Raw genomic sequence first — 72,089 nt, 5'->3', positions numbered from 1 at the left:
CAAGATTCGCTTTATTGCTTCCTTCAGCTTTATGTCTTGGTAAAAATTCTGATCACTGTAAAAAATACAACAAAAGTCACTAATCACGTGGGTCTTAAATGCTGCTGGCCATTGGCTGTTCATAGCAGAAATATGGCCAACTTGGCGGATAAGCGAACCTTCTACATGGTGGAGTTCAGGGGTTCTATAGTAAAGCTGCACACCTGATGCAATCTTAAGAAACTCTACCGGCAAATACACTGCGTTATGCTTCAGAACCCCACATTGGTGTCTAAACATACAACTAGTGGACCTCTCACCTTGTAGGATGCACTACGCAAGGACCTCTAAATACTTCTTCCTATCTATTCTTCCTCATGTCTACAATCCCTAGCCTAATGAACATTTCTGTATTCATCCCTACCTTCATCTACTTGTCACCTGCACCAAATGAACTCATATAAACATATAAAAATTATAAACTTGTTGGTGCTCAATGTCATACATGTATGTCACGATGATAGCATGGGCACAAAAGCTGTTTCTGTGGTATTACTGCATGAGCATGGGGGTGATTGACAGCCAGGCTCCCGCTGAAAAGGTCGGGCTCAAAGAAAGGTGTTTGACAGAGTGAGGCATGGTAGATTGCAACACTGATAATGCATTGGAATTTTATGTATTTAAAATTAAGTTTAATAAACTATAATAAATAAAAAAGTCTCCCAGAATGGAAATATTTCATTATAAATATATTAACCACGGAGGCGCAGATAGGTTTTCTGTAAGGTGACTGGTGCAATCCCGTGTGTAATGCAAATACGGGACAAGCTGTGGCAGAGGGTAGCCCTTCTTAGAGACACAGCAGCATAGCAAAATGGATTAATAGCCAACAGTGACCCTGGCGCAACCATCCTGGAGGGATCTCCTGCGGAGTCGAGATCCTCATACCCAGCTACGACTACACTGAAATAAATACCTGAGAATCAAAGCTTTAAAAAACTGCAACAATCAACAATTGGATAAACATTTTACCTCTTCTCCGTGATCTCGGACAGTATTTGTGATGTGTGAGTCCAGTCGAAAGCTCCTGTACATGTGTTCAGCCATTTATTCAGCTCCAGAATACATCTGTCAGAGGCCCTCAGTAAAGTGATGTCTTTAAAAAATTCACAAGCCGAATACAGATGGTGAACGAAGGAGCTGAAGCTGATGTCAACCATACTGTCTCCATGAATAAAACCTATAGGAGAATTAGAAAGAGCAACATTTAATGTCCAGTGTATGGGATACTTAATAATGTGAAATAGACAGAGAAATTATCAGAATGCGTAAGCAAATGATGGCATTGCCCATTCTTAAAGAGGTCCTCCGCTTTTGACAATCCCATTTTGTTAGAATTATTGCCTGAAGATAAGCTAATCACAGGGTATCCCGCTGCTGAGACCAGCAGTAATTAGCTGTAATCCTTGGAAAAACCTGCCCTCAATGGTGGAGCAGGGAGACGTGAGGAATAAGGTGAGTCAGAACATGTTAATTTACTAAATTATGAAATAAGCTATCTATCCATGTAGAATATTTTGGGCCATGATTGCGTCAACAGTTTTTGGTGCCGAAACCCGGTAGATTAATCGTCTGATAGCTGTCACTGAGAGGTCGGGCTTTGTATCAGTGAAAAAAAACCTGCGGTAAGTAAGAAGCTCATTCTTACACAAACCTTTCACTCATGTATTGCTTAAAGGAACAGTGTCACCACAATTTTTTTTTTAATATGTTAAAGATGTTAGTGCTTTATTAAAAACGTTTGGATTAATTTGTGTGTTTGTGTGTTACTTTTTCTTATTTTTACACTTTTTCTTCCCTATGGGGGCTGCCATTTTTTTTTCCATTTCTGTATGTGTCGATTAACGACACATACAGACATGGAATACGGCAGCTCCAGTCCCATAGGGACTGCGAACGGGGCCCGTTCCATCCACTAACATGTACGCCACTGTGTGGGAACGGCGCATGCGCCGCTCCCACACAGTTCAATTTGAAATGCGCGCCGTCCGGCGCCATTTTCCTGTGGACCGGAAGTCGCGGCCGGACAGTAATATTACTACTTCCGGTCGCGGCTTCCGGACTTGTGCACATGGAACAGCGGCAGCAGACGGAGAGGATGGACCGGAGGGAGCGGCGGCGACTGGAGCAGGTAAGGGATTTCTATGTATGTTTGTGTTTCAGTGTGTTTTACTAGTGTATGTAAACCTTCTACACTGTGTGTTAGCTCAAAAAATGACGACACACAGTGTAGGAGGTTAGACCGTTTAAACCCCTCGTTTCTCCCGGCACTAGCCAGGATAAAGGAGGGGGGGATGCTGAGAGCTCACTAGAGCGAGGGCTTTTTACCCAATTTTGCAGCATAAAGCAATGTGATTTCTTTACCACATGCAATGCTGCAATTTTGGGAATGCCTCCATCTAGTGACCAGCAATGGGAAATATTATAAATTAGAATCCAATTGAATCCAATTTATAATATTTCCTGACTCGTGAAAAAAAATAAATAATTAGAACAATGTTTAATCACCTATACACTAATTGTTTAACTAAAAAAAAAAAAAACATGTTTTGCTGGCAACACATTCCCTTTAAACCTTGGAATTAGCTGTCATGACGTCACATCTCCTGGACGCAAGAATTTATCCAGAATGGTATGAAGGACCCAGAGTTACAGATGTAGCCATCTTTACCTTGACTTTTATCACATTAAATAAACAGTGGCTAGATCCCTTATCTTGACTTTTTCAATGACACTATAGCAAGTTATCAGAGTCAAATTAAAGATGGCTACATCCGTATGTTAAAACTTTTTGTGAGATGAATGATTGCAGATGCATTCATTTATCTTGAGTTAATGTTGAAGATGTGCAAATTTGTGTCTTGAGTTCATGGTATATAGGACATGTGAGGAATTTTGCCGGCAATGAAACTGTTAAGATGATTGTTAGAACAGAAATGTAAAGTTGTGAGTGAATCTTTGAATGAAGTGGCATAGTGGGCATGAGAGGAGTTGTAACTTACATGAAGTATGGTCCAGCTGTCTGTGTGTTAGGTGAGAAAGCTGAATGTTTTGTAAAATGAACCTGCAATAAACTGTGCTGGTTGGATTTGTGTTATATTGTTATAGGTCTGTTGTAGTGTTTAATTTGTTATTTGGCTGTTGTGTAAAAACTATTAAGGATCAAAGGTAAGGTTAACCTGTTGCCCGTGTGTTCTGAGACAGCTGAGAGTTAGGGTTGCCTGAAAAAGAGGTACTATACGTGTCCGTAGGCGAAACAGTCTGTCCGTAAGTGACAGAGTCTGTCCGTAGGTAACATTGAAGTACTGTCACTGTCTGTAGATGACAGAAAGCTTGGATATTTGTAGGTAATATCCTGTAGGTAGTACGTATTTGTAGTACCACAAGGACTTCTGTGCTTAAGTCCTGATTATGGGGAGCTTAGAGAGCGAAGCGAAATTTGCGATGTATTTTGTGTCAAGAATAGGAAATCGACTAAACACAATCCTAGGATTAAATTTGTATCTACTTACACAGGTTTGAGTCGGAGGATTGGAAGTATACTTAAGAACAATTGGTCTATTCTATCTCAGACCTTCCGAGAAGTTGTAGACTTTAGTGCTCCACCTCTGATATCCTAAAGGAGGTCCAGAAACATAAGGGATCAACTGGTTAAAATGGATGTAGATATGTATCATAGAATAGTTGTTAACTGGACAGGTTGCTTCCTTTGTTTAGGGTGCTGCAATTGTAACAGCATTCAAAAAGTTACATATTTTGTACATCCAAGAACAGGCAAAACGATATTTAATTAAACAACACTTTACATATGTTTAAATGATTCCATTTTGTGTAGCATCCATCCTGTATATTTTGAATCCATCTCGCATTTCTGGCATCCATCTTATAGCCTGAAGGACCCATTTTGTGCTTAAGAAGTCATATTGCTTTAGGCAGGGGCGTAGCTTAGGGGGGAAGGGGGGGGGGCATCTAGGCATCCGGGCGCAATTAAGAGGGAAGGTGGGGGCAACCAGGGCCGCACCGTCCATGAGGCCTCTCTGAGGGGGCGGCGGCGCCACTGAAGCCAGCCGCCACCACCCCCTCCTGCACTATAATTGTACCTGTGTCTATAGTATGCAGATACAATTGCAAGCATAAGCGATGAATGGCCGAGTACTTTCCGTGCCCGGCCATTCAGCGCCTTTCAACTAAGCAAGCGGAGCAATGGCGCGATGACTACATCGCGCCACTTGCATCATTGAAAGGTGCTGATTGGCAGGGCAGAAGGACTTGTCCTACCAATCAGCGCCTTTCAACCAAACAAGCGGCGTGATGACGTCATTGTGCCGCTTCGGTCTATGAAAGGCACTGATTGGCAGGGCAGAATGACTTGCCCTTTCAATCATCACCTTTCCACGATGCGGGCAGCGCGATTACGTCATTGCGCCGCTTGCGTCATTCAACCCCAGCAGACCTGCTCAGAATAAAAATGTGAGTGGCATTATCAACAGGGGGACTCTATTTACAAGGTCGGCTCTCTACAGGGGGGCTATATGTGGGGAGCTATATACAGGGGTGGGTTATATGTTGGACTCTATATACAGGGGTGGTCTATATGTGGAGCACTATCTACAAGGGGAGCTATGTGTGCGGCACTATCTACAGGGGTGGACTATATGTGGGGCACTATCTTTAGGGGGATATGTAGGGCACTATCTACAGGGGTGGGCTATATGTTAGACATTTTATAAAGGGATGGGCTATATGTTGAGCCCTATCTACAGGGGGAGCTATATGTGGGGCACTATCTGCAGAGGGGGCTATATGTGGGGCACTATTTTCAGAGGGGGCTATATGTGGAACACTATATACAGGGGGGCTATATATAGGGCACTATCTACAGAGGGCCTATATGTGGGACTATCTACAGGGGGTCTACATGTGGGGCTGTAGGGCACTATCTGCAGGGGGGCTATATGTGGGGCACTATTTTCAGAGGGGGCTATATGTGGGGCATTATATACAGGGGGGCTATATGTGGGCACTATCTACAGGGGGCTATATGTGTGGAACTATGTTCAGGGGCTGTAGGTGGGGCATTATCTACAGGGGCTCTATGGGGGGCACTATCTACAGGGAGCATGGTGTGTGTGTGTGTGGGGCACAGTGTATGGGGCTACTATAATTAGAGGTGCAGTGTATGGCGCTGTTATATTTAGGGGCGTAGTGTGTGGTATAATGAGTACTTTATCTTCTTTTATAGGTGCAGAAATGTTAGAAATATGAGAAGCTGAAGACATCTGAGCAGCAAACTGCAGAAATGGGCTGTGGCCGGGAGAAATCATCATAGAGGTCTGGACCAGATAGAGAAGAAAAGAGAAAAATAACAACTAGAATCTGACATTACATGTGAGTCACTTAATGTAAATGTTGATTCTGCCTTTAATCTGTAATGTAGTATATTAACCTAATATTGCACATGAGCGATTTTCACGGCATCCGAGTGGCACCCGATAGTTTTCTCGGACCCATTCACTTTAGCGGGTGAATCAGGTCAAGGACGGGACCCAGGGGCGTAGTTAAAGGCTCATGGGCCCAGGTGCAAAAGTTCAGCTTGGGCCCCCCCACGCAACTTCTCTTTACAGATGCCGGTTGCGACCCGTTTTTTAACTTTCAGCTGCATTGCTGTATCTCTAAAGTAACCAATCGATGCAGTACTAGCAGCCACAGATGTTGTTAGAGTCTTAAAAGATCAGGGGCACAAGTCCAAACTCATATGTTTTGCCCCCCTCAAAACAAAAATATACAAAAGTATACTTTTATAACATGGCAGGCTAAGATACAGCGGTGCAGCTCAATGTATAATAGTACACCTAAATAATGTATTCACCAAATAATGGTCATATACCCGTTCTACACATTGAAAAGTGAAAACACTACAGTTATATCCAGTGACTCACAGGTGACGTCTGCTCCGCTTTCCCGTTTTATTCTCTATTCAGTTCCAGACCGCCATGATGACTTCTTCCAGCAATGACTTGTCTCTGCAGACAAACTGCGCATTATGCTGCTATCCCCAATGGCGCTCTTAGTGCGACTATACAGTAATAGTGGCCCCATTTGTTCCCCACACAGTAATAGTGCCCCCTTTGTTCCTCAAACTGTACTAGTGCCCCCTTATGTGCCATACAAAGTAATATTGCTGCCAACACAAAATAATAGTGCTCCCACCACAAGTTTTCCCAGAATCATAAATTATCACTTATCCACAGGATAAGTGATAATTTTCTGATCGCTGGGGGCCCCACTGATCGTGAGAACAGGGGCCCGAATCCCCATATCCTCCTCACTACACCCCTGCAGTGAGGAGGAGCTTGAATGGAGCGCTGTTGAGCATAAGCCTCTATTCACTGTCTATGACAATGACGGAAACAGCTGAGCTCTGTACTCGGCTGTATCCGTCTTTCCCATAGACTTTGAATGGAGCGGAACGCACAACCACCGCTCCATTCAATGTGCGGCTCACAGTGAGGAGGAATGGCGGGTTCGGGACAACCCTGTTCTCATGATTGGTGGGAGTCCCAGCGATCAGAAAATGATCATCTATTCTAAGAATAGCTGATAATAGGATACTGGAAAGCAAATAGAAAGAACAGAGAGAAACAGCAAGGATCAAACACAGTATAGGAAAAAAACTAAAGAAAGACAATGTATGTAACTACATAAGTGATGCCCTCACATAGATGTTGGGGGAAATGAGCTGTGATGAGACATGAGCTTGAGCTTCTTCCTTACACAGTGTGCGGCAGCGGGTGTTTCTAGACTCCTCCTCCCCTTTCTCCTCCAATCCAGTGCCTCATATCACAGGAGGGGAGGAGACAGGGGTGGATTCTAGATGCACACGCACACTGTTGCACTTGCGCAGTGTAAAGAAGGAGTTTATGTAAATACTTAGGCCGCTGCCAAGTGAGGTCGGTGACGGCCCGGGAGTGGACCAATCCAGTCACCTGACCTGTCATCTGACCTCACGTCAGCCTCATGAGGTCAGGTCACTCAGGTCAGGTGACTGGACTGCTTCACTCCCGTGCCATCACCAACCCCAGTCAGAATTGGACCTGTCACCCCTGCCACTGTGCTGCATAACCTCCACGTCGCCTCCTATGGTGAGTCACGTTAGGCAAAGCGGAGAGCGGCAGTAGTAGGCTACCGCTCCGCTCTGTTTGCAGTGTGGCACTAAGCACAAGGGGGGAGTGGTACTAAGAGCAAGGGGGAGAGTGTGGCGCTAAGAGAAGGGGGGAGTGTGGCGCTAAGAGAAATGGGGGGGGGGAGTGTGACACTAAGAGAATGGGGGGGAGTGTGGCACTAAGAGAAAGGGGGGAGTGTGACACTAAGAGAAAGGGGGTATGGCACTAAGGGAAGGGGGAGTGTGGCACTAAGAGAAAAGGCATTTGGCACTAAGAGTAAGGGGGGAGGGTTTGGCACTAAGAGCCAGGGGGGATTGGTGATATCTACAAGCAGGGTGCTGCATTGCTCTATTTACAAGGGGTAGCTCTGGTGCTATCTGCAAGGGGGAGCTGTGGCGCTATCTACAAGGGGGAGCTATGTGGTGCTATCTACAGTTGGGCTGTGTGTGGCACTATTTACAAGGGAGGCTGTATAGCGCTATTTACAAGGGGGAGCTATGTGGAGCTATTTACAAGGGGGACTGCATGGCGCTATATAAAAGGGGGAGCTGTGTGGCGCAATCTACAAAGGGGAGCTGTGTGGCACTATTTACAAGGAGGGGTGTGTGGCGCTATTTACAAGGGGGAGCTGTGTGGCATTGTTTACAAGGGGGGCTGTGTGGCACTATCTACAAGGGGGGAGCTGTGTGGCGCTATTTACAAGGGGGGCTGTGTGGCGCCATCTACAGGGGGCACAATGGGGGCACGGTTACTGATGGGTCACTTTTATTGTGTCGAGCACTGAGGGATCATTATTACCATCTTGATCACTGGATTCCGAGTTTGTTTAGAGGATTGGGTATTGGTGGGGAAGGTGCTGGAAAAGCGAGAAACCAAAATGTCCGTGTGTAAAATTCTGTAGAGATGAGTCGTGGCTGGAATAAGTCGTCACAGTGGTCTGGGCCGGATGGAGGAAAAAAGGGAAAGTGAACGACTAATTAGAGAAAACATCACCTAAGTTAGCGGTGGAAAGCTACAAGCGGAGCTGTGACTGGTGAGTTACTCCTAGTACACTGCACAGTGCACAGGCAATGATTTTGTAATGTGTCCATAAAAATTTTGGTCTGTCCGTGAATTTTAGCTCAGTTGTCCAAAAATTTCTGAAGTGGAGGTTGGCAACCCTGGTTCGAAGGCCTCCTACGCTCATAAGATACTTAGACAACTATTATATGTTTGGCCAACTTTACTCATCACTGAGAATGTAGAACACGGCCCCCACATTCTTAGGTCACCAAGTGTCGCAGTTAATATACCCCCAATAATTCCACCTTTATGACATGTCAGGAATGTCATTCAGTGAAAAACCTGTGTAAATAATAAGAAATCATCTAAATACCATACAAAGGGAAGAACATTTTTCTTTATCTATCTCTTTTAGGTTTAGGTTATACCAGAGTGGAGTAAAATCAAAAGGACCCTCAAATTTAGTTATTTTGTTACCCACCTCCAACATGTTTGCTGTAGGAATGTGCATAAAAGACAGTGAGAGAGAAAATAAAAACATAAAATAAAAAAGCAACACTTAGTTCAGTTTGCTTTGCTATAGCTATTATGGCCATCTAGCTGCAGGCCTGGTAATTCGTGTGGTCGCTGTAGCTGGTGAAACCAAGGACAACAGTGGCAAACTATCCTACAGCTCTCCGATAAGCCCTCCGCCTGGTCGGTTACCCATGCAGGGTTTCAGGGAATGAATAGCGCTGCGATGCAGCAGAGTCAAGCTCAGCTGTCCATGTTCCATCATGCTCCTCCTGAGTCTGAAATGTTCACTTTAACTGTAGTGTTCATCATAAGTATTATTTTGACTCTTTACTGAGCAGTAAAGATAATTAGTTACCTTCCTTTAATCAGTGGGTTGCTACAATTGCAGCGGTATTAAATGCAGATTTTTTTTTATAATGAAGCATTTACATGTTGGGGGACGTTTTTATTTATTGAACTTTATTAAACTTCATTTTAATTATTTTTTTCTGCTCTAGCATCAATGACTTGATCAGAGTATTCCAATGCACTATTGCCTATCATTGTTGCACTGAAAGGCAATCTACCATCCAATGCCCCTCCACCTGTCAAACACCATAGATGCTGCTGTCGCTAATGACTGCGATATCTAAAGGGGTTAAAGGGCCTTGATTAGATGTTTTTTTGAGCCCAGCCATTACAACGGGAGCCTGATTGTCATCTCCCCCAGGCTCATGCAGTAATACCATGAAAACAGCTTTTGTGCCCATGTGATCACCGTGACATACAGTACTGTGCAAAAGTTTTAGGCAGTTGTAGAAAAATACTGCAAAGTAAGAATGCTTTCAAATATAGAAGTGTTAATATTTTTTTTTTTTTTATCAATTAACAAATGCAAAGTGAATGAACATAACATAAATTGAAATCAAATCAATATTTTCTTTCAAAACAACATCAATTCTTCTAGGTACACTTGTCAAAGTCATGAATTTTGTAGGATTATAGTCAGGTGTATTATTAACCAATTATATCAAATAGGTGATAATGACCATCATTTTCATATGTAGGTTAACTGTAGGTTAACTGTAACAGAAACTGCTCTGTATGTGGCTTAAAACTGGGTGAGGAACAGCCAAACTCTGCTACAAAGGTGAGGTTGTGGAAGACAGTTTCAAGTCACAGGTCCACCCTGGAAAGACTAGTTGCACGTTTAGACACCAATGCTGGGGTTCTGAAGCATTATGCAGTGTATTTGCCGGTAGAGTTTCTTAAAATTGCATCAGGTTTGCAGCTTTACTCTTAACAACGTTTTTTCTCACAGTCAGTGGGTCTTTACTACGGAACCCCTGAACTCCACCATGTAGAAGGTTCACTTATCTGCTAACTTGGCCATATTCCTGCTGCAAACAGCCAATGGCCAGCAGCATTTAGGAACCGCATAATTAATTAATTTTATTGTATTTTGTTACAGTGATCAGAGTTTTTACCAAGACATAAAGCTGAAGGAAACAGTAACACGAATGTTGTGATGTGATCTGGATAAAGAAAATTTTACAGATTCAAAGATTGTAGCCCCGGCCGAATGTGTGATCAGTGTGCTTGTTCTAGATGTCACCAGCGAAGATGAAAATGACTATAAGAAGAATCTGAAGAGGATTGTGAAGCTGCTGAAACCTGGAGGACACCTGATATTATTTGGTGTTAAACATGCCACATATTTCATGGTTGGGGAGAAGAAGTTACAAGTCTTCAAGTATGATGAAACATTTGTGAGGAAAGCACTTATGGATGAAGGACTTATTATTGATGCTTGTGAGGTTAAGGACAGGAAGGTGGAGAGTGAGCTCATGACTATGAGGGGTTTATATTCATAGCCGCTCATAAAGGCAAAGTAGATCTGGGAACAAATAGTTTTCATGTTAATGTGCTCAACCGTAATGACTAAGTTTAGCAAAAAGGCTGAAGCTAAACAGTTGCCTGCAAGGACGTTAAAATTGCATTAAATTCTGACCGGGTTTGAAATGTTTTGATTTGCAGCATTGAACTTGTGTCACAGTCACATTCATACCCTAACATACAGGCCACGTTGGTTGACCGTGTAGCCCAAGCTTAATGCCTCATGCACACGACCGTTGTGCCACTTGGGCCGTTTTTGACGGCATCCGAGTGGCACCTCATAGTCTTCACGGACCCATTCACTTTAGTGGATGAATCGGGTCTGTGAAAAATTATCCGAGTTTCCCATCCGAGAAAAGATGGAACGTGTTCTATCTTTCCTCGGATCACTGATGGGACGCGGATGGCGCAAACGGTCATGTTCATAAGGCGTTTGTATGAGTTTGCATCCTTCAACAATAAATGTCTTACATGAACGAGCTTCTATATTTTCCTAAATGATTTCTACTTTATTGATTGTACTTTCTCTAGCTAGAAATGTAGCATAGATAAGCCTTCTTGTTATAAGAATTTAATGTACTCCCTTAGTTTAAGACCTAACAAATGTAGGAAGGGTTAAAGTTTTCCGGGCATTTACATTGATCGCCTATCCTTAAACTGCAGTACCAGGCAGCACCCCATGTATGGAAATACCGCTAAATCTGATACAACAGTGACAGGGCCGCAGCTACAGTTTGGTTTTGTGGTCGTCCCGGAAGCAACAGACTGGACTTCCTTGTGACTGCCTGAGGTCATGATTCTGTAAGCCGATCCTCCATCTATTCAGAACATGTGCATGTCCACTTTTATTCACATCGTAATTGTAATATTTGTGAATCCTCATAAGAAATAGATCCTCGTGATAATTGACTGGCTCCGAAGTCAGCTCCAACTGAATTTGTCTTCTGCTGGACCTCTGAGAACTTCTTATATGAGTGGCTTATGCAGAGTCCGGGCCCACTGGAAGATCCTCAGTAACTAAAGTGGCCCAGTCCAACCCTGGGTCTTGGGGGTTAGATGCCCAACAATCAAACATTGATGCCCTATCCTAAGGATAAGTTATCAATCGAAATGTCTGGAAAACGCCTTTAAAAACGTCTATGGCTTATTATGATGCTTGCCTTTGCTATTCCTGCCTGTATGAATAAAGTCTTTCTCCAGAAGATTATGTTTCACATGTTTGTGTCCCACACATGGTCCAACACTCCTTGAATGACTTCATGGACACCTCAGAGCTGAAGAGAATAAAATCTATGAAGGCACACAGTAAGGGTCCTGTTACACGGCCCAACAGTAGGGGTTGTGCATATGGGTTGTTATATGGAGGTTTTTTTGCCTCTATGTAGGCATTTTTTGTCCAATTGCCACAGAAGGCAGAGGCTAAACTTGAACCTTCTGGGCCCCAATGCCAATTTGGTAGCTGATAACTAGTTACCCTAACTAAAGGCCCTTTTACATGGGTCAAGTATCGGGCAAACAAGTGTTCATATAAATGCCCATTCCCAATCATTTCCCTGTGTAAACTGGGCAACGACCAAACGATGAACAAGGAAGCGCTCATCTGCTAGTTTATGCAGAATTAAATATTATCGTTGTTGGCAGCACATCTCCCTGTCCTGATGAACGCTCGTATTGTTTTATAGAACTAAATATTTTTGTTGTCTGCAGCACATCTCCCTGTGTAAACAGGGAGACGCGCTGCCGACATGATAATAATGTATGGGGATGAGCGATCGGAGTCCCCATACATAGTTCCCTGTGACTGTAGCAAACGAGTGCTGATCAATGAGCTGTCTTGTCGATCGGCACTCGTTTACATGGAGTGAAATAGTACCCTAAGCAGAACAAGGAAACAAGATGAAACTGAAACAGATAAAGACAAGGAATATTGAGGTAAAGATAATCCTACTCTAGGAGCACATACGAACACATCACATGGCATAAAAATACAGCTAGGCCGCCTATTAACCTTTAGTTACAGGGTTACGAAAATTGTGACACGCAGTTAAGCACTGATATTTTACCATTTTTTTATCGCTTAATTTCAAAGTCATAATAGTTACTTTAAAAAACTTACCTTAAACTCAAAGCTCCTGGACAGGAAGAATTTGTTTTCAGCTGTTCGTGCTAACTTTTAAAGTGTAAAGGGGAGGGGTGAGTATAGCTTCTTTTATTATATTACAGCTATCACTGCATGCTATCCCTCCCTCTCTCCCTTCGTATTTTGTGAGATCCCATTAATATAGATCTATAGTAGATCTATCATAATGGAATCTCATAAAATAGGGGGGGGGGGGTGGATGGGTAGATCATCTACCCCTTCCTCTCCCTATTTTATCAGATCCAATTAATAATGATCCCACATCCCCCTGTAGATAGTGCAACACACAACACCCCTTGTACATTGTGCCACACAGCCCCAAACAAAAAAAAACTTGTACTCACTTAGTCCCGTTCCTGCGACTAACATAGCTGCTCCACCATAGGTTTCCATTTGCATTACCATTGATTTCAATGGTGACGGATCCGGTGCAAATGGTTTCCGTTTGTCACCGTTGTTTAAGGGTTCTGTCATTTTAACGGAACCAATAGCACCGTAGACTAGGGTATTGATTCTGTCAAAAAGACGGAACCCTTAAATAACGGTGACAAACGGAAATCATTGGCACCGGATCCGTTACCATTGAAAACAATAGTGATGCAAACGGAAACCTATGGTTTCCATTTGTTTCAGTCAGGGTTCCGTTCATCGGTTTCCCTAATGGAAAGCTCAGGCTGAACCCTTGATGAATGCTTGTACCCAATCATTGCCCTGTGTAAAAAGGACAAAAATCATCTGATGAACGAGTAAATACTTGTTCATCGGGTGATCTTCTCATTTATGCGGCCAATAAATTGTTCGGTAGTTGGCTACACATCTCCTTGTGTAAACAGGAAGATGTTCTGCCGACATGGTAGAAATATATGGGGACAAACAATCCTAGAAACAATTGCTTGTCCCCATACATGACCGATCATTACTCCTTGTGAATAGAGAAAACGCATGCCGATTAACGAGCTGTCTTGTTGATCGGCACTCGGTTTCACAGCCCAATTCAGCCCTTTAAAAGAACCCTTAGTTACCTGGATGTTGCTGCTGGGGAGGCTGCAGTACAATACCCACAGGGTGTGGATGCTGGCAATGCTCTACACGGGCGCGTGCCTGAGCACACAATGACATGACCACCACTTCTTGTCTTCCATCTTGTCTTTTCTGCAGTGTTTCTGAGGAGTTGAATAGATAGGAATTCTGCAGCTTTGACAGAATAGCCCTCAGAGCTAAAGACAAGGAGGAGGTTGATCATCTCTTAGAAAATGACTTTCAGCTTTCGTAACCTACATTATGTTCAAGGCTTCTTGATATTTATTTTTCTAATTCGACTAATATGCTCTTTGGTCGCTCATACCAGTACATCAGCTAGGCTTCCACAGACTCTCTCTACCCGCAGGCAAAAATTTAGTTTGCTGCTCTAGTCCTTTATTTAAATACCTTGGCCAATGCAAAGCGGCTTGTTGGTGCCCTCCCCCTGTCACAGAACCCAGGGCACATGCCCCCGCCCTGCTAAAATAAGCCTCTACCTATTTCTTCCTCAGGTTGGGAGCACTGGGTAGGAGACTCTAATTTAGCCTGTGCTCTCACCTCCAACTTCCATAAAAATAAATGGTTGGATCGGGTTAGAATTTATGATTTTTGCCATGGAAGATAGGATAACCCCTGGAGGAACATAGGATCAGACATGTTACCTTTGACCTTCCTGACAGAGCCTTATTTTTTAAATCTGACATGTGTCACTTTATGTGGTAATAACTTAGGAATGCTTTTACTTATCAAAGCGATTCTGAGAATGTTTTCTCGTGACACATTGTATTTTAAGTTAGTCGTAAAATTTGGTCGATGCATTCAGTATTTAATTGTGAAAAACACCAACAACTCAAAAATTTGCATTTTTCTAAATTTAAATCTATCTGCTTGTAAAAAAGATAATAATACCACACAAAATAGTTGCTAATTAACATTTCCCATATGTCTACTTCATGTTTGCATAATTTGTTTGAACATCCTTTTATTTTTCTCTGCCGTTACAAGTCTTAGAACTTTAGCAGAAATTTCTCACGTTTTCAAGAAAATTGAAAAAGGCAATTTTTACCGTGGCCAGTTCCGTTGTGAAATGGCTTTGGGGGCCTATACAATACAAACCCCCATAAGTCACCCCATTTTACAAAATGCACCCCTCAGATTATTCAAAACAGCATTTAGAAAGTTTCTTAACCCTTTAGGCGTTTCACAAGGATTAAAGCATCGTAGAGGTGAAATTTATAAAAAAAAAAATAATTTTCTAGAAATTCATATTCAATCGATTTTTTTCTGTAACAAAGAAGGTTTTACCAGAGAAATGCAACTCAAAATGTATTGCCCACATGTGGCCTTAGTGTTCTAATGGACTGAAACACAGGCCTCAGAAGCGAAGGAGCACCTAGAGGATTATGGGGCCTTCTTTTTATTAGAATATATTTTAGGCACCATGTCAGGTTTGAAGAGGTCTTGTGGTGCCAAAACAAAGTAAACACCCCAAAAAAAAGACCCAATTTTTGTAACTACATCCCACAAGGAATTAATCTAGGGGTGTAGTGAGTATTTTGACCCCACAGGTGTTTCATAGATTTTTTTAGAATTTGTACGTGAAAATGAAAAATGTAATTTTTTTCCAATAAGATGTAGTTTTAGCTAAAAAAAAAAAAAAACAATGTCCGCAAGGAATAAAGAAGAAAAAGCCCCCTAAAATTTGTAAAGCAACTTCTCTGGAGTATGGAAATACCCCATGTGTGGGCATAAACTGCTGTTTGGGCACACAGTAGGGCTTAGAAGAGAAGGAGAGCCATTTGGCTTTTGGAGTGTAGCTTTTGCTAGATTGGTTTGTTGGCACCATGTCGCTGTTGCAAAGCCACTTAGGTACCAGTACAGTGGAAATTACCAGACAGTGACTCCATTTACGATACTACACCCCTCAAGGAATTCATCTAGGGGTGTAGTGAGCATTTTGACCCCACAGGTGTTTCATGGATTTTAGTAGAATTGGGCAATGAAAAAAAAAATCCTTTTTTTTCAATAAGACGTAGCTTTAGCTCAAAATTTTTCATTTTCTCAACAAATAAAAGAGAAAAAGAACCCCAACATTTATAAAGCAACTTCTCTGGAGTACGGAAATACCCCATATGTTGTTATAAACTGCTCTTTGGGCACATAGTAGGGCTCAGAAGGGAAGGAGCGCCATTTGGCTTTTGGAGTACAGATTTTGCTGGATTGGTTTCTGGGCGCTATGTCGCATTTGCAAAGCCCCTGTTGGACCAAAACAGTGTGAACATGTTTACCACGCAGATGTTTTCGAGGAATTAGTGTGCACTCGATGTTGCAGAGTGAAAATGGGAATTTTTTCATAGATATGCCAATATGTGGTGCCCAGCTTGTGCCACCATGAAAAGACATCTCTCTAATTATTATCCTGTGTTTCCAGGTTTTAGAAACAACCTACATGTGACCCTAATCTTTTGACTGGACATTCGACAGGGCTCAAGAGTGAAAGAATCCCATGTCTAAATGAGAGCTAATTTGGCGATTTACCAAGTATTGGTTCACAATTGCAGAGGCTCTGATGTGAAATAATAAAAAGAAACCCCTGAGAAGTGACCCCATTTTGGAAACTACACCCCTCAAGGCATTTATTAAGGGGTGTAGTGAGTGTTTTCACCCCTCAGGTCTTTTTCCATAAATGAATGCACTGCAGATGGTGCAAAGTAAAAATTAAAATTTTTCCCCATATGTGACATTTCAGTGGCATATATGTGGTGCCCAGCTTGTGCCACTGGAGACACACACCCCAAAAATGGTTAAAAGGGATCTCCTGGGTATGGTGATGCCATATATGTGGAAGTAAACTGCTGTTTGGGCATGATGTAGGATTCAGAAGGGAGGGAGCGCCATTTGGCTTTTGAAGCGCGGATTTTGCTTGGTAGTAGTTCTGTTTGGAGTATTATAGGTATTTCAGTTTATAAAGTGGGGGCATATGTGAGCTGGGCAGAGTACATCAGGGGCATAGTCAGGTGGTATAATAATGGGTTAAAAAAAAATAAAAAAAATCCATAGATGTGTGTTACGCTGTGGAGCAATCCTTTATACACAGGCCGGTGTCACACTGATAAATTCCCTTTCTTATCCCCCTTTTGGTCCACACTCCGCACCTTTGCAGTTGGAGGAATTTTGCTGGGAAAGTGTTGTCCTGGTATAATACGGGCGCCATCGCTTCCAGCAGATATGTTTGGGCCCTACCCTTCCTGATTCCCTAAATTTGAGGACCTTGGTAAATCGCTGCTTGAAACAGGGGAAATGTTCCCCTCGGGCCGGCATAACTGCATATTTCTATTTGCTGACTTATTAGAGCCTTAACTAATTTTATTTTTTCATAGACGTAGTGATATGAGGGCTGTTTTTTGCAAGATGAGATATCGTTTTCATATGTACCATTTTTGGATACATGCGACTATTTGATCACTTTTTATTTAAGTTTTTGTAGGACACAGTGACCAAAAAAACAGAAATTCGGGCATTGTTTTTTCCTGTTTTTTTTTTACGCCGTTCACCGTGTGAAATAAATAACATAAGATTTTTAGAGTTCAGTCGTTACGGTCGCGGCGATAACAAATATGTATGGTTTACTCTATTTTTTTAAATAATAAAGGACTTGATAAGGGAAAAAGGGTGATTGTTTTTTATTTTATTGCTTGAAACGTTTATTTTTTAAAACTTTTTTGTTCACTTTTTTTTTCACACTTTTTTTTTAGTCCCACTAGGGGACTTGAAGTTCCAACTGTCTGATCTTTTTTCTAATACATTGCACTAACTATGTAGTGCAATGTATTACATCTATCAGTCATTCACTGACAACAAGCTGATTAGACTTCGCCTCCGGCAGGGCCTAATTAACTTCCATAATGGCAGAGTAGGAGGCCATTGTTAGGCCTCCTGTTGTCAAAACAGCAGTCGGCATTCCTAAGATCGCATGGCAGGGCTGCTGAGCTGCTGCCTACCACTAAGACGCAGAGATCGATTTAGATCACTGCATCGCTTTCAATCCCTTAGATGCAGCGATCGCTTTCTATCACTGCATCTAAGGGATTAATGGCAGGAATCGGACCTAGCTACGGTTCCTGTCGTTATCGGTAGTTGTCAAGTGTAACATACAGCTGACATCCACCGCTGATGATTTCGGTCCCCGCCACCTAAATTTGGTCCCCGCCATAACAGTAGGGTGTCAGCTGTAACATACAGCTGAGACCCGGGGATGATGGTACCAACTCAGCTTCTGAGCCGGTGCCATTTTTTGTCGTAAGTATACAACTAATTGCGGGAAGCATTGGCTTTCCATGACGTATAGTTACGACAAATGTCGGGAAGGGGTTAAAGTCCAACATCTTACCTCAACAGCAGATGTAGATTATCCTCAGATCGTGCTGAAAAAATTAAGAAACACCAACAATCATCTAATGTATATGGAAACAGCTAATTTCTCCCTTTTCATACATGCTAATCTCCAGATAGCGTTTATGCTATTTACACATCACTTGTCTCGTACACATACTCACTCCTTCCCTTCTCCCCTTTGTTAGTGAGGAGATCTTCATTACCATAATCTACAGAGTCAGTTGGCAGTTACCACTTTTACTTCAGCTGGATTGTCACACAGTGCTCAAAATTCATTTTGCGCTGCAAATCACGACAAAACAGCATAATTTTTATGAAGACCACAACAAAATGGTGACGTTGTGCTGTGGTTTGCTATTGTTCATGCAATTACATGTAAAGCCACTGAATACCCCCCATCTTGCCCCCCCTGCTTGCAGTTATCATCTGATTCTGATCTGATGAGGTCTCAGAACACGCTCTCTGCTATGGAAAAGACTGAAAAGTGCAAAGCAGCATCAACCGGGCCGAAAGAGCCCGGAAAACTAAGGTTCGAGAAGAATTTATACTAGGTAATATATTAATATTTTAATATATATATAATATATATGTAAACGTATACAATTTTTTATTTTTTTGCAAAGTGCTAGTACGTGAATGTTGTTTGCAACTAATAATATTTAGACTTAATGCTTGCCTCAAGGCTGGCAGAGGATGGTGTGAACTCCCTGTTTTGCCAATGGATTTGGAGTGGGGCTAATCTGGGGAGCGGATTCTAAGGGATTCCTAGATTTTCACCCTTTAACCTTCATATAGAGATGTGAATTAATTGCTAGGAAGTGCAGGCGGCAATATTGAAAGGGGCCAGGAGGAAGTGAGGTAAGAGAGAGATAGAGGAAGTGCAATGTGTGTGTGTGAGGCCTACTGGACCAGCTGGATGTGTGCTATGTAGGAGGCTGCGTGCAGTCACCAGAGGAAGTGCAGTGCGTGTGTGAGGGTTGCTGGATCGGCTGGATGTGTGCTGAACAGGAGGTCATGTGCAGCCACCAAAAGAAGTGGCAAAAGAGCAATAGGCAAGGCCTGGAAGCCGCCAAAAGACAAACTAGCGGGCTTGGGGATTGTGACTGTGTGAGAGCGACTGAGATAGCCTGAGAGGTGCAGGCTGTGGGAGCTTGTGTGGTGCTCTGCAACAGTCCATGTGTAGCCACTGTTAGATGTTCTGGTGTACAGATCAGAAGGCCCTGAGGTACTTTTGGTGCCATTACTCCAGGTAAAGTGGACTGTGAGTGGGCCAGCCCTAATTTGGGTTATAATAGGACTGAGGGAGAGTATGGTTGGCTTGTGGCCTACTGAATGGGTCAATTCTTTTAGATGACCACACTGAGATGAGCATGAAGATCATTAAGAAGAGAAGCAACCCCCGGCCTCAGATTGAGGGTGTTGACTTTAGTTTATTCAATGTTTGCCTGCCATGTGTTCATATGTGCTCTTAGTGTAGGATTGTCTCTGTCTCGATATTCCTTGTCTACATCTGCTTTTAGCATTATCTTGTTTCCTTGTTCTGCCTATCTGGTTTCATTGGGTTTTGCATCTATTTGTTGGACTTCATTAGGGATAGTGTTAGGTCCAGTGAGGGTTAGTGGTGTCTGGTATAAGGGTTAGAGTTTAGGGATTAATCCAGGGATAGATATAAAATGAGTTAAGGGTCCTCTTACACGGACCGTCATGGGCTGTGTAAACGAGCGTCGATCAACAAGACAGCTCGTTGATCGGCGCTCGTTTGCACCTTTCACAAAGAGCTATGTATGGGGACAAGTGCTCGTTACTCTGATTGCTCGTCCCCACACATTATTATCATGTTGGCAGCACGTCTCCCTGTTTACATAGGGATATGTGGTGCCAGCAATGATAATATTTAACTTTTTCAAAACGATCCGATCAGCAGATGATCGAGCGTTTGCTCATTCATCTTCTGATTGCTGGCCTGTTTACACAAGACAATTATCGGCAACGAGCGTTCTATGAACGATCGTTTGCCCAATAATTGACCAGTGTAAAAGGGCCTTTAAGTGTACATGATCGACGATCAAGGAGACATCTCGTTAATCAGCGCTCGTTTGTTCCTTTCACAAAGAGCAATGATTGATTGTCTATGGGGACAAACGTTCGTCTCCACAAATTTTCCTTCATGTCGGCAGTACATCTCCCTGTTTACACAGGGAGATGTGCAGCCAACACCAATAATATTTAATGCTGAATAAACAATCAAATCAGCGTTTGTTCGTTGATACTCTCAGGGCCGGCGTCAGCACCCAGCTAACCTGGGCAATTGCCGGGGCCCACTACCCTTGGGGGGGGGGCCCACTCAGCCGCCAGGTGCTAACGCTGCCATCGTCATGGCATATATGGACAGCGAAGTTAGGAGGAGAGAAGAAGTCCCAGGCAGAGCACTAGCGGCTATGCTCTGGGACTCCGTCTCTGGGGAAGCCACTAACATCACTGTCAATATATGGATGGTTTTGTCAGGAGAAGAACAGTGTCCCAGGCAGAGTGCTAGTAGCGCTCTGCCCGGGACTTTGGCTCTGGGCTTGCCCCTGACATCACTAGCCGTGTATGGACAGTGATGTCAGGGGCTTCCCCAGAGCCGGAGTATTGGAGCAGAGCCTTTACTAGCTCTCTGCCCGGGACTTCAGCTCTGCTCCAGACATCACTATCCATATATGGCCAGTGATGCCAGGAGTCCTAGGCAGAGTGCTAGCAGTGCTCTGCCCGGGACTATGGAAGCGGAATCCCTCAATGCTATGGCTGGCGATTCCACTCCTAGGGGAAACCCCAAAAGTGGTACCTACATGGAGGGGGCTGTGTGGCACTACCAGGGAGGGGGGCTGTGTGGCACTACCTGGGAGTAGGGGGCTGTGTGGCACTACCTGGGAGGAGGGGGCTGTGTGGCACTACTTGGGAGTGGGGACTGTGTGGCACTACCTGGGAGTGGGGGATGTGTGGCACTACCTGCGATGGGGGCTATGTGGCACTATCTACAGAGGGCACTAAATTTATGGGAGTACAAACCGGGTGGCTAACTTCTATTTGGGGCTATAAACAGGGCCTAACGTCTATATGGAGCACAAACTGCCATTTTCTGCCATTTTACTGCCACTGTGAGATCCTCCGCAAAGGGGCCTACTAAGTCTGTGTCGCCAAAGGGCCCACATAAACCTGGAGCCAGCCCTGCATAGTCTGATCATTGGCCAGTGTAAAAGGGCCCTTAGTTAGGATAACTAGTTATCATCTACCCAATTGGCATTGGGACCCAGAAGATTCAAGTTATGTCTCTGCCTTCTGTGCCAATTGGACAAAAAATGCCTACATGGAGGCAAAAAAACAAAAACCCGACACATAACAACCCATATGCACAACCCCTACTGTTGATTTCAATAAAATGTCAATTTTCATACAACACTGCTATAATAATAGTGTGAGACATGCATTTTTTGTAATGAAAAATATGTTTAATAGCAGACCACAAGGCACAGCCCTACAAGAATCTTTAAAGCACTCATTGGAAATATGCAATAATGACTTGCTACCTATGGGGGCATTTCAGTGAATGGACAGGTTCAATAACTAGGATTCGATTGGATCATAATCATCTGTTCTTTATGTTATAATGTCTCATTTTTTCTGTGCAACAAGGAAAATATTGGCATAGCTATCCGTAATGTGGGAGCTTGAGGTCTGATCGGGGATGTCAAAAAGCTCCATATCCTTAATACTGTAACCCGCATCTATAACAGCGTTCCTCACTGTCTGTTCATCTAATGGCAGACAGAAGAAACTCTTCTCTCCGACCCTATAAAAGGAATCTCCAAGGACACCAATCAAAACCAAGTGTCCTCCAGGCTTCAGCAGGGTTGTGATATTTTTCAGGGAGCGGCAATACTCATCAATATCACTGCAGGCAGTTTCTAAGCATAGCGCTGTGATCATGCAATCCGCCAGGGGGATTACTGAGGGACCCAATGGATTACTTTCTGTTACATCACACTTCTGAACTTTCTTGATTCTTGATCGTAATTTGTTCTCTTTTTCGACCCAATTGTCTCTACTTTAAAGAGATAATACAAAAAGAAAAAAAATCATGACGTGAAGACAACAGAGAATCCAGATAGAGATAATTGTAACATCAGATCTTTTACTACCTTGTTGTGCCAATAAATGTTCAGGTGGGTCTCCAAGATTATTCAAGGCGAACATCAGTGGGAACCCCAATGATAACTAAGATAAAAAAAGCTCCTGCAATTTCAGAGATGTCTAGGTGTTCTTTAGATGTTCACCTTAGACCATTGGAACCAATGGAACTTCCAAAAAAAGCTCTATTTTGGAGATTCTAAAGCTAAGGCTACTGCTACTGGACTCATAATAAGGTTGTCCCATCTTCTCCATGGGTTATGTGCTCATGTACAAGGCTCCCACTTCATTGGGGTATATACATTAGCAAATACGGGAAGGGGAGGCCACATGAGTAGCTTCAGTGCATCAACTGGGGCCTAAAACCTCAAGACTGTGCAACCTTTGCATTCAAATATTGTTAGTTCTTTTTAAGGAATCATAAGCAAGGCATAAGGGTCTCTAATGTATTAAGTTGGGCTACCACTGCTGTATATGAATTATTTTTACATGCTTTATGATTTAGTTTTATATTTATAGTTATGAAAGTATTGTAGGCACATGATCTACCTGTCACCTTCCAAGTCACAAACTGTCTTCACAATCTCTGACCAATCAAAGGTTCCCGGTTCTCTTCTTAACCATCTCTCTAGCTCCTGCCTATTTCTGTCTGTGAAATCAGTGGCAATGATATGAGGAAACGATTCACAGGCCGAGAGGAGATGGTAAATTGATGGTCCAGTTCCGATGTCAACCAAAACCTCTCCTTTAAGGCCTCCTGAAAAAAAAAGAAAGTAAAAATATTATAATTGATATTAGTATCTATATTAGGTTCTTCCAAATAGGACTCAATGGACGAGTCATCAGTCTGATCAGAGGAAATCTGACCTCTTGGATGCCAGCAGATCACAAGAAGTCTCCAATGAGATAAAAAGGTAACCACTGATCTTTGTAACTCCCATTTCCAAGTTATACAAACATGGTCCATACCACTATATATAAGGAGATGTATAACTTATACCCGCTGTACATATATAATTATATACAGAAGATACCCAGGTTATACCAGCATGCTCCATATCACTATATACAAGAAGATGTATAACTTATACCAGCTGTACATACATAATTATATACAGAAGATGCCCAGGTTATACCAGCATGGCCCATATCACTATATACAAGAAGATGTATAACTTATACCAGCTGTACGTATATAATTATATACAGAATATACCCAGGTTATACCAGCATGCTCCATATCACTATATACAAGAAGATGTATAACTTATACCAGCTGTACATATATAATTATATACAGAATATACCCAGGTTATACCAGCATGCTCCATATCACTATATACAAGACGATGTATAACTTATACCAGCTGTACATATATAATTATATACAGGAGATACCCAGGTTATGCCAGCATGGCCAATATCACTATATACAAGAAGATGTATAACTTATACCAGCTGTACATATATAATTATATACAGAAGATACCCGGGTTATACCAGCATGCTCCATATCACTATATACAAGAATATGTATAACTTATACCAGCTGTACATATATAATTATATACAGAAGATACCAGGTTATACCAGCATGCTCCATATCACTATATACAAGAAGATGTATAACTTATACCTGCTCTACATATATAATTATATACAGAAGATACCAGGTTATACCAGCATGCTCCATATCATTATACACAGGAAGATGTATAACTTATACCAGCTGTACATATATAATTATATACAGAAGATACCCAGGTTATACAAGCATACTCCATATCACTATATACCAGAATATGTATAACTTATACCAGCTGTACATATATAATTATATACAGAAGATACCAGGTTATACCAGCATGGCCCATATCACTATATACAAGAAGATGTATAACTTATATCAGCTGTACATATATAATTATATACAGAAGATACCCAGGTTATACCAGCATTCTCCATATCACTATATACAAGAAGATGTATAACTTACACCAGCTGTACATATATAATTATATACAGAAGATATCCAGGTTATACCAGCATGCTTCATATCACTATATACAAGAAGATGTATAACTTACACCAGCTGTACATATATAATTATATACAGAAGATACCCAGGTTGTACCAGCATGCTCCATATCATTATACACAGGAAGATGTATAACTTATACCAGCTGTACATATATAATTATATACAGAAGATACCCAGGTTATACAAGCATGCTCCATATCACTATATACAAGAAGATGTATAACTTATGCCAGCTGTACATACATAATTATATACAGAAGATACCCAGGTTATACCAGCATGCCCCATATAACTATATACAAGAAGATGCATAACTTATACCAGCTGTACATATATAATTATATACAGAATATGCCCAGGTTATACCAGCATGCTCTATATCACTATAAACAAGAAGATGTATAACTTATACCAGCTGTACATTTATAATTATATACATGAGATTTACAGGTTATACCTTCATGCTCCATATCACTATATACTAGAAGATGTATAACTTATATCAGCTGTACATATATAATTATATACAGAAGATACCCAGGTTGTACCAGCATGCTCCATATCACTATATACAAGAAGATGTATACCTTATACCAGCTGTACATATATAATTATATACAGAAGATGCCCAGGTTATACCAGCGTGCTCCATATCACTGTATACAAGAAGATGTATAACTTATACAAGCTGTACATATATAATTATATACAGAAGATATCCAGGTTAATCCAGCATGCCCCATATAACTATATACAAGAAGATGCATAACTTATACCTGCTGTACATATATAATTATATAGAAAAGATGCCCAGGTTATACCAGCATGCTCCATATAACTATATACATGAAAATGTATAACTTATACTAGCTGTATATATACAATTATATACAGAAGATGCCCAGGTTATACCAGCATGCTCCATAGCACTATATACAAGAAGATGTATAACTTATACCAGCAGTATATATACAATTATATACAGAAGATGCCCAGGTTATACCACCATGCTCCATATCACTATATACAAGAAGATGTATAACTTATACCAGCTGTATATATACAATTATATACAGAAGATACCCATGTTATACCAGCACTTACCTGGTCCAAATGTTTGAAAGCATTTTTTAAGGCGGAACGTTAGAATGTCATCTCTTCCAGATCCCAGACTACAGAATGAGGCTAGATATGCTTTGGGGTCAAAGCTGGACTGATATATTTCCCCTCCAGTAAAATCCATCTTGAGACACGGGAATGATCTTGTATGCAGACAGATGTAGAAGTAAGCACTGACATAACCCTGATCTCAGCTGGAGCCTTCACAATTAATTATTAATCAGGTTTTGACATTAATATATGCGCACATTCCATGAGATCTACACACGCCAAGGTTACTCAATACCCAATAACAGTCCATAAACTGCAAGTCATTGTCTCTTGTGCAATAATATCCTAGTGATTGCATCTATGTAGCAGAACTTGTATACCCACATAATATCTCAGAGGTGTAGTCATGGATGAATATAATGGTCACGGGGGGGCTGGTGGGGCCCTGGTTATGGGTGCACATAAATACAATGCCCTGTCAATATACAAAATAAAAATAAGCGGGTTTAAAGCCCCCAAAATAAAATTAATATTAATTAAACACTAACTTATATGTACCCCAAAATGGTGACAAAAAAATATTTCCTCCTCCTCTAAAAAACAGGGTCTCATACAGCTATCTCAATGAAAAAAGTTATATAAATGTCAGAATGAGGGAAGGCAAAAACAAGAAAATTAGCTGCAACGTCAAGAGGTTAGTAATTATAATGAATGCAGATAACTTTGTTAAAGAAACCAAATTAAATCACCACTTATACAATTATGTTACCCAAAACAACATCAAAAAGTCAAAGCAGAGGTTAATATCCTTTGAGAACACCTGTTTGTCAAGCTAAAGTGATTGTAGTGATATGAAGGGGATTCAATACATTGTTTTGATGTGTGTGTGTATATATATATATATGTATATATATATATATATATATATATATATATATATATATATATATATATATAGAGAGAGAGAGAGAGAGAGAGAGAGAGAGAGAGAGAGAGAGAGAGTATTGTGCAAAAGCTTTTGGCAGTTGTGGAAAAATGCTGCAAAGTAAGAATGCTTTCAAAAATAGAAGTGTTAATAGTTTTTTTATTTAATAATCAACAAAATACAAAGTGAATGAACAGAGGAGAAATCTAAATCAAATCAGTATTTCGTGTGACCACCCTTTGCCTTCAAAACAGCATCAATTCTTCTTGGTACACTTGCACAATGTCATGGATTTTGTAGGATTAAATTTATACCAAACAGGTGATAATGGTCATCATTTTCACGTGTAGGTTAAAACATTAAATTTAGTGCAGCACATCATGCTTACATCCGTTTAAAATCGAAAGATGTCCAGAAGGGCCATCATCTTAGAACTGGCAGAAACCAGTGGGACCCACGTACACTCATCTACTGTTCGGAGAAATCTGGCCAGAGGTAGTCTTCATTGAGAATTGCAGCCAAAAATACATACCTTCAACAAGAAAACAAGGCCAAGCAACTCAACTGGGCACAAAAACATAGGAACCGGGGTGCAGAAAAATGGCAGTAGTTGCTCTGGACTGATGAGTCAAAATGTGAAATATTTTGCTGTAAAAAAAGGCAGTTTGTTTGGCGAAGGGCTGGAGAGCAGTACAATAATGAGTGTCTGCAGGCAACAGTGAAGCATGGTGGGGGTTCCTTGCAAGTTTGGGGCTGCATTTCAGCAAATGGAGATAGGGATTTGGTCAGTATTAATGGTATCCCCAATGGTGAGAAATACAGGCAGACACTTATCATCATGCAATACCTACAGGGAAACGTCTGATTGGCTCCAAATTTATTCTGCAGCAGGACAACGACTTACAGCAAATGTCATTAAGAACTATCTACAGTGTAAAGAACAAGGAGCCCTGGAAGTGATGATATGGCCCTCACACAGAGCTCTAATCTAAACTTAATCGAGTCTGTCTGGGATCACATGAAGAGAAAGAAGTATTTGAGGAAGCGACATCCACAGAAGATCTGTGGTTAGTTCTCCAAGATGTTTGGAACAACCTCCCTGACGAGTTCCTTCAAAAACTGTGTGCAAGTGTATCTAGAAGAATTGATGCTGTTTTGAAGACAAAAGGTGGCCACACCAAATATTGATTTGATTTATATAGACTTTCTTACTTGTCCATCTCTGGTTATATAGTGTCACGGTCAGTTTGTTTCCTTTGTTGTATGTTTGTGTCGTTCATTGTATATTTGTGTCCTTATACTTGTCTACTCATGGTTGTATACGTTCTTTTCTTCAGTTTGTGTACATTGCATTGCCTCTTATCTATTTATGGTCCTTTGTATTTATCTGGCCACACAGACAGTACTGAAAGCCCCCACCTAAAATGTGTATAAATACCTAGGATATGTTGTCTCTGGTTGGTTAGCCTTAGCTGGCACCATGAACAGGATTGGTGAACAGCAACCTTTGGTCGTCATCCCAGAAAGGGTTGTATATTAGTGCAGAATATACGATAGAATTTCCGGCACTCAAAAACTCTTTCCTGAATCAAAATTGTTTTTATTTGCAATCCACAGACATAAAGATGACCTTCTGGTCAGAACAATATGACTTTCCTCAAATCCTATGTAACATTAATCAAAAGGATAATTGTAATAAAGTTATTTTCATATTAACACATGTCGTAAGAAGTCTAATTTCTATTCCCTAGTATTCTGACTCAGAATTACGTAACATAAGTGTATCCAAATACCAACAGCATTACATTCATCCCTAAATAGTAATAATCCAGTATCTTTTGAAAATGTACTAGTGTATTAATTTAAATCTATTTAAATGTCCTCTATACAAGTCTAATACAACAGGGTCTCAACATATAAATCTTACCGGATTGCGTTTGTATATAGGAGAATGCGCTTGTTGCAACATTCGCCGCCAGAAAGGAAATGAGCGCTACTGACCCGTATCCGACCTTTTAAACCATTAATTAATGCACAGCTGCTGAGATTATGATGTAATATCCGTTTGAACTGGTCCTGCATCGACACAGTGTATCCACTTGAAGGACTGCTTCCGGAAATATTAATCGCCTTCCGTGGACACAATCATACACATAGTCATAATACAATCTCAGTGCTTAAAAAGTTATATCAAAAATGTAAAATATAATACTAGTACAATTGCACTCAAATCTCGTAAACGTAAATGCCATATTCCAGGATTACCCTAAACAGAATAGAATAAAATTAATAAGATAACGGAAATTATGTGCCTAATCGATTTGCTCATTTTTAGTTGGGATCTTTTAACCCCTTAATACCGAAGGTATTTTAAACCTTAATGACCGAGCAATTTTTTAAGTTTTTCCATCGTCGCATTCAAAGAGCTATAACTTTTTTATTTTTGCATCGACATCGCTGTATAAGGACGTTTTTTTTTGCGGGACAAGTTGTATTTTATAATAGCACCATTTTGGGGTACATATAATTTATTGATTAACTTTTTAATAACTTTTTTTGTGGGGTACTGGAAAAAAACAGAAATTTCACCATTTGTTTTGCGTCTTAATTTTACGCCATTTACTGTGTGGTAAAAATAACATAATAACTTTATTCAGTGGGTCGTTACGATTGTGACGATACTAAATTTATATAGATTTTTTATGTTTTCCTACTTTTACACAGTAAAAACACATTTTTTTCAAAATTATTTGCTTTTGTGTCGCCATATTTTAAAAGCCATAACTTTTTATTTTTTGACCGATGCAGCTGTATGAGGGCTTTTTTTTTTTGCAGGACGACTTGTAGTTTGTATTGGTAGCATTTTGTAGTAGATGTGATGGTTTGATCACTTTTTATCAAATTCTTTTGAAGGCAGGGTGAACAGAAAACAGCAATTCTGGCGTTGTTTTTTTATTATATTTTTTACAGTGTTCACCGTGCGGGTTAAATAATGTAATCATTTTCTAGATGGGTTCGTTACGGACGTGGCGATACCAAATATGAGTAAGTTTTAACTTTTTTTCATAAAGTATTTTGTAAGGGGAAAAAGTTATTTATTTTTTTTCTACTTGGGACATTTATTTATTTATTTCAAACTTTATTTAACTTTTTTACTTTATTTTTAGTCCCACTGGGGGACTTTACTGTGCAGACTTCTCATCGCTATTATAATACATTGAAATACTTCTGTATTGCATTGTATTATTGCCGGTCAGTATAAAACTGACAGGCACCTGTTAGGTCATGCCTCTGGCATGGTCTAACAGGCAATCACTAAAGGCAGGACTGGGGGCCTTTGTTAGGCCCCCAGGCGGCCATAGAACCCATCGGCACCCCGCGATGCTCCCGGGGATGCCAGTGGGATGAGAGAGGGTGCTCCCTCCCTCTAAAATTACTCAGATGCGGCGCCCGCTATTCAGCACCGCATCTGAGGGGTTAAATATGATCGGAGAACACTGCTAGTGGTCTCCGATCGTTGTCCTGAAGCCCGAGGCTGTTGCTAACAGCACGGGCTTCAGCAGCACCCCGCACAATGCGGGGAAAGTTCTTCTGAAGTGCCGACGTGGAAACGCGACGCTTCAGCAGAACTAGCCTGAACGACCAACGTAAAAAGACTATACTCTGGTCGTTAAGGGGTTAAAGGCTGAACTATTTATTTGTATTGTTATAGGACATATGGTTATTATCTGTCATTTCAACAAACTTTGCATAAATGAATAGGACAGGCTATTATAAGAAACGTTGTAATATATCTTATCAGTGTAACTAGCCTCTTTATGCTCTTATCTGGCTGATTTCCTGCTCCCCCTCCCACTGTTAAACTGACTTTCACTCTGAAAATTCAGCTCTGTCCATCCCGAGTCGGACTGCAGCTCACATGTATCAGATTACACAAGTCCAGTGGTGTAGCTATAGGGGTCGCAGCGGCCGCAATCGCGACCGGGCCCCAAAGCCAGGAGGGCCCGCAGCCCCCCACACCACATCAATAAAAAGTTACTATAGTAACTCGGGCCGCAGGCCGCTGTTACTATAGTAACTGACAGTACTTCTTCCTGGTTCCAGAATCGCAGCGGAGGTCCTAACGTCACAGCGCTATGCGCCGCGCATGACGTCACAACGCTATGCGCCGCGCACAACATCGTGATCCTGGATAGAGTCAGGACAGAGCTTCCGCCGCGGCTGAAGAGGAGGGTAAGATTAATATACCTGTCTGCTGAAGCTGATTGGCGGGGTCCGACTCCCGGGAGCCGGCCAATCAGCTGTTTTAAAGGGGCCGCAGCACTCGTATGAGAGCTGCTTCCCCTTCATTCTGGTCACTTCATTCTGGTCACACTGTGAATCCGTGTCGGAGATTCACAGTCTGAGCGAGTAAGGGAAATGAAGGGGAAGCAGCTCTCATACGAGTGCTGCGGCCCCTTCAAAACAGCTGATTAGCGTGCTCACGGGAATCGGACCCTGAACCATCAGCTATTGATGGCCTATCCTGAGGATAGGCCACCAATGTTTAGGGACTGGACAAGTCTTTTAATCCTACGATCTAGCAGGCTTAGAGGGCCCATGAGACAGGATCACAGATTGTGTGATGCTGTCTGCTGGGCCCTGTATCTAAGCCAATCACATGGTAGGCTTAGATACATGGCCTATGTGTGATCCTGTCTGATGGGCCCTGTATTACTGTATAAGATTACTGTCTGCTGGACCCTGTATTTAAGCCTACCTTGTGGTAGGCTTAGATACAGGGTCCCACAGATAGTATCACACATGGGCCCTGTATCTAAGCCTAACACATGTGTTACTAATCGTTTTTTGTGTGTTTTCTTACAGGTTCGGTCGTTGGACTACGTCGGATTCCAGGACTACTTCGATGACGGCTTTTTTTATTATCAATAAAATGGTTAATGAGTGCAGATAGTGCAGAATCATGATTTTCCCTAAGTACCCTTAGCCGGAATTGCAGGGGAACAAACAGCTTGTTCTCAGGAAGGATCTCCCGGGAGCTGAACCTTGATCAGCCGCAATTTCAGAGACTAAATCAGAATCAATAGAGGAAATGATTATACCTGGAGGCAAAACACAAGCAGGATCTTCCTCCGAAGGAGGGCTGCCCTATAGGTGACCAAAAAGTTGAATCTGGTAAAAAATAACGCCCATCGAGCTTGTCTCGGGTTTAGCCTCCGGGCAGATTCTAGGAAAACCAGATTCTTGTGGTCGGTAAGGACCGTTACCTGGTGCCTAGCCCCCTCCAGGAAGTGGCTCCACTCTTCAAATGCCCATTTAATGGCTAAGAGTTCGCGGTTGCCAATATCATAGTGACTCTCAGTGGGCAAAAACTTCCTGGAGAAGTAGGCACAGGGGCGGAGATGGGTGAGGGACCTGGTAGGCTGGGACAAGACAGCCCCCACTCCCACCTCGGACGCGTCAACCTCCACGATAAATGGCTCAATTTGGTTGGGCTGAACCAGCACTGGGGCCGAGATAAAGCACTTCTTAAGGACCTCAAAAGCCTGGACAGCCTCAGGAGGCCAGTGGAGGAGATCAGCACCTTTGCGAGTGAGATCCGTAAGAGGCTTAGCGATGACCGAGAAGTTAGCAATAAATCTCCTGTAATAATTAGCGAACCCCAGGAAGCACTGTAACGCCTTCAGGGAGGCAGGTTGGACCCATTCCGCCACAGCTTGGACCTTAGCGGGGTCCATGCGGAATTCATGAGGAGTGAGGATTTGACCCAAAAACGGTATCTCCTGCATCCCAAACACACATTTTTCGGTCTTAGCAAACAGTTTGTTTTCCCGAAGGGCCTGGAGCACCTTCCTGACATGCTCAATGTGGGAGGACCAGTCCTTGGAAAACACAAGTATGTCATCAAGGTACACTACAAGAAATACCCCCAGGTAGTCTCTTAAAATCTCATTTATGAAATTCTGGAAGACCGCGGGTGCATTACACAACCCAAAGGGCATGACGAGGTATTCAAAATGACCTTCGGGCGTGTTAAACGCAGTCTTCCACTCATCCCCCTCTTTGATGCGGATAAGGTTATAAGCCCCTCGTAGATCAAACTTAGAGAACCATTGGGCCCCCTGAACCTGATTGAAGAGGTCAGGAATCAAAGGAAGGGGATACTGGTTCCTTACAGTGACCTTATTCAAGTTTCGGTAGTCAATGCATGGCCTAAGACCACCATCCTACTTCCCTACGAAGAAGAAGCCAGCACCTACTGGAGAAGTAGAGGGGCGAATGTAACCCTTGGCCAGGCATTCCTGGATATACACTCTCATGGCTTCACGTTCGGGACAAGAGAGATTAAATATCCTACCCTTAGGGAGCTTAGCTCCTGGTACCAAATCAATTGCACAATCGTATTCTCTATGAGGTGGTAACACTTCGGAGGCCTCTTTAGAGAAAACATCAGCGAAGTCCTGAACAAACTCAGGTAGAGTGTTCACCTTCTCAGGGAGAGAAATAGAATTAACAGAAAAACATGACGTCAAACATTCATTACCCCATTTGGTAAGATCCCCAGTATTCCAGTCAAACGTGGGATTATGCAACTGCAACCAGGGAAGGCCTAAAACCAAATCGGACGATAATCCCTGCATCACCAGTACAGAGCACTGCTCCAAATGCATGGAGCCAACAAGGAGTTCAAAAACAGGGGTATGCTGTGTAAAATAACCATTAGCAAGAGGAGTGGAGTCGATACCCACTACCGGGACAGGTTTAGGCAAATCAATTAATGGCATAGCTAGAGACATAGCAAATTCCACAGACATAATATTAGCAGAAGACCCTGAATCCACGAAGGCACTGCTGGTAGCAGACCTACCACGAAAAGAGACCTGAAAGGGAAGCAAGATTTTATTACGTTTCATATTTACGGGAAATACCTGTGCGCCCAAGTGACCTCCCCGATGGTCACTTAGGCGCAGAAGTTCTTCCGGCTGCTTATTCTTATGCCTAGGACAGTTGTTCACTTGATGCTTGTCATCCCCACAGTAGAAGCAGAGACCATTCTTCCTGCGGAACTCTCTACGTTGTTGGGGGGACACGGAGGCCCCGAGTTGCATAGGTACCTCCAAGTCTTCCGTGCAAGAATGAAGCAACGGAACCTCGGGAGGCATCATGGGGGAGTCAGAGGAGAAAATACAAACACGTTCAAGTCGTCGTTCCCTGAGACGTCGGTCAAGTCGTACCGCTAAAGCCATAACCTGATCTAGGGAGTCAGAAGAGGGATAGCTAACTAGCAGGTCTTTCAGGGCGTTCGACAGACCCAACCTAAACTGGCACCTTAAGGCAGGGTCATTCCACCGAGAAGCTACGCACCACTTCCTAAAGTCAGAACAATACTCCTCAACAGGTCTCTTACCCTGACGTAAGGTCACCAGCTGACTCTCGGCAAAGGCAGTCTTGTCAGTCTCGTCATAAATGAGCCCGAGAGCAGAAAAGAAAAGTTCAACGGAGGAAAGTTCAGGGGCGTCAGGAGCCAAGGAGAAGGCCCATTCTTGGGGACCGTCCTGGAGCCGGGACATAATTATACCCACCCGCTGGCTCTCAGAACCAGAGGAGTGGGGCTTTAAGCGAAAGTAGAGCCTACAACTTTCCCGAAAGGAGAAAAAGGTCTTCCGGTCCCCTGAGAACCGGTCAGGCAACTTGAGGTGGGGTTCAAGAGGTGAGGTGAGGGGCACTACCAGGTTAGCATCAGACTGGTTGTCCCTCTGAGCCAGGGCCTGGACCTGTAGGGAGAGGCCCTGCATTTGCTGAGCCAGGGTCTCAAGGGGGTCCATAGTAGTGTCAGGGACCAGGGTAGACTAGGTATATGGGCTTGTGATTATGTAATGTCGGGGTAGGGAGACTGACAGGTGAGCCCTAATCTACCCGCCACTCAGTCCCTGCCTACTTGCAACGACCCACCCTAGGCGACGGGTTACAACTGGGCGACGGTCCCTACACTCAATAGGTGCACGACAGACAAACAGACAAGGGTACAAAGAAGCCAGGGAAATGGGGAAGCTGCCCACGGGGACACCGTGAGCAACAAGCGAAGTGAACGAGCCGAGTCAAACAAGGAGATGAGCGAGGTACAAAATAGCAGAGCAGAAGAGTGGTCAGTAAAGGCAAGGTCAATCACAAGCAGAGGATCAGGAGTTAAAGAAGCTGCAGCAGGGCCAGGAAACCAGCAGAGAAGAATCACAAGCAAAGGAGGAACAGGAAAGGCAGGTATAAATAGACAGAGGGTGGGAGCTACCTCCGTCTGGCCAGGCAGTGATAGGCTCTCCCACTCCTAAGCCTGCCATCCTGGGTGGTGGAAGATGGAGTCAGTCTCACAGACATAGAAGCAGGTGCAGACTGATTAACTATGGGCGTCGACACAGAAGTTGTGTCTGGCAGATCCTTTACACATATATTTTTCTTCTCGTTTCCTACTACATTATATGGTACAAAAAATGGTGCTGTGAAAATCTACAACTCGTCACGCAAAAAACAAGCCCTTATATGCCAATATTGAAGGAAAAAACAAAAATGAAAATCCGAAAAATGGCTGCGGCGGGAAGGGGTTAACAAAATACAGTGTTGGACAGGAGGTGCAATGCAGGCAATACCAGAATGGAAACCAGACAGACAGAGGGTAAACAGCAATCAGAATTCACAACCAGAATAGACTGTAAGTCCAAATCAGAAAGCAGAAGAATACCAGGAGTTGCAGAGGTCAAAACCAACCTAGAGCAGAGTGTCCAAATCAGTGAGCAAAAGGGTTCATCTAAAGTCAAAGCCGAGGTCGAGTCCCAAGAATGAAAATAGTCAGGTGATGCAGGGTGTAACCAGGAGCTTGATCAGATACTTTCATACACAAAGAATTTCACAAGCAACAATAAAAGAACTGACAAGACTTAAATACCCCACCCTAGAATCTGATAGGAAAAAGACAGAGAAATGAGATTGGCTCTGCAACTTAAACCAGAGCCACCCAGAAGCTAGGCTAGTAGCTAGGCTAGTAGTCATGACAACCTTAAAGAGACGGATGTTTCCTAACATTAGTGATGTGCAAATTTCCTGAATTTTGTTTCTGGGCCGATTCTATCACCCCCCCGTCCAAAAAACACACTCACCACCTCTCCTGGACTACCGTAGCGACGTGTCCTGGCTAGCAGGTAAGATGACGTAGTTGTTTTATGTAATCGCTGCAGCCTGTAGTTGGCTGCAGTGGTCACATGGTACACCTACGTCATGACAAAGTTTTGTCTCATGTGACCGCTGCAGCCTGTGATCGACTGCAGCTCTCACATGAGGCAGCTACGTCATCTTACCTGCCAGCAGGGATGCATTGGAGCTGGTGAGGTTTTTTTTAAAGCTTCTCCCCTCTTTTTTCCTAGAACCAGCAAAAATTTTGACTATTCGTGCGTCGCAAACTCCAAAAGTTTTGGATTTCTGGGAAATTCGGATCAAATTCAATTTGTGCCGAATAGGTTTGCTCAGCTCTAGTTGGGATCTTTTAAAGGCTGAACTATTTATTTGTATTGTTATAGGACATATGGTTAAATGGGAACTGCCATTTCAACAAACTAGCATGCAAAGGGAAAAACTACTAAAAATTGCAAAATCAAAGTCATATAATGGGCAGAAATAATGCTACTCCTCGTGTACACACACATGGCAGCTTATCCCGAAAAGTCAAATGAAACGACAGGTGCGCTTTAAGTATGCTAGAAATTTTAGTAAGATTAAATTGAGATGGAGATCCTTTAAAATCAGGTTATACTTAAAGAATATCCACGTGGTGTTTAATGAACTCATTTTTAGAATTTTTGCATTGTGGACACATTTTGGCTTTGAAGATAGGTTTCTTTACGATTTAAAGTTAATATTTTATTCCACATAGTGAAATAGTAGAGAATGATGGATGCCTCCTATTAATGTATTTTTTTCCGCAAGTGATTCATTGGGTGGGGAATATAACACTAACATTCGATTTATTTGTAGGAATGAGAAAGATGAAGAACCCGCTAGTGATCCATACATGCATGTGATATCACTGGTTAGTCAGTTAGCCTTATGTACCGAATATGATCTTTGAAGAAAATAGACATGATTTGATGGAACGTCTACATACATATAGGACCTTGTGAATTATGTGATTTGATTGCCAAAATTTCTCTCAACTATCTTTGTGTTTGTTGATGGAAGAAGACGAGGTCTGAGCCACAAAAGAAGGGGAGACGGATTTTTTACCTTATTGTTTTTCATAAATGGCAAACAACTCATGAATTTCTACTCCTAAAGGCCCTTTTATACTGGCTGATAATTGGCCAATACAGCGAGAGCCAATCAACGAGACATTGTTGATCGGCGCTTGTTTTCTCCTGTCACACAGAGCCATGGATGAGGACGAGCGGTCGTTACTCCTATCGCTCGTCCACATACATTATTATTATGCCGGCAGTGCATCTCCCTGTTTACACAGGGAGTAGCGTTGCTGACAATAATAGAATTTAACTTTTTTTAAATGATACGATCAGCAGATGATCAAGTGATTGCTCGTTCATCTGCTGATCGCTGCCCTGTTTACACAGGGCAATTATCGGCAACGAGAGTTCTATGAAAGCTTGTCCGCCCGATAATTGACCAATGTAAAACCCCCTTAAATCAAGGTTTGTAAAGCCTATGAAGCAGATTTGTGCCCCCCATCCAAGAAAAGTAGACAATTTAATACTATATGCTTTACTTTATTACACTATTCATATTAAGCAGGAACAGAACAACAATGAGAAAGCAACTGATCCTAAGTCTTTAGACTCCTTTGATGTCCCAGATGCCCAGGGTCGGTCTATACTCTTTTATACTGCACTAAGAAGCTTATTTTTTAATACTATATGTTTTTTTAAGCTTAATATATAAACGAATGACATGCAGAGTTTATAAGTTTCAACCTACTTCTCCTTGTGTGCTGCAATGAATATGAAGGCCTTATAGTCAGTAAGGTCACTGACAGCCGTTCTCACCTTGACCTTACAGTAATCAATGATAAAACCTTCTCCAACTAGAGCGTTCCTGACAAAATCCTCATTATATTTGAAAATATGAAATTTGTCTTTCCCGACTGTAAAATATGTTGCATCTAAACACCCAATTAATAGGAGGTGTCCTCCAGGATTCAGCAACCCAGAGAACTTCCTCAGATATCTGATGTAATCATCTTGATCTTTGCTGGCGTCTTCTAGAAGCCAAGCACTGATGACACAATCGGCTGGTGGTAAGACCAGCGGGTCTGTCATATTCTTTTTATCCAGGTCGCATTTCACAACATGTTGAATGGCTGATCTCACTTTTCCTTCTTTGTCCTCAAACTGATCACTGGAAAATAAAAAAGACAAGGAAAGTGATTGTCCCACAGTCAACATCAACATGGTGGCTCAGGACTTAGCACTGGACTATTGACTTGCAATACTAGAGGTAACGTTTGAATCATCCAAGAGTGTTGCACCAAGTGTCAGCAAGGAGATAGTGCAGCAAGGAGAGATGGTAAGTTCCCTTCTGTGTACATATGTCTGTGTGTATATGTTCCAGTATGTGTGTGTCTATATGTGTATATATTTCTCTGTGTATATTTTTCTGTGTGTGTGTGTGTCTATCACTGTGTGTTATTTGTGGTGTCACATAGGACTGCAGGTAACATCTACATTATCTGTACTGTGTGCGTGTATATATATATGTATACATGCCTTGTGTGTGTGTGTGTACATATATGCATACATGCCTCGTGTGTCTGTGTATATGTATACATGCCGTGTGTGTGTGTGTATATTTATACATACCTCGTGTGTGTGTGTGTATATGTATACATGCCTCGTGTGTGTGTACATGAATACATGCCTCATGTATGTGTGAATATATGTATACATGCCTTGTGTGTGTGTGTATATGTACACATGCCTCTTGTGTGTGTGTGTACACATGCCTCATGTGTGTGTGTATATGCCTCGTGTGTGTGTGTGTGTGTGTATATGTATACATGCCTCATGTGTGTGTATATGTATACATGCCTCGTGTGTGTGTGTGTGCGTGTGTATGTATACATGCAGTGGCGGATTAACTAAACTATAGGCACTGGGCTGTTGCCCAAACTTGGGCCCCCTTTCTCCCCCGCCACGCCGTAACACTACCTTTTTGTGCAAGCATTAACAAATGGGTGTTACGATTCCCCTTGTCAAAGGGCTGTGTCCCTACATACTAACAGTCTCCAACCATCGCTGACAGTATCACACTGTACAGGGACACATCCTCCTGACAAGGGGAATGGTAACAAGCATTTGTCTATCAGTCCTGGACTTCACAAAGACTTTTTGTGAAATACAAGGATTTCCTATAATAAACATGTCAGGAGAGGTGACAGATTCTCTATAAATCTAGTGACTCATAGGTGACGACTTCTCAGATTCTGGTAACTTTTTTCCTTTTTCTTCTCCATCCGGTACAGACTTCATGACGACTTCTCCCGGCCATGACCCATTTCTGCAGAATTTGCCACTTAGATGTCTTCTGTTTCTCACTTTTCCAACATTTCTACACCTATAAACGAAAATAAAATTATCATGGCACCACACACTGTGCCTCTAAATATAACAGCACCATACACTGCGCCCCTGAATATAATTGTGTCAAACACTGTATAGTAAAGCACCATATGCACAATAGCCACTGTAGATAGCATCAAACACATCCCCCTGTAGATAGCGTCGCACACATCCACCTGTAGATAGTGCCACACACATCCCCTGTAGATAGCGCCACACACATCCCCCTGTAGATAGTGTCACACACATCCCCCTGTAGATAGCGTCACACACGCAGCCCCTGTAGATAACGTCACACTCACATCCCCCTGTAGATAGCATTACACACACATCCCCCTGTAGATAGCCTCACACACACATCCCCCTGTAGATAGCCTCACACACACATCCCCCTGTAGATAGCGTCACACACACATCCCCCTGTAGATAGCGTCACACACACATCCCCTTGTAGATTGCGTCACAAACGCATCCACCTGCAGATAGCGTCACACACGCATCCCCCTATAGATGGCGCCACACACACATCCCCCTGTAGATAGCATCACACACACACACACACACACACATCCCCCTGTAGATAGCATCACACACACATCCCCCTGTAGATAGCGTCACACACACATCCCCTTGTAGGTAGCACCACACACACATCCCCCTGTAGATAGCCTCACACAGCCACCCCCCTGTAGATAGCGCCACACACACACACACACACACACACACACACACACACACAGACACACATCCCCCTGTAGATAGCGTCACACACACATCCCCCTGTGGATAGCGTCACACACAAATCCCCCTGTAGATAGCGTCACACACACATCTCCCTGTAGATAGCGTCACACACAGCCCCCTGTAGATAGTGTCACACACGCATCCCAATGTAGATAGCGTCACACACGCATCCCCCTGTAGATAGCCTCACACACATCCCCCTGTAGATAGCGTCACATACACAGCCCCCTGTAGATAGCGTCACACACACAACCCCCTGTAGATAGCATCACACACACATCCCCCTGTAGATAGCGTCACACACATCCCCCTGTAGATAGCGTCACATACACAGCCCCCTGTAGATAGCGTCACACACACAGCCCCCTGTAGATAGCGTCACACACACAGCCCCCCTGTAGATAGCATCACACACAGCCCCCCTGTAGATAGTGTCACACACAGCCCCCTGTAGATAGCGTCACACACAGCCCCCCATAGATAGTATCACACACATCCCCCTGTAGATAGCATCACACACACAGCCCCCTGTAGATAGCGTCACACACACAGCCCCCCCTGTAGATAGCATCACACACATCCCCCTGTAGATAGCATCACACACATCCCCCTATAGATAGCGTCACACACATCCCCCTGTAGATAGCGTCACACACATCCCCCTGTAGATAGCGTCACACACATCCCCCTGTAGATAGCGTCACACACATCCCCCTGTAGATAGCGTCACACACACATCCCCCTGTAGATAGCGTCGCACACACATCCCCCTGTAGATAGCGTCACACACACATCCCCCTGTAGATAGCGTCAGACATGCATCCCCCTGTAGATAGCGTCACACATGCATCCCCCTGTAGATAGCGTCACACATGCATCCCCCTGTAGATAGCGTCACACACATCCCCTGTAGATAGCGACACACGCAGCCCCCTGTAGATAGCGTCACACACAGCCCCCAATAGATAGCGTCACACACATCCCCCTGTAGATAGCGTCGCACACACATCCCCCTTTCCCTTTAGATGGTGTCGCACACACATTCCCCTGTAGATGGCGTTGCACACATCCCCCTGTATATAGCGTCAGACACATCCTCCTGTAGATTGCGTCGCACACACATCCCCCTGTAGATAGCATCACACACAAATCCCCCTGTAGATAGCGTCGCACACACATACCCCTTTAGATGGCATCGCACACACATTCCCCTGTAGATGGCGTCGCACACACATCCCCCTGTAGATGGTGTCACACACACATCCCTCTGTAGATAGCGTCACACACACACATCCCCCTGTAGATAGCGTCATACATGCATCCCCCTGTAGATAGCGTCACACACACATCCCCCTATAGATGGTGTCACACACACATCCCCCTGTAGATAGCGTCACACACATCCCCCTGTAGATGGTGTCACACACACATCCCTCTGTAGATAGCGTCACACACACATCCCCTTGTAGATAGCATCACACACACATCCCCCTGTAGATAGCGTCACACACACACATCCCCCTGTAGATAGCGTCACACACATTCCCCTGTAGATAGCGTCACACACACATCCCCCTGTAGATAGCATCACACACACATACCCCTATAGATAGCATCACACACACATCCCCCTGTAGATGGCGTCACACACACATCCCCCTGTAGATGGTGTCACACACACATCCCCCTGTAGATAGCGCCACACACAGCAGTGATGAAGGGAGGGAGTGAGTGATGGAGGGATGATGGGAGGGAGGGAGTGAGTGATGGAGGGATGAAGGGAGGGAGTGATGAAGAGAGGGAGGGAGTGATGAAGAGAGGGAGGGAGTGAGTGATGGAGGGAGGGAGTGAGTGATGAAGGAAGGGGGCAATTGTGGGATGAATTGATGAGGAGATGGAGGGAGGGATGAAGGGATGGGGGTTTGGAAAAGCACTCACCAGCCTGGAGCTCTGTGTAAAAACCTGACTGTCGGGCGGGCCTTCTCCCCTGCAGATATTCTGCTCCTTCACTGTGGTAGAAGGACCTGAATGGTGGGTGGGGTCACATGGGCATGACGTCATCAAAGGTCCTTTAGCCTACTATTCGGAGTACATTTATGTAGAGAAGTGTAACTTTCACTATCCCGGCTAAGCCCGCCCGAATTGTTCTCCCTGCACCTTCTCCCCATCTCTGCAGCGACAGTTACCAGCGCTGCATAGTTTTTAAGATTATGTGCAGTTCGGGCAGCCATGGGCCCGCTACGTGCCTCGGGCCCCGGGCGGCCACCTGATCCACCCGTATGATGATCCGCCAATGTATAGATGCCTCGTGTGTGTGTATATGTATACATGACGCTTGTGTGTGTGTGTATATGTATACATGCCTCGTGTGTGTGTGTATATGTATACATGCCTCCCATATGTGTGTATATGTATACATGTCTCGTGTGTGTGTGTGTGTATGTATACACGCCTCCTGTGTGTGTGTTTATATGCATACATTCCGTGTGTGTTTGTGTGTGTGTGTATGTATACATGCTTCCTGTGTGTGTGTGTATGTATACATGCCGTGTGTGTGTGTGTGTGTGTGTTTATATGCATACATTCCGTGTGTGTGTGTGTATGCACATGCCTCCTGTGTGTGTGTGTGTCATTATATGCATACATTCCGTGTGTGTTTGTGTGTGTGTATGTATGCATGCATGCCTCGTGTGTGTATATGTATACATGCCTCGTGTGTGTGTGTGTATATGTATACATGCCTCGTGTGTGTGTGTGTGTCTTTATATGCATACATTCCGTGTGTATTTGTTTGTGTGTGTATGTATACATGCCTCGTGTGTATGCATATGCATACATGCCTCGTGTGTGTGGGTGTGGGTCTATATGTATACATGCCTCCCGTATGTGTGTGTATGTATACATGCCTCCTGTGTGTGTTTATATATATATATGTATACATGCCTCCCGTGTGAGTGTATATGTATATATGCCTCTGGTGTGTTTATATGCATACATGCCTTGTGTGTGTGTGTGTGTTTATATGCATACATTCCGTGTGTGTTTGTGTATGTATACATGCTTCCTGTGTGTGTGTGTATATATACATGACTCCCGTGTGTGTGTGCCTATGTATACATGCACACAGAGGAGGCATGTATGTTTATATGCATACATGCCTCGTGTATGTGTGTTTATATGCATACATTCCATGTGTGTGCATGTATACATGCCTCCTCTGTGTGTGTGTATGTATACATGCCTCCTGTGTGTATATATATGTATATATATGTATACATGCCGTGTGTGTATGTTTATATGCATACATGCCTCCTGTGTGTGTGTCTATATGCATACATGCCTCGTGTGTGTGTGTGTGTGTGTGTGTGTGTGTGTGTGTGCATGTATACATGCCTTCTGTGTGGGTATTTATATGCATACATGCCTCCTGTGTGTGTGTTTTTATGCATACATGCCTCCTGTTTGTGTATGTATACATGCCTCCCGTGTGTTTATATGTATACATGCCTCCTTTGTGTGTGTTTATATGCATACATGCCTACTGTGCGTGTATATGTATACATGCCTCCTGTGTGTGTGTGTGTGTGTCTGTGTATGTTTACATGCCTCCCGTGTGTGTGTGTGTGTGCATATGTATACATGCCGTGTGTGTGTGTTTATATGCATACATGCCTCGTGTATTTGTGTTTACAATGTGTGTGTGTATGTATACATGCCTCCTGTGCGTGTGTATGTATACATGCCTCCTGTGTGTGTGTTTGTGTGTATGTATACATGCCTCCTGTGTGTGTGTGTGTGTGTGTGTGTGTGTATATGTATACATGCGGTATGTGTATGTTTATATGCATACATGCATCCTGTGTGTGTGTTTATATGCATACATGCCTCCTGTGTGTGTGTGTGTATGTATACATGCCTCCTGTGTGTGTGTGTATACATGCCTCCCGTGTGTGTATACATGCCTCCCGTGTGTGTATATGTATACATGCCTCCTGTGTGTGTGTGTGTATACATGCCTCCTGTGTGTGTATACATGCTTCCCGTGTGTGTATATGTATACATGCCTCCTGTGTGTGTGTTTATATGCATACATGCCTACTGTGCGTGTATATGTATACATGCCTCCTGTGTGCATGTGTATACATGCCTCCCATGTGTGTATACATGCCTCCTGTGTGTGTTTATATGCATACATGCCTACTGTGCATGTATATGTATACATGCCGTGTGTGTGTGTGTGTGTATGTATGTGTGTGTATATGTATACATGCGGTATGTGTATGTTTATATGCATACATGCATCCTGTGTGTGTGTTTATATGCATACATGCCTCCTGTGTGTGTGTGTATGTATACATGCCTCCTGTGTGTTTGTGTATACATGCCTCCGTGTGTGTATACATGCCTCCCGTGTGTGTATATGTATACATGCCTCCTGTGTGTGTGTGTGTGTGTGTGTATACATGCCTCCCGTGTGTGTATACATGCTTCCCGTGTGTGTATATGTATACATGCCTCCTGTGTGTGTGTTTATATGCATACATGCCTACTGTGCGTGTATATGTATACATGCCTCCTGTGTGCATGTGTATACATGCCTCCCATGTGTGTATACATGCCTCCTGTGTGTGTTTATATGCATACATGCCTACTGTGCATGTATATGTATACATGCCGTGTGTGTGTGTGTGTGTGGGTGTGTGTATGTATGTGTGTGTATATTTGCCTGTATTTGTGGAGGGCAGCAATAGAAAGTCCTACACATCCAACCTAACGCCGGCCCTGACCAAGTGTCAGGCTTATACTGTGCCTATACAGGATTATTTTGTATAATACCACCCCCTATGGATAAGTATATTGAACTGAGAGAAGTAGAATTTTTACATCTGAGTATTCACAGAGAAAACATTTTCCGGGATCATTGCCCCCTCTCCCATTATATTTTTTGTATCAGGAGCAAAAATGAGAATGACAGTGGTTTTCTCTTGATATTTGGACAAATACGTCACCTGTTTTCTTCTTTCTCTTGAAGAAGTGTTGATGTGTGGCCCCAATAAAATGCTCCCGTACGGTCGTCCACCCATCTCTTCAGCTCCATGATGCATCTGTTATTGACCTTCAGCACTATCATGTTTTTGAAAAACTCACAGGCTGAATATAGATGATGAATGAAGGAACTAACACTGAGGTCAATCAAGATGTCTCCTTTAATGTGACCTGCAGAAAAAATTTCAGAATACTGAAACATCTAATCTGTTAATTCTTCATACAGTTTGTGGATAAACAACGACATATGTCTCTATTACTTCTATGTAAACATTGGGTTTCCAATACCCCAAAACCATAAAAAATGATAAATTAATCCTCAAATGTTCTCTAGGGATAGATTTGGTGGTATTAGTCTTATACGTCTCATATGAAAAGGAGAAGGGAGGCTCATGGTACAGTAAGGAGAACCATCCAAAAGTCTTCGAAACACTCTTAAAGGGTACCTGTCACCAGCATTTTAGCTATAAAGCCAGCAATACCTGGTGAAAGTGGGTGAAAAATCATTGTCATCTAAGCTATAAATATGTTCTAAGTAAGTTCTGTACCTTTAGTATTCCGTTTTTCAGTGGTCCCACGCCGTATGCAAATGAGCAGAAAGGAGTCAAATCTTCATCTGAAAAGAGTTAGATTTTCATTCCTCCAGCGTCTCAGAGTGGACTCCACCTCCTTCTTTTTGATTGACAGCTCCTTAGCCAGTCAGGGCCGGACAGGTGTCGGCAGTGGGCAGGGTTAAGAAGCTGCGTCCCAGAGGGAAAACTAATTACCATAAAAGGCGGGAAGAACTTAAACGACTACATTAACCGACAGAGGAGGACTTCAGGAAAGAAGAGAACAGGAACGAACTCTGGACAGCTGCGGCCATTGAGGAGTCAGGCGAGTTTGACAGGTAATATGTTGATGACAGGATCCCTTTAAGGTGAGGTGCTCAACTGATGGGGTGGTATATAGGTCACCCTATGCGAGCTCAATAACCTGTGGTGTAGCTGTTCATCTAGAAAAATAACAAGCAAACATGGGGTGCTCCTGTGTAGTATAGTCAGTACAAAAAAAGGTGCAAGACCCACCTGGTAACACATAAATCATATAAGGTGTCCCAAGGGAATCTATAGGTTTGGATCTTCAAGAAAACTCATTATGTAGACTCAGAAATCCTAGGAGTAGACATTATTGAATTGAAAATATTTTTTTTAAAAATAAACTCTACTTTTTAAGGATCTATAAGATACAGATGTAGCCTTCGTTATATTGACTTTTGGCGAGCTAGGATAAAAATTAGCGCGTCTATGAAACGTTAGCATCTCACTTCGCAGTACACTAACGTATGTGTACTTGCTATTTATGTTTTGCCCACTAAATGGCAGTCAAAGCCAAGTAACAACTTGTTACTGCACAGAAACAGTAAAGAGGATTACTCTGTCACAATTTGTATGACTGATGATCTTTTTTTTTTTTTTAAAAGCCAGCATTGCCCATACAAATTGGCAACATTTGAAATACTGTGCTATTAATTTTGAGTTTAACTGCTACTCTGTTTATCTGTGCAGTACAGTATGTACTGTTCCACTCCAAGCACTGTGGCTCATGCCAATAGGCAATGCTGGAGCCACCTAAAAAAACGGCCTGGTGCATGCCTGCTTCCCTCTAATTTTAGTCTGCCATTTTTGGGTTCTGACTGTTTCCCTATCCCCCTTTTAACCCACTATACTGAGAAGCGCCGGCGGCCATACTATTTCTACACTGACTGTTTCCCTATCCCCCTTCTAACCCACTATACAGTAAGCGCCGGCGGCCATACTATTCATACACTGACCGTTTCCCTATCCCCCTTCTAACCCACTATACTGAGGAATGAAAGTGCCTGTACTCTAATACAGTAGTTTACAAGGCACAGCCCATACAGTACGCTTTCCATACTATAGCTGTTGTGTAGGGGATTCTAGCTCTGGTCAAATTCACTTGAATTGGACCGGAACTGCAATCGCCGACACAGCTGCCAGGGAAGCGTACGGGCTGTGCTTGGCTAACTACTGTATAAATATCTATGTATATGAATATTGGTCATCACATAATAAACTTGGGCCGATGCTGATCGTTTTTTTGGCTCACAGATAATACTGAACAGTTTTCCCTCGCACCGATGTAACCAATAGTGGACCAGCCTGGTCATCTACAGTACAGAACACCAAACGCCAATACTGTACCCTTTTCCCTACTGTAATTTGGAATAAACAGTCCATGTACAGGAAATGAAATACATTTTGTTTATTAAACAAGCATCTTTTTATGCAGCGGTACAGTACCCTATGCAGAATCTGATAAGTGATAAAAATAGATACTATGAACAAACCAAACATGACTGACATATACAGTATACAGTAAGGAACAAAAATAAGATTTTATGAGCATGAAAATGTATTCTTAAAAATAAATGATAAATAACTACTGTACATTATCATACATATGTACTGTACAGTTTTATACAATACTGTTGCACAATTGCAGTTTTGTGGATGACTGCTCCTGGTTGTTACCATCTGCTGGCTCCTTTATTTTTTTGGCAATGTCTGTCCTGATCAAGAAACGTTTCTGCGTTTCCATAATTTTGAAAATGTCTTACGTTTTATGGTAATGCCTGTTTACCCCTTGAACCATCATAGTTTACTGTATGAGTCCAAGACTTGTACACATCAAATGGTACTAGTTCTTGGAACAGTATCTGGGCAAACCGGTGGGGTTCATCTTGACGAAAATTTACTTTTGTTGCGTCCAGGACAGGTAGGGTAAAGTTTGAAATGGGTGCCAAAACTGTAAGGGAACTGTTCCAACTGCTGCTCTTGTGGTGCCACTGTGGGTGGTCATTCTGTCAGAGCAGGTGGTGCTGGTGCTTGGTTGATTGCTGTAATCAGGCAATTGGTCAGCAGTTACACTGTGTATTTGATCATGTGTCTCCCACAATGGAGATGTTGAAGGAACACTGGTAATATCATCAGGCACCACTTGGTTCACCAATGTAAGCGCTCTTTTCACATCATCTTCCACTGCTTGATTCATCTTCGAAAGTGCTTCCTTGAGACCGTCTTCCACCACTTGATTCACGTAGACAATCACTTTCTTTAATGATTCTTCAACAATATTGCCAATGCTACTAGACAAGATGTAGTTTAATTCCTTTAGCTCCATTTCCAATTTTTCAATTCTCGCTTCAGCCCCACATTTGCACGTGCCAAAACTATCAGATGGGAGCACAAGAGCAGAAGTTTGGAAATTGGGTGCGTGATGAGAAGTGTTTGGAGTTGAACACATGTTATGTTTATTGAAAGGCAACTCTTCCTGCACACTTGCACCACTTCTCAGTGAATTCAGACATTCCCTCAGCAGATTTCCGGTATCCATTTCTGGATCGTTGAAGGTGATCGGTTCCAAGTGTCCATCAGCATTGCTATGCGCTACATCAAAATGGGTAACAGGTTCTGCAATTGTAGCCACAGCATTGCCCAGGGTTGACATGAGAAAATTGATGAAATCCAGTTCTGTGTAATGAATACTTAAGTTTTTAGCCTTTGGTTTACAATTGCATGGAGGATTGGGCAGGTTCTCCTTTCCGCCCAAGACCTTCTTTTTCGTAGTGTTCACAGTGCACAACTTCTTTTTAGTTGTCTTCAAATTGGCACACAAGCCTCCAGGGTTGAGTGCACTTTTCCAGGTTTATAGAAGTTTTTGGAGCGCATGTTGTTAGAAATACTGTAGTGCAGGCTTCAAATTTGCTGTGCTGTAAGTGCTGTTAATTCTCAAGCTAATGTGCAGCCCCCGTGGTTCTGGGAAGTCTATTAGCTACTGCGTCCGTTCCTTCTTTTATTCTCTAGACTACTGTATTGTGCAGTAAGTCTACACTTGTTTTGTGCTGCATGTGTATTGTACTGTAACTTGTTGGGTGGGATAATTACATTAACAGCAAGTCAACACACTTCTCAAGCACCTCTCCAGTACTGTATAAATTCTGAAAAATACAGCTGAAACTCTCATTTCCCAAAACATACTGTAAACTGTAAATCTTTATTAAATACACCTTGTTTAAAAACACAAATACATTATGAATGGATCATCCGGAAAACAATATTTAAGAGGCTCTGTCACCAGTTTAAGGCCTCATGCACACGAACGTATTTTTTTGCTCACGTAAATACTGGCGTAAATACGGGTCCGGTGTCACACGTATTCGACCCGTTTTGCACCAGTATTTACGGACCCGTGCCCGTAAATACGGTTCCGGTGTCACCAGTATTCCACCCGTATTTACGGGCAAGTTTTCGATGCAAAATTGCACTGCACTAATCGGCAGCCCCTTCTCTCTATCAGTGCAGGATAGATAGAAGGGGCAGCCCTTTCCGAGGTAAAAGTAAAAGAAATTCATACTTACCCGGCCGTTGCCTTGGTGACGCGTCCCTCTCTTGACATCCAGCCCGACATCCCTGGATGACGCAGCAGTCCATGTGACTGCTGCAGCATGTGATTGGCCTGTAATTGGCCTGTGACTGACTGCAGTGGTCACATGGGCTGAAACGTCATCCAGGGATTTCGGGCCAGATGTCGAGAGGGACGCGTCACCAAGGCGACGGCCGGGAGACCGGACAGGAGGAAGAAGCAGGAAGTTCTCGGTAAATATGAACGTCTTTTTTTTTTTTTTTTACAGGTTGCTCTGTATTGTGATCGGAATTCACTGTCCAGGGTGCTGAAAGACTTACTGCCGATCAGTTAACTCTTTCAGCACCCTGGACAGTGACTATTTACTGACGTCGCCTAGCAACGCTGCCGTAATGACGGGTGCACACATGTAGCCACCCGTCATTACGGGAGCTCCATAGACTTCTATGGGCTGCCCGTGCCGTTATTACAGCCTGAAATAGGACATGTTCTATCTTTTTCAACGGCACGGGCACCTTCCCGTAAGAAAACGGGAAGGTACCCGTGGCCAATAGAAGTTTATGAGCCCGTTATTACGGGTCGTGTGCATGAGGCCTTACAATTTCCCATCTCCTAACTACAGTAATCTAATAGGCGAATGTGAAAGCAGAAAATAGGTTAAAGGCTATGAAAACCTTTGACATTTAAAAAAAAAAAAAAAACTGTGTATGAGAGTGTTTTGAGCAACTTTTCTAATGTATTTTTATTACAATTTATTTTTACTTTTTGGGATACAGCTGCTTTGTACTCTGTATATAGAGCAGCTGTATCCTGCGCTGAAACCTGTATCCATCAGGTCAGCGAAACTGATGGGTTCAATGACAGCGTGTCCTGCATGTATATGACACAGAGGATCAAACTGTTACCAATCACGTCTACCATAAGTTCATAACTTAGATGTGATCGATAACAGGTGGATCCTGCGTGTCAGATACAAGCAGGACCCGATGACACTGAACTCGTCAGCGCCGCTGACATGACGGATACCGGCTTCAGCGCAAGATACAGCTGCTCTGTATACAGGACACAAAGCAGCTGTATCTCAAAAAGTAACAACATTTTTTAACAAAGATACATTACAAAGTTGCTCAAAACACTCTCATATACTATTTTATTAATAATAAAAAAAAAGTCTTCAAAGGTTTACATAGCCTTTAAAGGGTTAAGAAATTGCACCCACAATTGTCATTTTCTAGTTGTCTTTTTTCATTCTCCAAAAGGGAATGGAGATTACAGAGTTGAAAACAATGACGATACTAAACCCTGAACATATTTTTTTTCATCATAATCAATGACCAGGACTTTACTCTTCTCCCTGTTAATTTCCAGATGACTGGGGCCGTGTGGTCGCCTCCTCTGATCTCCCACACCCTCAAAAGAAACTATTTTCCCCAATTATATTCATGTATATTGTTACAATTATTTTTAACCAGTTAAACATAGAATAATATACACATCAATGTATCTTTGGAGTAACAAAATCAGGATACATACCCACTGCGAAAACTTGTCTTAGATTATCAATAAGAAATTTCAAGGAGTCATCTCCAAAGGCCATGTCAGGTTTATCTGAAAAGTAATGCTCCAGACATTGTCTGGAATCAAAGCCATGTACGTGATAGAACTTATGGGGACTGGAATCCATCATCTACTCCTGTATCACAGACGGGGTGACTACCTCTAGACCGGGGCACAAGGTCTTTATATAATTACCAGGATTCAATTTACAAAGTGTGTTACTAAGAATAACTTATCACATGATGACTTATTATATTAATGAGCCGGTCATGGGAACTTGTGTTATAAGAAATTCACATAGAGAATTAATGATCTTTAAATAAACAAATACATTTTATTGTTAAAGTAACAATGAGACAAAAAAAACAAAATTTTTCAGTCTGTAATATCTTCTCAAAAAAAGTGCATGTGGTTTAAAGGGGTCGCCAAGTTTATAAAATTCATTTTCTTATACACTATAAGTTAATTCTGAGTTAACCCTTTCAGGACCGAGCTAATTTTGGCCTTCAGGACCAGCCCCATTTTATCAAATCTGACATGTGTCACTTTATGTGGTAATAACTCTGGAATGCTTTTGGCTATCTAAGCGACTCTGAGATTGTTTTCTCATGACATATTGTACTTTATGCTAGTGGAAAAATTTGGTCAAAAAATTCATTGCTTTTTTGTGAAAAACACCAAAATGTAAATAAAATTTGCAAAAATTATGATTTTTCTAATTTTAAATTTATCTGCTTGTAAGACAGACAGTAATACCACACAAAATAGTTACTATTTCACATGTCTACTTTATATTTGCATTGTTTTTTGAACATTATTTTATTTTTCTATGACGTTACAAAGCTTAGAACTTTAGCAGCAATTTCTCACATTTTCAAGAAAATTTCCAAAGCCTATTTTTATAGGTACCAGTTCAGTTCTGAAGTGGCTTTGAGGGCCTTATATAAGTCACCCCATTTTAAAAACGACACCCCTCAAAGTATTCAATACAGCATTTAGAAAAATTCTTAACCCTTTAGGTATTTCACAGGAATTAAAGCAAAGTAGAGGAGAAATTTACAAATGTCTTTTTTTGTCGGAAAATCCATTTTAATCCATTTTTTTTCTGTAACACAAAAGGTTTTACCAGAGAAACGCAACTCAATATATATTACCCGGATTGTGCAGTTTGTAGAAATATTCCATATGTGGCTCTAGTGCGCTAATGGACTGAACCACAGGCCTCCGAACCAAAGGAGCACCTAGTGGATTTTGGGGCCTCCTTTTTATTAGAATATATTTTAGGCACCATGTCAGGTTTGAAGAGGTTTTGTAGTGCCGAAACAATGGAAACACCCCTCAAGGAATTCATCAAGGTGTGTAGTGAGCATTTTAACCCCACAGGTTTTTTGCTGAATTTTGTGGAATTAGTCCGTAAAAATGAAAATCTAAATTTTTTTCAATAAAACTTAGAAATTATACATTTTTACAAGCAATAAAGAAGAAAAAGCACCCCAAGATTTGTAAAGCAATTTCTCCTGATTACGGCAATGCCCCATATGTGGTAATAAACGAATGTTTGGAGGCACAGCAGGGCTCAGAAGCGAAGGAACGCTATTTGGCTTTTGGAGATCAAGTTTACTCAATTGGTTTTCGGGTGTCATGTCGCATTTGCAAAGCCCCTGAGGGACCAAAACAGCGGACAACCCCCAGAAGTGACCCCATTTGAGAAACTACTGCCCTAAAATGAATTTGTCTAGGGGTATAGTGAGCATTTTGATCCCATAGGTTTTTTGCTGAATTTAGTGGAATTAGGCCGTCAAAACTTCTATTGTTTTTTATTATTTGTTTTTATGGCGTTCACCGTGTGCTATAAATGACATATTTAATTTATTCTGTGGGTCGATGTGATTACGGAAATACCATATGTATATAGGTTTTTTATGTTTTATGGTGTTTGCACGATAAAATCTCGGTTTTAAAATTTTTTTTTTTCGTGTCGCCATATTATGAGTCACAACTTTTTTATTTTTCTATCAGGAAAGCTGTGTGAGGGCTTGTTGTTTGCGGAACAAACTGTAGTTTCTATTAGCACCATTTTTGGGTACATGCGACTTTTTGATCCCTATCTATGAAAATTATTTGGGAGCTAAAGTGACTAAAAATAGCGATTCCGTTATAGTTTTTTTAATTATTTTTTTTATGGCGGTCACCGTGCAGGATAAATTACATGATATGTTTATAGTTCAGCCCGTTATGGATGCAGCAATACCAATTATGCATAGTTTATTATTTTTTTTCTTTTTTTTCTAATAATAAAGGTCTTTATAAGGGAACAAAGGCAATTTTTTAATTTTATTATTTTGACATTTTACTTTTGTACATTTTTGTAACTTTTTTTACTTTTTTTTTTTTAGTCCTTCTAGGGACTTGAAGATCCAATTGTTGGATCATTGTTATAATTCCCTGCAATACTTATGTATTGCAGGGAATTATACCTGTCAGTTTCACACTGACAGGAGGCATATTAGGTCCTGCCTCCGGCAGGACGTAATCGCCTTCCATAGATGGCAGACCCGAAGCCTTTCTTAGGCTTCCGGTTGCCATAGCAATCACCCCCCGCAACAATCGGCCCCCGCAACCGCGTAGCGGGGTGCCGATGTTGCTATAACAACTTAAGTGCGGCGGTCACTATTGACTGCCGCAATTAAGGGGTTAATCGGTTCGGATCACCGCTGTGATCCGACCCAATGTTTTCCCCCAGTACTAAGGCTGCTAGTAGCAGCCTGTACTGGGAGATGTCGGGCTGTGGGGAGCGTCTGTGTGCTCTGTAAGGAGCACACGTAGATTAACAAGGACCAGCTCTGCAGCCCATTAATCTACGTGGGGTGGTCGGGAAGGGGTTAAAGGGATTATCCCATGGATAATTTTCATGCCAAAAGTACATAAATTCTGCAAAATGTTGTTTTAAAGTAATTGTAATTGTTTCTATCATTAAAAAAAAATACCTTTCTCATCTTTTTATTTTTTGTTTCCCTGTGTCCCTTTTGGTGCTGCTGCTAATCTGTGCTACTGAAAATACAGCTTCTTCTTACTTTCCCCGCAGATCGGTAACATGGGATGCAGAGTAGAGAAGGTATATAGTGTGTCACGGCGCGGGGTGTAGACCCAGTGGGCCATACCACGTAGCTGTATAGCAGCTGGCCAAACAGGTATAGGCAATGTCTATAGTTCTGGAAAGGGTATCTGAGGTAACGTAGACAGTAGCGGTGGTTTCAGGCTGTGATGAGACTCCGGCAGTAGACAGACACCCGACAGACACACAGCAGATGCAGCAGAGAACACAACACGACTCCAACATTTCAAGGCACAGGGGCACTGTAGCACAGGATACAGGGTACAGGCAGCAAGAACGGGAATCACTGGGAACTGGAAAACACTTAGGAGACCATTTGCAAAGAAAAACTAGGGTAACACAACAATGCTCAGACAATGAATGGAAGGGCAGAGCCCTTTTTATAGTCCAGAGGCATTCTGGGATAATTTGCAGATATTCTGCATGTGTGCATACTGGCCCTTTAAGAGTGGGCACGCGCGTGCAGGCGCACCCTGCGGGAGCCAGTACTGCAATGCGGAAGTGAGTGCCGGTGTCTCCCAGGAGGCACTCACTTGTCCATGGTGTAAGTCAGGACGACGGTCTGGGGCCGTAGACGTTACATAGTGTGGGACATCCACAATATTAACTCCCTTAAAAATCAATAAAAATATAATAAAAAATAAAATAAAATAATGAATGGACATGTGCAGGATTTATATCTGCTATCAGGATAATGAACGTTACAGTCCTAACAAGCTTCTCAGCTATACTGCCATCCGATAACAAAGGCTCTGATCCCTCCCTGACAAGCTGAGGAGTCTCCTAAGCTATAATGCCATACCACCAGTGGCGTAACTACCGTGGTAGCAGCCATAGCGGCTGTTACGGGGCCCGCAGCTTGAGGGTGCCCATGACGTCAGCCCTCACGCCCTCCCATATGGCCGGTGGCGCCGCTAATAGCCGTTATGGCTGCTACAGCGGTACTATGGGGCCCGCGCCGCCGAGCCTCCAACAATTATGGGCTGGGCGACACAGACCCTCTCATGCCTGTAGGCGTCGCTAGCACCGGAGGGGGCCCCCGGTGCTAGCGACAGCCAAATACATGCATTAGCGCTGAATGGCCCGACCATCCAGCGCCTTACAATGATGCTGGTTGGCTTCCATGCTTGAAAGTCGCTGATTGACTGGGCAAGTCATTCTGCCCCGCCAATCAGTATCATTGGACGACGCTCGTTCAGCTTTTGCAGACCCGCTCAGAAAAGAGCAGGTCTCAACTGCCAGCAAACAGCATGGGAACGGGATCATGTGAGTATGTAAAGGTTTTTTTTTCTCTCATAAAACTGTGAGCTGCATTATCTATAGCGGGGGCTCTATCTACAGGGGGGTCGTCTATATGTGGGCCACTATATACAGGGGGGTCTATATGTGGGGATGTGGGGCACTAGCTACAGGGAAGGTCTGTATGTGGGGATGTGGGGCACAATCTACAGGGGGGTTCTGGATGTGGGCCACTATATACAGGGGGCTCTATATGTGGGGATGTGGGGCACAATCTACAGGGGGGTCTGTATGTGGGGATGTGGGCCACTATATACAGGGGGCTCTATATGTGGGGATGTGGGGCACTATCTACAGGGGGTCTATATGTTGGGCACTATATACAGGGGGAGCTATATGTGAGACTATACAGGGGTGGGCTATATGTAGAGAACTATCTATAGGGGAGCTATTTTTTAGGGTACTTTCTATAGGGGTGGGCTATATGTGGGACACTATATACAGGGGTGAGTTACCTGTGGGGCACTAGCAACAGGGTGGCTATATGTAGTGCACAGTCTACAGGGGTGGGTTATATGTGAGACACTATCTACAGAGGTGGGCTATATGTGGAGCACTATCTATAGGGGATGCTATATGTAGGGCAGCACGGTGGCTCAGTGGTTAGCACTATTGCCTTGCAGCTCTGGGAGTCCATATGTGGGCTCTACAGGGGCTTCTATGTAGGGCACTATCCACAGAGGCTCTATGGGGGTCACTATCTACAGGGGGCTATGGGGGCACTATCTACAGGGGGCACGGTGTGTGTGTGTGTGTGTGTGTGTGTGTGACAGTGTATGGTACTATTATAATCAGGGACACAGTGTATGGCGCTATTATAGTTAGAGTTGCAGTGTTATATTTAGAGGTGTTGAGAATTTTAACTTTGTTTATAGGTGCAGAAATGTTTTAAAAGTGAGAAGCTGAAGACATCCGAGCGGAAAACTGCAGAAATTGGTCATGGCCGGTAGAAATCCATCATAGATGTCTGGACCGGAGGGAGAAGAAAAGAACTAGAATCTGAGACGTCACCGGTGAGTCACTTAATGTAAATGTTTATTCTGCCTCTAATCAGTATTGTAGTCACTGTGTGATCTGCAGCGAGATGATAGGTGGTATGATTAGGATATGATTATTTTTGTGAAACAGCATCTCCCAGCATATCCTTACCATTGTTCGGGCCATGATGGGAGGTGTAGTTTTACGCCGTTCAAACCTATACGGCAGGGGTTGCACTAAATTGAGCTGTACTTGTTCTGGTGTTGTATATATGTACTGATCTTGGTTCTGATGCTGTATATATATGTAATGAGTTTTGTTCTGGTGCTGTATATATGTACTGAGCTTGGTTCTGGGGATGTATTTATGTACTGAGCTTAGTTCTGGGAATGTATTTATGTACTGAGGTTTGTTCTGGTGCTGTATTTATGTACTGAGGTTTGTTCTGGTGCTGTATTTATGTACTGAGCTTTGTTCTGGTGCTGTATATATGTCAGAGCTTGGATCTAGCGCTGTATTAATGTACTGAGCTTGGTTGTGGTACTGTATATATGTCAGAGCTTGTTTCTGGATCTGTAGTTATATAGGATATATTTATAATAACAAAATTGCAGAGTAGATGGAATTGTTCTCAATTCATTGTATATTTGATGGGAATCTGTCAGGTAGTTTGAACCACTTGAACCGCCACCTTGCGGTAATATATGACCTGACAATATTTCCAAACATTCCCTTGTGTGTTTTTTTCAGATGCAGCAAAATCCTTAAAATCCACTTTTAAAATGATGCGCACTATATGCTAATTACTCATTAGAGGGTCATGGGGCGGTGCCGCTATCCTTAAGAGTCACATAGTCCTGCCTCCAAACCCAACTTTCCATGTTCTGGCTCTTCTGCTTTCACCTGGACAACCTTCTCAGGATAATGCAAGCTGGGCTAACAACGCTTACAACTTCTATCTACAGGGGACTGTGTGTGGAACAATCTACAAGGGGCTGAGTGGCATTATCTACAGGAGGCTGTGTGTGGCACTATCCACAGGGGGCTGTGTGTGGCAATATCTACAGGGGTCTGTGTGTGGCACTTCCTACAGGGAGCAGTGTGGCACTATCTACAGGGGGCAGTCTGGCACTATCTAAAAGGGTTGTGTGTGGTGTTTTCTATAGGGCTCAATGTGGCACAATTTACAGGGGGCTATGAGTGGCACTATCTAAAGGGGTCTGAGTGGCACTATTTACAGAGGTCTGCGTTACACTATCCACCATTGGGCTGTGTGTGGCGCTATCTACAGGGGGCTGTGTGTGGCATTATCTGCAGGAAGCTGTGTGTGGCACTGTCTACAGAGGCTGTGTGTGGCACTATCTAAAAAGGGCTGGGTGTCACACTATCTACATGCAGTTGTGTGTGGCACTATCTACAGGAAGCAGTTTGTGGCACTATCTACAGGGAGCACTATGTGGCACTACCTACCCATAATATCTCAGAGGTGTAGTCATGGCTGAATATCATATGCATGGGAGGCAGTGAAATGTATACATGGGATAGCACCCGGAGCTGCAGTGGTGGACCATGGACATTTGGGGGCTCTGGTTACAGTTGCACAGACAATGGCAATACAATGTAATGCCAATATAATATAGAAAATAAAAATAAGTGGTTAAAAATTCCCCCCAAATACAATGAATTTAAATTAAACGCTAACTTATATGTACCCCGAAATGGTGGCAAAAAATATGATACATCCTCTAAAAAATAAGGTCTCATACAACTACCACAATGAAAATAGTTATAGCTGTCAGAATGAGGGAAGGCAAAAACAAAAAAATAATTTGCGTCCCAAAGGTCAAAATTAGCTGCAACGTCAAGAGTAGAGATGAGCGAACTTATGATAAGTTCGGTTCGGCTGGTTCGCCGAATTTCTTGAAAAAGTTTGATTCGGACCGAACTAGTTCGGACCGAACCTGTAATTCAAGAAAGCCCATAAAAATCGTGTATGGAGCTCCCGTAATGACGGGTGGCTACATGTGTGCACCCGGCATTACGGCAGCGTTGCTAGGCGACGTCAGTAAAAAGTCAATGTCCAGGGTGCTGAAAGAGTTAACTGATCGGCAGTAACTCTTTCAGCACCCTGGACAGTGAATTCCGATCACTATATAGAGCAACCTGTAAAAAAAAAAAAAGACGTTCGTACTTACCGAGAACTTCCTGCTTCCTCCTCCAGTCCGGCCTCCCGGTCGTTGCCTTGGTGACGCGTCCCTCTTGACATCCGGCCCGACATCCCTGGATGACGTTTCAGCCAATGTGACCGCTGCCTGTGATTGGCCTGTGATTGGCTGCAGCGGTCACTTGGACTGAATCGTCATCCCGGGAGGTCGGACTGGAGGAAGAAGCAGGGAGTTATCAGTAAGTAGGAACTTCTATTTTTTTTACACGTTGATGTATATTGTGATCGGAAGTCACTGTCCAGGGTGCTGAAACAGTTACTGCCGATCGCTTAACTCTTTCAGCACCCTGGACAGTGACTATCTCCTGAAGTCGCTTACCGGAAAATCAGTGACTCATAAGCCGGGTTCGGTTAAAACGTGTTCGGCTGAACCCGGTGAAGTTCGGATTCACTGCGTACCGAACTTTTCACGATGTTCGGACCGAAACCGGGTTCGGTTGTCCCGGTTCGCTCATCTCTAGTCAAGAGGTTAGTAATTATAATAAATACTAATTTCTTTGTTAAAGAAACCAAATTAAATCCCCGGTAATACAATGATGTTACCCAAAACAACATGAAAAAGTCAATGGAGTGGTTAATATTAATTTTTAACATTGTATAGCAGATGACCTTATGTAATAGGACAAATTAAAGTGATTTATATGAAACAAAGGAGTTCTTATTAGACATCAATGAGTTAATGAGAGATTCATAAAATTGCTTTGATGTGTATGTGTGTGTATATATATATATATATATATATATATATATATATATACAACACAAAAGTATGAACTGCACATTCCAATAAAGTGATATAAAAAGTGTATGCAGGTGCAAGAACACCTGTGACTGCAAATATACAGCAGACAAAAAACGGCGACAGCACACTGCCAACACCAATGCAACCTAAACCCCTAAATATAACTAAATATGCATTAGTGCTAAATCTACTTACAATAGGGAGGTTCTTAGTGCACATTTTGATCAAAAAGTGTTTGCCCACCTGCCACGACAAGGCGACCTCCATAAGGTGGGGACCTACTCTGCACATACACCCAGAACTGGGACTAATCCTACATATATATCTGGGGATGGTAGGAACCAGCATTAAACTGATTAAAATCACCTAGGGCAGAATGGGAGGAGTGCAAGAACAAAAAATGGAGGCAGTCACTGACCCCACATAAACTGTATGAATCACATAAACAACACAAATTTTGAACTGCACATTCCAACAAAATGATAAAAAATGTGTATGCAGGTGCAAGAACATCTGTGACTGCAAATATACAGCAGACAAAAAATGGCGACAGCACACTGCCAGCACCAATGTAACCTAAACCACTAAATAGAAATAAATATGCATTACATGATAAATCTACTTATAATAGGGAGGTTCATAGTGCACATTTTGATCAAAAAGTGTTTGCCCACCTGCCACGACAAAGCGAGAAAAAATATAAAAGAATAAAAAAATCTTTTGGCGAGGAGAGTAAAACAACAAGCAGCTAAATCCAAAATCATCCTGGAAATGTCCCACATCTCCCCCACTATTTGATGTTATACGTCAGGTTAATAATCAATGTCACCATGAAAAGTCTTTATTGTCGGATATCAGAATGCATTGTCGTACCTTGAAGATATGGAATGCCTGGATTCAATCTAACCATTTTTTGTAAGAAAAAACTTATATTTCTATGTATTCTCTTTGATCAGAGGCAATGTTTGTATTTTTATTTTGTATTTCTGTTCTTGTTTTTTTCAGATCCCTGTATGTTATGGGGTCTTTGGACTGCTCGGTACTTGTTGTTATTTTGGAAAATTCAAATAAAAATGTATTCATAAAAAAAAAAAAAAAATATTCGCAAATAATTAAACAATCATTAGTGTACAATAGGGATTCCTTTTCTTATTTCATTTATTTCATTTATTTCAATCTGGACTTTTATTATTATTATTATTATTATTATTATTATTATTATTATTTATTGTGTGACTTTACGGGTAGACTGCAAAGAATGATATCGCCATACCAACAACAATGTTGCCTTTTTTCCCTGTATGTAGTTTGCCGATTCCACAACAAATGAAGGTTGAATATTGACACTTTGTAACTGTTTGTATTACCACATTGTTTATATAACTAAACATGAACTTTGACCCCAGAGCCTTCCTATGGAACTCTGGTCAGCTATAAAAGCAACTGTCAGAACGGAGTACTGTTCATGTATTTTTAGCCTGAGGAAGAGACCGGTCCATTCTCGAAACATGTAGCTCTTATGTTTTAGATGTATTAAAAACACTGCAATAAATAGTTATTATTCCATCCTTGTGGTCACGGACCTAATTTTTTTTCACAGTACATTGCTAGTATTTACTCACTAGCAAGGCCCGCCATGAACATATCATCAGATAGCAACAGCGGCTTTACGAGGGATCATTTTTTCCTTCAATTCTATTTATTATACAAGAAAAATAGGTAGTGAAGACAGAGCAGACGTGTCTCATAGACAACAAAACAGGAAAAAGCCACATGGTGAAATAAAGATAACAATGTGTCATTGTGTTTATAACCATGTTACCTAGATCTGGAAATGTTACATTGTCATCTATTATGAATGTGATTAGTATATTATTCAGTGTGAGATACTGTACAGGATGTACAGATGTAGCCATGTTTATCTTGACTTTTAACGCATTAAATACACATTGTCAAGAAACTTTAACTTGACTTTTTTAATGACTTTTCAATGGCTTTTGTTGTGTGGTAGTGACAGAGTAAAGGTAAAGATGGCTACATACGTAATGATTCACATTGATCTGTTTGTGTCCTTTTCTAGGCAATGTGAGATGATATTTTGGGATCAGTGATGAGCGAATTTTCTGAAATACGTTTCAGGGCCGATTCTATCGAATCACCCTCAAAATTTGTTTCGGTCCGAAAAACGCACTCATCACCTCCCCTGGGCTCCCGTAGCGACATGTCCCTGCTAGCAGGTAAGATAACGTAGTTTGTTTCACGTAAACCCTGCAGCCTGTAATTGGCTGCAGCCAGTGACCATATGGGACAGCTACGTCATCTTACCTGCCGGCAGGGACGCGTTGGAGGTGGTGAGTTGTCCTATCTTTTAAATTTCTCCTCTCTTTTTTTTCTAGAACCAGCAAACATTTTGACAATTGTAAACTGTCTTGAAAAAATGTAGGAGCATATAGACCATGAATAACCTCAAGTAAAATTAAAACATAATCAATTTTATTAAGAAATAATTAAAAAATACAAAATGAAACATACAATGAATAAAAAAGATGCTATCAACAATGTGCATAAACGCTGCTATTTATCTAATGTATGCTGCCTGTTATTCCCCACATTTTTTTTATGTGGTCAGAATATCACTTATCATGTCAGTCACAGAAAAAAAGGCATCCTCATAAATACAGAGTGGTGTTTTATAAATCAACATAAGTATTTATGCAAACGTAGCAACAGCAGATTTAGATTTCACCCTCATGAATAACAGCAGTGATGTTATAATAAGAATTCATACAATGAAAAACAAGACAATTTTACTTATGTGACACAGTGAACAAAGAATAAGCCGAGTGACTAGCGTGTATGACTGTCCCCAGTGCGCCGTGAACCCCAAAAGTTTTGTATTTTGGGTAAATTTGGATCAAATTCGATTTGTGCCGAATCGGTTTTCTCATCTCTAGTTGAGATCTTTTAAATGCTGAACTATTTATTTGTATTGTTATAGGACATATGGTTATTATCTGTCATTTCAACAAACTTTGCATAAATGAATAGTACAGGCGATTATAAGAAACTTTGTAATATATCTTATCAGAGTAACAAGCCTCTTTTTGCTCTTATCTAGCTGCTTTCCTGCTCCCCCTCCCTCTGTTAAAGTGACTATCACTCTGAAAATTCAGCTCTGTCCGTCTCGAGTTGGACTGCAGCTCAAATCTATCAGATTACACATGTCTATGGAAGTCTATGGGGAGGGGAGGGTGGTAAGTGAGCAGGAAGTGCAGGAGATAACAGCAGAAAGGCAGATTCTATCACAAGCAATGCACTTTATTTATGTCCCGCATGATCCTGGGGCTGTTTCTGAGTGAGAGAGAAGGCTATAGAGTAGATCATCCTCTTCTTCTTGTGTGTAGTGTATGTCTGCTAGTCTCCACCCTCAGCTCAGAGGAAAATGCAAACTACAGATATAGCATGCAAAGGGGAAAACGGCTAAAAATTGCAAAATCAAGTCATATAATGGCCAGTAATAATCCTACTCCTCGTGTACACACACATGGCAGCTTAACCTGAAAAGTCAATTGAAAGGACAGGTGCGCTTTAAGTATGCTAGAAATTTTAGTAAGAATAAATTGAGATGGAGATCCTTTAAAATCGGGTTATACTTAAAGAAAATTCATTTGGTGTTTAATGAACTCAATTTTTTGAATTTTTGCATTGTGGACACATTTTAGTTTTGAAGAGAGGTTTCTTTACATTTTAACGTTAATATTTTATTCCACACAGTGAAATAGTAGAGAATGATGGATGCCTCCTACTAATTTATTTTTCCCCAAGTGATTCATTGAGTGGGGAATATAACTAACATTCCATTTATTTGTAGGAATGAAGAAGACGAAGAATCCGCTAGTAATCCATACATGCATGTGATATCACTGGTTAGTCAGTTGGGAGCCTTATACCGAATATGATCTCTGAAGGAAGTACACAAGATATGATGGAACGTCAACATATATATAGGACCTTGGGAATTATGTGTTATAATTGACTAAATATCTCAAAATCAAGGGTTGTAAAGCCTATGAAGCAGATTTGTGCCCCACCCAAGTAAAGTACACAATTTAATGCTATATGCGTTACTTTATTACACTATTTATATATTAATACTATTAATGTCCCAGATGCCCAGGGTCGGTCTATACTCTTCTATACTGCACTAAGGAAGCTTCTTTTTGATTATGTTTATTTAAGCTTAAAATATGAAGTAATGACATGCAGAGTTTGTAAGATTCAACCTACTTTTCATTGTGAGCTGCAATGAATATGACGGCCTTATAGTCAATAAGGTCACTGACAGCCGTTCTCTCCTTGACCTTACAGTCATCAATGATAAAACCTTCTCCAACTAAAGCTTTCCTGATGAAATCCTCATCATATGTGAGAGCATGGAACTTGTCTTTCCCAACTGTAAAATATGTTCCACCTAAACACCCAATTAATATGAGGTGTCCTCCAGGATTCAGCAGCCTAGAGAACTTCCTCAGATATCTGATGTAATCATCTTGATCTTTGCTGATAACGTCCAGGAGCAGAACACTGATGACACAATCGGCTGGTGGTAAGACCAGCGGCTCTGTCATATTCTCTTTCTCCAGGTCGTATTTCACAACATGTTGAATGGCTGATCTCACTTTTCCTTCTTTGTCCTCAAACTGATCACTGGAAAATAAAAAAGACAAGGAAAGTGATTGTCCCACAGTCAACATCAACATGGTGGCTCAGGACTTAGCACTGGACTATTGACTTGCAAAACTAGAGGTAAAACTTGAAATCATCCAAGACTGTTGCACCAAGTGTTTGTCTTTCCAGCATTAATTTGTATAATGCCGCCCCCTATGGATAAGAATATTGAACTGAGAGCGTAATAGAAATTTTACATCTGAGTATTAACAAAGTAAACATTTTCGGGGATCTTTGCCCCATCTCCCCTTATATTTTTTGTATAAGGAGCAACAATCACAATGACAGTGGTTTTTCTCTTGATATTTGGACATATACCACACCTGTTTCCTTCTTTCTCTTGATGAAGTGCTGATGTATGGCCCCAATAAAATGCTCCCGTACGGTCGTCCACCCATCTCTTCAGCTCCATGATGCATCTGTTATTGACCTTCAGCACTATGATGTTTTTGAAAAACTCACAGGCTGAATATAGATGATGAATGAAGGATCCAGTACTGAGGTCAACCAAGATGTCTCCATTAATATGACCTGTGGAACAAATTTTCGAATACTGAAACATCTAATACGTTAAATCATCCTAGATTTTCTGGCTAAGCAATGATATATGTTTTTATCGCTTCTAGCAAACTATATAAACATTGGGTTTCCAATACCCCAAAATCAGAAAAAAAAGATAAACTAATCCTCAAATGTTCTCTAGGGATAGATTTGGTGGTATTAGTCTTATACTTCTCATAAGTACATTAAGAGCAGGCCCACCAAAGTTATAATTCTTTAGTAAGAGTAATAGAAAAGGAGAAGGGAGGCTCATGAGACAGTAAGGAGAACCATACAAAAGTCTTCAAACAATCTTAAGGTGAGGTGCTGAACTGATGGGTTGGTATATAGGTCACCCTATGTGTCCTCAATAACCAGGGGTATAGCTGTTCATGTAAAAAAAACAAAAAACAATCAAACATGGGGAGCTTCTGTGTAGTATAGTCAGTACCAAAAAGGGTTCTAGATCCACCTGGTAATACATAAATCATATAAGGAGTCCCAAGTGAAGCTATAGGTTCGGATCATCAACAAAACTCATTATGCAGAAATCCTTGGAATAGACATTATTGTCTTGAAAATTTTTTTACGTTTTTTTAAGTTTTTAACCCCTTCCCCCTGCTTGCATTCTGGGCCCTGATAATCAAGCCATTTTTTAAGTTTTTCCATCGTCACATTTGAAGAGCTATAACTATTTTATTGTTCCGCCGATGCAGTTGTATGAGGGCTTGTTTTTTGCAGGACGACTTGTAGTTTTTATTGGTACCATTTGACAGTAGATGCGACTTTTTGATCACTTTTTATCACATTTTTTTAAAGTCAGGGTAAACAGAAAACAGCAATTTTTCCATTGTTTTTTATTTTATTTTTTACAGCGTTCACCGTTTGGGTTAAATAATGTAACAGCTTTATAGTCGGGGTCGTTACGGACGCGGCGATACCAAATATGCATAACCTTTTTGCTTTATTGTGTTTTTTTAATAATAAAGCAGTTTGTAAGGGGAAAAAGTGGGTTTTTCATTTTTTTTTCACATTTTTTTTTATTAACTGTATTCAACTTTTATTTTTTACTTCGCAGACACAGACACTTGGTGATCTTATCGCCGGGTGTCAGTTGGAAGAAAGGGAGCTCCCTCCCTCTCTCCAAAACCACTCAGATGCGGTGCACGCTATTGTGCACTGCATCTGAGGGGTTAAACGGGTGAGATCGATACGAATATCGATCTCACCCGGCAGAGCAGGGACGCCCCCAGCACTCAGCTGCCTCTGGCTCCCTGCTCTGTTTACTTTATTCTAATGCAGCGCAGTGTAATAGTGGCGCTGTAGAATAAAGCCCATTAATGACCGCCGTGAAAAGGCTAATCGGCGGTCATTAAGGGGTTAAGGATGCATATGCATTATTTTTTCTCGATGGCGGCCTGGTCCTAGGTCCTGGTGGCCACAGGTCTCTTCTATCTGTCTCTTCTATTTGTATTCCCTAGTACATTCATGCGCGCTCTGGCTGCCTATCAAAGGGCCAGCGTGTGCACATTGCAAAATTCAACAACCCAATCCCTGATTGCTCCTAAACTATCCAAGGCACCTCCATAGTTCACCTGGTGCCTGATCAACTTTGGAGCAACCTAGTTGTGTCCTGCAAATTTTCTTGTTTCCATCCTAATTCCAGTCCGCACCTGCTATCCACTGCCAGCTTGTGTCTAGCTATCCACTACCAGCTTGTGTCCTGCTTTCCACTACCAGCCTGTGTACAGCTACCAGCTTGTGTCCAGCAATCTAGCACCAGCCTGTGTCCAGCTATCTGCTACCAGCTTGTGTCCAGCTATTCGCTAACAGTTTGTGTCCAGCTATCAACTACCAGCTTGTGTCCAGCTATCAACTACCAGCTTGTGTCCAGCTATCCACTACCAGCCTGTGTCCAGCTATCCGCTACCAGCCTGTGTCCAACTATCCGCTACCAGCCTGTGTCCAGCTATCCACTACCAGCCTGTGCCTAACTAAAAATACCATGTCTCTACCTATTTAGGTGGTCTCTGTGTGAGTAGCAGCTGGCCCAGTGGACCTGTATACAGGCTTCAGCACAAGATACAGCTGCTCTGTATATGGGATACAAAGCAGCTTTATCTCAAAAAGTAAAAATAATTTTCAATAAAAATACATTAAAAGTTGCTTAAAACACTCTCATTCCCATTTTTTTTTTTTTATATATAAGACAATGTCTTGAAAGGTTTACATAGGCTTTAAGAGGTTTTGTAATTGCACCCACAATTGTAATTTCCCAGTTGTCCTCCGTCATTCCCCAAAGGGGAATGGAGATTACAGAGTTGAAAACAATGACGCTACTAAACCCTGAGACTCTTTTTTTTTCCATCATATTCAATGACCAGGACTTTACTCTGCTCCCTAAAAATTTCCAGGTGACTGGGGCCGTGTGGTCGCCCTCTCTGGTCTCCCACACCCTCAAAAACAACTATTTTCCCCAATTTATATTCATTTATATTGCTACAATTTTGTTTAACCAGTTAAACACAGAAAATTATAAATGTCAGTGTTTTAAGAATAACAAAATCAGGATACATACCCACTGCGAAAACTTGTATAAGATTCTCAATAAAAAATGTCAAGAAGTCTTCTCCAAAGACCATGTCAGATTTATCTGAAAAGTAATGCTCCAGACATTGTCTGGAATCATATCCATGTACATGATAGAGCTTATAGGGACTGGAATCCATCATCTACTCCTGTATCACAGACGGGTGACTACCTCTAGACCGGGGCACAAGGTCTTTATATAATTACCAGGATTCAACTTGCAAAGTGTGTTACTAAGAACAATTTATCATATGATGACTTATTATCTTCATGAGCCGGTCATGGGAACTTGTGTTATAATAAATTCACATAGAGAAATAATGATCTTTAAATAAACAAATCTATTTTATTATTAAAGTAACAATGAGACAAAGAGAAAACAGAAATTTGCCGATTTGTCAGTGAGTAAAGGTTTCTAAAAAAAAGTTTAGGCTCAACCATGAAATATTGGTTTGAAGGGGTTGTCTAGTTTATAAAATCCATCTTCTTTTACTTATATATATATATATATAGTGGAGGAAATAAGTATTTAATCCCTTGCTGATTTTGTAAGTTTGCCCACTGTCAAAAACATGAACAGTCTAGAATTTTTCGGCTAGGTTAATTTTCCCAGTGAGAGATAGATTATATAAAAAAAAATCATATTGTCAAAATTATATATATTTATTTGCATTGTGCACAGAGAAATAAGTATTTGATCCCTTTGGCAAACAAGACTTAATACTTGGTGGCAAAACCCTTGTTGGCAAGTACAGCAGTCAGACGTTTTTTGTAGTTGATGATGAGGTTTGCACACATGTTAGATGGAATTTTGGCCCACTCCTCTTTGCAGATCATCTGTAAATCATTAAGATTTGAGGCTGTCGCTTGGCAACTCGGATCTTCAGCTCCCTCCATAAGTTTTCGATGGGATTAAGGTCTGGAGACTGGCTAGGCCACTCCATGACCTTAATGTGCTTCTTTTTGAGCCACTCCTTTGTTGCCTTGGCTGTATGTTTCGGGTCGTTGTCGTGCTGGAAGACCCAGCCACGAGCCATTTTTAATGTCCTGGTGGAGGGAAGGAGGTTGTCACTCAGGATTTGACGGTACATGACTCCATCCATTCTCCCATTGATGCGGTGAAGTAGTCCTGTGCCCTTAGCAGAGAAACACTCCCAAAACATAATGTTTCCACCTCCATGCTTGACAGTGGGGACGGTGTTCTTTGGGTCATAGGCAGCATTTCTCTTCCTCCAAACACGGCGAGTTGAGTTAATGCCAAAGAGCTCAATTTTAGTCTCATCTGACCACAGCACCTTCTCCCAATCACTCTCAGAATCATCCAGATGTTCATTTGCAAACTTCTGACGGGCCTGTACATGTGCCTTCTTGAGCAGGGGGACCTTGCGGGCATTGCAGGATTTTAATCCATTACGGCGTAATGTGTTACCAATGGTTTTCTTGGTGACTGTGGTCCCAGCTGCCTTGAGATCATTAACAAGTCCCCCCCCGTGTAGTTTTCGGCTGAGCTCTCACCTTCCTCAGGATCACGGATACCCCACGAGGTGAGATTTTGCATGGAGCCCCAGATCGATGTCGATTGACAGTCATTTTGTATGTCTTCCATTTTCTTACTATTGCACCAACAGTTGTCTCCTTCACACCCAGCGTCTTACTTATGGTTTTGTAGCCCATTCCAGCCTTGAGCAGGTCTATGATCTTGTCCCTGACATCCTTAGAAAGCTCTTTGGTCTTGCCCATGTTGTAGAGGTTAGAGTCAGTCTGATTAATTGAGTCTGTGGACAGGAGTCTTTTATACAGGTGACCATTTAAGACAGCTGTCTTTAATGCAGGCACCAAGTTGATTTGGAGCGTGTAACTGGTCTGGAGGAGGCTGAACTCTTAATGGTTGGTAGGGGATCAAATACTTATCTCTTATTTTTTTTTTTTTTTTTTTTTATATTATCTATCTCTCACTGGTAAAATTAACCTAGCCTAAAAATTCTAGACTGTTCATGTCTTTGACAGTGGGCAAACTTACAAAATCAGCAAGGGATCAAATACTTATTTCCCCCACTGTATAAGTGAATTCAGAGTAAAAGGGATTATCCCATGGATCATTTTCATACTAAAAGTACAGAAAAGTACAGAAATTTTGTTAATAGCTGTTATAAAGTAATTTGCATTGTTTCCAGTATTAAAAATAAATCCCTTTCTCTTCTTTTTTGCTTCCCTGTGTCCCTCTGTGTGCTGCTGCTAATCTGTGCTGCTGGTAGGGGGGCTATGAGCAGAATCAGCCTCTTTCCCCCATTGCCAGCTGAAAATATAGTTCCTTCTTATTTCCCTGCAGATCGGTAACATAGGATTCAGAGTAGTGTAGACATATAGTGTGTGACATCCACAGTATGCACTCCCTTAGAAACCAATGAAAATATAATCAGATTAAAAAAATAAAGAATGAGTGGACATGTGCAGGATTCATATCTGTTGTCAGGATAATGAACTTTACGTTCCTAACAAGCTGAGAAGTACAAGGTTGAAATGTGTTGCAGTTCTTTTATTACTTTTATACTTTTAACCTCCTCTGTCACTGGGTCTTATTAATAATAATAAAACATTTATTTATACAACTTATATGTACCCCGAAATGGTGGCAAAAAATATGATACATCCTCTAAAAAATAAGGTCTCATACAACTACCACAATGAAAATAGTTATAGCTGTCAGAATGAGGGTAGGCAAAAACCAAAAAATTATTTGCGACCCAAACTCAAAATGAGCTGCAACGTCAAGAGGTTAGTAATTATAATAAATACAAATTTCTTTGTTAAATAAAGCAAATTAAATCCCCAGTAATACAATGATGTTATCCAAAACAACATGAAAAAGTCAATGGAGTGGTTAATATTCATTTTTAACATTGTATAGCAGATGACCTTATGTAATAGGACAAATTAAAGTGATTAATATGAAACAAAGGAGTTCTTATTAGACATCAATGAGTTAATGAGAGATTCATTACACTGCTTTGATGGGTATGTGTGTGTGTATATATATATATATATATATATATATATATACTGTATAAATGTAGGAACCAGCATTAAACTGATTAAAATCACCTAGGGCAGAATGGGAGGAGTGCAAGAACAAAAAATGGAGGCAGTCACTGACCCCACATATACCCTACCGTTCAAAAGTTTAGGATCACTTAGAAATGTCCTTATTTTTGAAAGAAAAGCACAGTTTTTTTTCAATGAAGATAACATTAAATTGATCAGAAATACACTCTATACATTGTTAATGTGGTAAATGACTATTCTAGCTGCAAACGTCTGGTTTTTAATGCAATATCTACATAGGTGTATAGAGGCCGATTTCCAGCAACCATCACTCCAGTGTTCTAATGGTACATTGTGTTTGCTAGCTGTGTTAGAAGACTAATGGATGATTAGAAAATACTTGAAAACCCTTGTGCATAGAGCGGTTGTGGGAGCAGCTTGACCGTATGGTACGCAAGAAGTGCCCATCAAGCCAATCCAACTTGTGGGAGGGGCTTCTGGAAGCATGGGGGGAAATTTCTCCAGATTACATTAGCAAATTAACACCTAGAATGCCAAAGGTCTGCAATGCTGTAATTGCTGCAAATGGAGCATTACAAGATCAAAGCAAAGTTTGAAGGAGAAAATTATTATTTCATATAAAAATCATTATTTCTAACCTTGTCAATGTCTTGATTATATTTTTTAGTCATTTCGCAACTCATTTGATATGTGTATGCAGGTGCAAGAACATCTGTGACTGCAAATATACAGCAGACAAAAAATGGCGACAGCACACTGCCAGCACCAATGTAACCTAAACCACTAAATATAAATAAATATGCATTACATAATAAATCTACTTACAATAGGGAGGGTCTTAGTGCACATTTTGATTAAAAAGTGTTTGCCCACCTGCCACGACAAAAGCGACAAAAAATATAAAAGAATAAAAAAATCTTTTGGCGAGGAGAGTGAAACAACAAGAAGCTAAATCCAAAATCCCATATCTGTTTTCTCCAAATGGCCACAAGATATTTGATCCCCAAAAAATTGCAGACTCCTTCTCTGACTATTATAGCCAACTATATAACTTAAAAGCTGACCCTTCTTTGCCGATTATATCGCCAGACTTAACCAGAGAATTCTTGTCTGGGATTAATCTTCCAAAGCTATCTGACTCCCAACTAAATAGCCTTAATGATCCCATTACGGATCTAGAACTGCAAAAACTAATTAAAGGTTTAAAACAAAATAAATCTCAAGGTCCCGGATGGATTACCCAATGAATACTTGTAAGATCAAGCCCTGAAGCCCTACAGCGCTATGCGGTGTGGTATAAGAAGCTGGCCGTGCACATCATACAGATGGCATTGTACAATGCGTACGTGCTACGTCAATGTGCAGGCCAGACGGGAACTTTCCTGTAATTTCAAGAGGTGATTATCAAGAACCTAATCTTTAGGGACCAAGAAGGGGGGGCACCCAGTACGTCTGGAAGCGAGGCCACATGCATCGTACCAGGGCAACACTTTCCAGGAGAAGTTCCCCAAACTGGCAAGAAGGGAAAAAGTCAAAAGAGGTGCAAAGTCTGCTATAAGAGGGCGATAATGGATGACACAATATACCAATGTGACACGTGTCCCGAATAACCAGAGCTCTGTATGAAAGAGTGTTTTAAAATGTATCATACATCCCTTGGTTTATAATTTACCCCAATTTTACTCACCCTGATGCACTCCACACAGCTTATCCCCCCTCGTCTTTCCCCTCTGAGCCCTGCTGTGTGTCCAGGCAGCTGATAAAAGCCACATGTAGGGTATTGCCATACCCGGGAGAACCCACATTACAGTTTATGTGGTGTAGGTCTCCGGTCAAAATGCTCACTACACCTCTAGATGAATGCCTTAAGGGTGTAGTTTTTAAAACGGGGTCACTTCTTGCGGGTTTCAACTGTACTGGTACCTCAGGGGCTTCTGCATACATGACTTCGCACTAGAAAATCCCCAGTAGGCCAAATGGTGGTCCTTTCCTTCTGAGCCCTCCCATGGGCCCAAACGGCAGTTTATCACAACAA

The 72,089-nt window shown here is 42.0% G+C and overlaps 4 protein-coding genes across 4 annotated transcripts in view; all 4 read right to left on the bottom strand.

Moving 5' to 3' along the window:
• Window positions 1-1,199, bottom strand: part of LOC142662376 (indolethylamine N-methyltransferase-like) — a 1,568-nt gene extending 369 nt beyond the window's left edge. Inside the window, exons 1-2 of the mRNA XM_075840602.1 lie at window positions 1,012-1,199; window positions 1-55 (exon numbers count right to left, since the gene is read on the bottom strand). The exon at window positions 1-55 is cut by the window's left edge and continues 369 nt beyond it. Coding sequence (XP_075696717.1) covers window positions 1-55; window positions 1,012-1,199 — 243 coding nt within the window. The remainder of the gene's footprint in view (window positions 56-1,011) is intronic.
• A 20,417-nt stretch (window positions 1,200-21,616) lies between these two features.
• Window positions 21,617-25,683, bottom strand: LOC142662517 (indolethylamine N-methyltransferase-like). The gene is made up of 3 exons (XM_075840726.1): window positions 25,463-25,683; window positions 22,867-23,074; window positions 21,617-22,234 (listed from the first exon to the last, which is right to left on the bottom strand). Exons 1-3 carry the CDS (start codon window positions 25,599-25,601, stop codon window positions 21,802-21,804), a joined length of 780 nt encoding a protein of 259 aa, XP_075696841.1. The 5' UTR covers window positions 25,602-25,683; the 3' UTR covers window positions 21,617-21,801.
• Window positions 25,684-37,360: 11,677 nt separating this feature from the next.
• Window positions 37,361-50,973, bottom strand: LOC142662516 (nicotinamide N-methyltransferase-like). The gene is made up of 3 exons (XM_075840724.1): window positions 50,753-50,973; window positions 44,758-44,965; window positions 37,361-37,784 (listed from the first exon to the last, which is right to left on the bottom strand). The coding sequence occupies exons 1-3, from the start codon at window positions 50,904-50,906 to the stop codon at window positions 37,361-37,363; spliced, it is 786 nt and encodes a 261-aa protein (XP_075696839.1). The 5' UTR covers window positions 50,907-50,973.
• Window positions 50,974-63,417: 12,444 nt separating this feature from the next.
• LOC142662515 (nicotinamide N-methyltransferase-like) lies at window positions 63,418-67,200 on the bottom strand. The gene is made up of 3 exons (XM_075840723.1): window positions 66,981-67,200; window positions 64,186-64,393; window positions 63,418-63,841 (listed from the first exon to the last, which is right to left on the bottom strand). Exons 1-3 carry the CDS (start codon window positions 67,132-67,134, stop codon window positions 63,418-63,420), a joined length of 786 nt encoding a protein of 261 aa, XP_075696838.1. The 5' UTR covers window positions 67,135-67,200.
• Window positions 67,201-72,089: the final 4,889 nt, after the last annotated feature.

Source organism: Rhinoderma darwinii, chromosome 10 (genome assembly GCF_050947455.1).
Source record: "Rhinoderma darwinii isolate aRhiDar2 chromosome 10, aRhiDar2.hap1, whole genome shotgun sequence".
Lineage (NCBI taxonomy): Eukaryota > Metazoa > Chordata > Amphibia > Anura > Rhinodermatidae > Rhinoderma > Rhinoderma darwinii.
This window is presented reverse-complemented; position numbering and strand designations above follow the sequence as displayed.

Bases quoted from the DNA above. Each gene is read 5' to 3' on its own strand.
- LOC142662517 (XM_075840726.1), bottom strand. From the start codon at position 25,601: ATGGATTTTACTGGAGGGGAAATATATCAGTCCAGCTTTGACCCCAAA. The intron at 23,075-25,462 runs GTAAGTGCTGGT...TTTTTTTTTCAG, and splicing joins CTTTCAAACATTTGGACCAG to GAGGCCTTAAAGGAGAGGTT. The intron at 22,235-22,866 runs GTAGATCATGTG...ATCTCTTTAAAG, and splicing joins TGTGACTTGGAAGGTGACAG to TAGAGACAATTGGGTCGAAA.
- LOC142662516 (XM_075840724.1), bottom strand. From the start codon at position 50,906: ATGATGGATTCCAGTCCCCATAAGTTCTATCACGTACATGGCTTTGAT. The intron at 44,966-50,752 runs GTATGTATCCTG...TTTTTTCTGCAG, and splicing joins AAGACAAGTTTTCGCAGTGG to GTCACATTAAAGGAGACATC. The intron at 37,785-44,757 runs GTGACGTATTTG...TTTATTTTCCAG, and splicing joins CAAGAGAAAGAAGAAAACAG to TGATCAGTTTGAGGACAAAG.
- LOC142662515 (XM_075840723.1), bottom strand. From the start codon at position 67,134: ATGATGGATTCCAGTCCCTATAAGCTCTATCATGTACATGGATATGAT. The intron at 64,394-66,980 runs GTATGTATCCTG...TTTGTTCCACAG, and splicing joins TATACAAGTTTTCGCAGTGG to GTCATATTAATGGAGACATC. The intron at 63,842-64,185 runs GTGTGGTATATG...TTTATTTTCCAG, and splicing joins CAAGAGAAAGAAGGAAACAG to TGATCAGTTTGAGGACAAAG.